This window comes from Balaenoptera borealis (assembly GCF_965194805.1).
Source record: "Balaenoptera borealis genome assembly, chromosome: 19".
Classification (NCBI taxonomy): Eukaryota; Metazoa; Chordata; class Mammalia; order Artiodactyla; family Balaenopteridae; genus Balaenoptera; species Balaenoptera borealis.
In genome coordinates, this window is record NC_138878.1 from 24,339,635 (window position 1) to 24,411,723 (window position 72,089).

Sequence of the window (72,089 nt, forward strand, 5' to 3'; positions counted from 1 at the left end):
CCATACTCCAGCTTACTAGTATTTCTTTTAACAAAGAATGTTTATTTTTAGTGTGCTTCTAGCATACAAAAAAAATGGTAAAACAAACTATGAATTTGGCACACATTTTCCTTTTGGTGTTACTATAATGTAACACTTTCCAAGTTCACATCCATACATGAGTAACAAATGACCAGAGAAAGATTGCTAAGGTTGATTAAACTGCATATGAAATGTCTCTAAAGAGTTTGTTTTTTAAAAGAACTTTTTCTCACATGTTATTTGCCTCCACTTTTTAACTGCTAACTTGGGATTTTTTTCTTTTTTTTTGAGTGACTAATGCAAACAACTATGTTCAGTCACGTATTCTTAAAAATTGTTCTGAGTCTGATTCTGACGCTTCCTCTGTCTCTTCAGACTGTTTACTCGTTGGTTTACCTTTTAATTATTTCTTGACAGCTGGACATGATTTACTGGATTAAAAGAACGGCTGTCAGTAGGACTTCAGTAACATAGTGGTAGGTTGTGGGGAAAGGGGAAGCATTCGATAGTCCTATGATGAGGTCCCAATATTTTAGTGAGCCTGTATGGGGTTTTTGGTTTGTTTTTTTTGGTTTTGTTCGTTTGTTTGTTTTCCTCCCTTAGGTGGGAAAGAATGTCTAGAGTGACTGGAGTTGGATATTTCTCTTTCCTCAGGTCATTTAGGCCCTGGTAAAACTCCAGCAAGTTAGGCTCCGGTTGAGTACTCTCTCCTGAGAACAGAACTTGTTAATAAGAACAAAATGATCTTCCCCCAGCAAGAGCATGAGGGTATTTTTTTTTTTTTTCTGATATTCACTGTGAGAACCTGATAGAGCTTTAAGAGGTAAAACTCACAAAAGGATGGGTGGGGAAGAAGCTGCAGGGTTCCCTGGAGTTTTTCTCTCTCAAATTTTCATACTGAGCCTACAGACATTTGTCAATTACAGCTCAAGTTTTCTTACTCCAGTGCTGGTTCTCAGGAACCAGTTAAGTTCTGCTCTATGAAGTTGTGATTTTCTGTATTTGTCTCTTTTCTCCAGTTTTGGGGACAGTAGTTTGCCTTGTAATCTCACTTCTCTTAAGGATATGAGTAGAGTTCCTGATATTTTCAGCTTATTCAGCTTTTTACTTGCTGTTGGGATGGAATGGTGACTTCCAAGCTCCTTACATACCAGACTGAAAACTGGAAGTCAGGTTGTGTTTTTAAAAATCCATATATATGCTGTTTTGTAAAATACATAACTAAAGCATAGGACCTCTCAAATGTTCAAAATAAATGATGGAGAAATATATATTAAACAAATAAAACCTGTGTAGCTACATTATGTAACATAAATATATTTTTTAACAAAACTTATTAGAAAACTAATCCAAAAATTTATATGGAACTGTAAAAGACCCAGAATTGCCTCCCAGACTCCAGACAATGTTAGAAAGCTACAGTAATCAAAACAGCATGGTACTGGCACAAAAACAGACATTTGGATCAATGGAACAGAATGGAGAGCCCAGAAATATATCCACACACACCTATAGTCAATTAATCAACAAAGGAGGCAAAAATATACAATGGAGAAAAGAAAATCTCTTCAGCTAGTGGTGTTGGGAAAGCTGGACAGCTGCATGTAAATCAATGAAGTCTATGGTACCCTCATACCGTAGATAAAATTAACTCAAAATGGCTTACAGACTTAAATATAAGACATGACACCATAAAACTCCTCGAAGAGAACATAGGCAGAATCGTAGCAATGTTTTCTCAGGTCAGTCTCCCAAGGCAATAGAAATCAAAGCAAAAATAAACAAATGGGACCTAATCAAACTTATAAGCTTTTGAATAGCAAAGGAAACCATAAACAAAATGAAGAGACAACCTACGGACTGGGAGAAAATATTTGCAATCAATGCAACCGACAATGTATTAATTTCCAAAACATACAAACAGCTTATACAACTCAATAATAAAAAAACAAACAACTCAATCAAAAAATGGGCAGAAGACCTAAATAGACATTTCTCCAAAGAAGACATATAGATGGCCAACAGGCACATGAAGAGATGCTCAACATTGCTAATTATTAGAGAAATGGAAATCAAAACTAAAATGAGGTACCCACTCACATGGGTCAGAATGGCCATCATTAAAATGTCTACAAATAACAAATGCTGGAGAAGATGTGGAGAAAAGGGAACCCTCCTACACTGTTGGTGGGAATGTAAATTGGTGCAACCACTATGGAAAACAGTTTGCAGGTTTTAGTTAAGAAACTAAAAATAGAGTTGCCATATGATCCAGCAACCCCACTCCTGGGCATATATCTGGAGAAAACTATAATTCAAAAAGATACATGCACCGCAATGCTCATAGCAGCACTATTTACAATAGCCAAGACATGGAAGCAACCTAAATGTCTATTGACAGGTGAATGGATAAAGAAGATGTGGTATGTGTGTGCGTGTGTGTGTGTGTGTGTGTGTGTGTGTGTATGGTTTATTACGTGTGCATGATAAAAAGGAAATGATTCCCAGATATTTAGAAATTGAAGTCAAATTACTAAATATTTTACTTAGAACCAAATGATGAATGAAATACTAAGAAAGCCTTAAAAGTAATGAGTTAGAAGTTAGAAAATGGACAACACAATAAATCCAAAGAAAGTAGAAGGAGATAAAACAATGAGATGGAAAGAGCACAATAATTGGTTCTTAAATAACAAATTAACAAAACAGACATACTTCTGGCAAAAGTGATCATGAAGAAAATGGAGAAGCCATAACAAATATTATAATAAAATCAGATTAAAAAGAAGTACACTAAAATACAGATAGAAAGACAGAGTATCAACAATTGTCAAAAATGTGAAAACTTAGATAAAATGACTATTCTTGCAGAAAAAATATGAATTACCAAGAAGAAATTAAAAGCTTCAAATAGAATTATAACTATTAAATAATTTGAAATATTGGTTTGAAATGTTTCCAGAAATAAAACATAAGGCCAAATTGTTTTTTACAAGTGAGTTTTATCCAACTTTCTAGGAAATAATCATTCCAATTTCATGTAAACTCTTCTGCAAACGAGAAAAGACAAAATACTTTCCAATTCTATACAAAACCAGCTAATCCCAAAACCAAATTAGGCAAAGCCATTACAAGAAGTGACAACCAAATGTTTGTTCTATTCATGAATATAATATAAATTATAAGTAAAAGATTATCAAAATTAATCTATACATACATTAAAAACAAAACAAAAATAATGCACTATGGGCAAGTTGAATTTATTCCAAGTATGCAAAGATGACTTAATACCATAAAATTAATAAATACAACTTACTATCTCATTAGATTAGAATAAAATAGTTATATTAATAGAGAAATAATTCCCTAATCAGCAGCTATTCATGATAATATTTTTCAGTATTGCATTTTTAAAAAGGCACAAACCTCTGTAATCCTGTGATGAATTTCTTAGAAAAAGAAAGGAAAAAAAAAAAAAGTGCAGCTAACAGCCTAAACATGGGAATATTACAAGCCTTTCTTTAAAGTCGGGAGCACAACAAGGAAGCCTACTCTCACCACTTTTCTGCATCTCTATCAGAGGCTCTCCCTGTCCAGTTCTACTTCTCTTTGCCTTCACAGGAGTCGGACCTGCATCACTGTGTGAATACTTTATATGACCAATCTGCTTCCCTGCCCCATATATCTTTTACAGGCACTACAACCCCAGTCAACCTCTTGTTCTCCACCATCATAGCAGGATATTTTAAAACATCTCCCTTGATTGCTGATCTATTCCATCTCGAGATGATGTCCCAAGAGAGGTCTGAGAAAATATGTGGTAATATAAGTCTTGACACTACCTCATCACTGCAGGCTGGTCATAAAGTCCCATTTTTGGGTGGTACATAGGTGCATAGATAGTTCCTCTTGAAGAATGGCCCAATAGATTAGAATACCCTGACCACTGCAATAAAAGCAAGTTGGGGGGAGTTGGTAGCTTAGAAAGACACCTTTATCTCTTGTTGTTGAAAACTACAAAACCTGAAAACCAAATTCTCAACATCATAGTCAAAGTCATCAAACTTAACAAGTATTTGAGGTTTAACTGATTTAGGTCTGATAGGCCAAGGCCAGGACCCTTGTTGGGAAAACCTGGGACCTGACAAGTGGGATGGAAACATACCGGTGGAAACTTCCAAAGATTTTAGTTCCCCAGAGGATTGCTCTTAACTCTCAGAACCAGCAGAATTGATCTACCCCTCACCAGAGCTAGCACTACCCCTGTATGAGAAGACACAGCAGAGGTTTTTCTCCCACAAAGCAACATGGGCCCTCAGAAGGATCCTTTCCAATTCCATTGCTGTCTGCCAAGCCGGTAATTAGGGTTGAGGCACAGCATCAACCCAGCCAGGGTCATGCTAGGCCTGATAGTGGAGGAAAGGACTGTGGCCCATAGAAACTACAAGAATAAGCTGGCATGCACCAGACTGGATTTTGAGGGTGCCTGATCAAGGGGTACAGAACATAAGACAGGACAAGGGAGAGTTCATTAACTTTGGCCCACTCTCTTGAGATGTGAGATTTAACACTCTGGCAAAATCTTAGGAAATGGTGAAGATTTCTGCTAGAGTAGTTTCTAGAAGCCAGGGAAAAGTGATGACCCATTCCGAGCAAAACTGAAATGCCTTAATTACTATGTCAGATGGTGAAGAAAGGGATTAGAAAGTTTAGATAAGTAAGTATGCTGGATCAGATCTATATTGTAAATTCAGAAGTACTACGGTCCCTGGAAAAGCCAAGACGACAAAATTCACCTAGGCCATAACGCACCCTTGCCTAGTTCCTAGACTTGGGCCAGTTTTCGCATTTGTGACATATCCAGTTCAGGGCTCTACCAATTCAATATAGTTTTTAAAGATCTCATGATCTGGGGGTATGGAAACACCCTAAGAAAAGTAAGAGAACAAACTGAAGCATCTTGTATCCACTACCGTAAATAAAGAACCACACAACACATGGTAAGCCTCTTCAGAATTTGTAACTGATATATTCCACACCTTGAATTACAGCCTCAGCCTCAACACCTCAAACTTACAGCTCTGAGTGGGGCCTACAGCAAGCAATGGTTCTCTAGAATGTAAGCAGCCCTACTGCCTGGGACGTATGACACAGCAGACCCTGTGCTGTTGGAGATATCAGTGCTGGGAAAACATGCAGTGTGGAGGTCTGGCAGGTCCCAGTGGGAAAATCCCACTTCTGGAGTGAGGCCATGTCATCTGCTTCGTAAACAGTGCACTAATGGGCCTTGGTAGAGACAGAATACTTGACCATGGGACACTAAGTGACCATTTGTCTTACGGCTGCCTATTATAAGTTGTATTTTGTTAGATTTAGCAAGCAATAAAGTTGGGGAGGCACAGCAGCAATTCATTAAAAGATGAAAATGATATATCCAGGGTCCAGCTTGAGTAGGCCCATAAAGCATGGGCAAGCTGTATAAGCCATGGCCCAAATCCCCATGTCACAAGTCACAACTGTACCACCGTCTCGCCCTCAACTCAAACCTATGACCAGTGGAAGGGATCCTATATGACCACCAAAATACGGAAAGAAAAACATGTATACCTTTTATGAATAGGTCAGTTTAGTAGCGGTATTATGTAAGTCAAAAATTGATGGAGTTATGCTCAGGCATAATTTTGGGTGAGAGGGTCAAGGGGAAATCTTTTCAATGGGCAAAGGTTCAAGAGGTTCAGTGCAACTTATGTTGTAGGAAAAGTGGCCTGAGGTGATAATATATACAGACTCATAGACAAGGGCTAATGGCCAGCTAGTCACAGGTCTAGGAAGGAAAAGATTAAAAGCTCAGAGGACTATGGTAGAGGCAGGTATATGGGAGTAGGCAAGAAGTGAGGTGATTTTTGTATCACATGTTAATGTCCACCAAAAAAAGAAATCCATCATGAAAGGGACACTGAATAACCAAGTAGATGAAATCACCTGGTTAATTGGCATTAGTCATGCTCTGTCATTGGCATGATGGCCACACAAAAAGAGTAGACACAATAGCAGAAATAGAGGCTACTGATGGGCCCAACATCATGGTTCTTATTTTCTAAGGCTTATCGAGCCACTTCTGAATGTTCATGCTGCCAGCAAGAGAGACTAATGCTGAGCATTACAACTCAAGGTGCCAACAAGCCACTGCATATCAAGTTGTGTCCCTTTCATCCTGGAAGAGCCAGTGGTTCATTCACACAGCAGTAGACCCTTATTCTGCTTATGGGTTTGCTTTTCCTGCCCATAGGAATTACTTATACAGTAATTGCACCCTTGTGTATATATCCAAGTGAAACTCTTGCACATACACATTAAAAAGCATAACTATGAGCTCAGCAGCAGTGTTCATGCAAAATATTGGAAACAACTTTAATGCCTATCATTAGAACAGATGAATGAATAAATTGTGTTATATTCAATATAACACAATTGAATGTAATACAGCAGTCAAAATGAAAGTACTGTCACAACTAACAGCAATACGGATGAATGTCAATAAAAATGTTAAGTGAAAAACCTTACATTCATGATAATACACTTTTGATGAAATTAAAAATAACTGAGAGGATACATCATAGATGTATAACTAAATAACTATAAACTATACATAGTATTATATAACTGTATAACTAAATAACAAATACATATATATGTATATACAAACAAACACATATTTTCTATAGGAATAAAACTATATAAAAAGAAAAGCAAGGAAATGACAAAAATATGAGATTGAGAATGTTCATAATTTCTGGGGAGAGTCTTGGAGCTAAGATGGTGATTCATTTGGTTAGATATAGGCTATACTCAGAGTCAGAGATTTTGTTTGGGTGGTAGGTTCATGGTGCTCATTACATGATTCCAAATAACTAATTAAGTAACTAAAACACAAATAAATAAGGGCATGCCTAAATTGATGGTGTTATCATTAGGAATTACAACGATAAGTGTGTTATCATCATAGATTATAATTAACTCAATTCCATACAGTGAAGTCCCATGTGTATGTGTGTTTGTAAGTGTGTGTATGTGTGTGTATTTATGTGTGTGTATGTTTCTGTAGGTAGAGAATTAAGGTCAACATTGAATCAGAAAAGTGTTTCTTTAAAATCTAAACATGTTTTCAGGGGGCTTCCCTGGTGGCGCAGTGGTTGAGAATCTGCCTAACAATGCAGGGGACACGGGTTCGAGCCCTGGTCTGGGAAGATCCCATATGCCACGGAGCAACTGGGCCCGTGAGCCACAACTACTGAGCCTGCGCGTCTGGAGCCTGTGCTCTGCAACAAGAGAGGCCGCGATAGTGAGAGGCCCGCGCACTGCGATGAAGAGTGGCCCCCGCTTGCCGCAACTAGAGAAAGCCCTCGCACAGAAACGAAGACCCAACACAGCCAAAAATAAATAAATAAATAAATTAAAAAAAAATAATCTGTTTAAAAAACAAAAAAAAATCTAAACATGTTTTCAGTATTTACGTATTTGCGATGGCTCTCAAATATGTACACATTATTTGACAAGCCTCTTCTCAAAAGGTGGAAATGAAGTCCCCTGCATTTGAGTATGTGCCAGACATTGTGTCTTGCTGCTGATGACTGAAATGTGGTAGCAATGATGGCATGTGACTTCCAAAAAAATGTCATTAAAGGCATAACAGCTTTCTACTTTCTCTTTTAGATCACTTGGTGTGGGAGAAGCCAGCTGCCATGGCACAAAACAGTTGCCATAATTAGCAAATAAAAATACAGGAAACAGTTAAATTTAAATTTCAGATGAGCAATGCATTTTTTAGTATAAGTATGTCCCTTGCAATATTGGGAACATACTTATACTAAAAATGCATTTGTTGTTTACCTTAAATTCAAATTTAATTAAGCACCCCAAACTTTATCTTAGGACACTCATACAATCATATGAAGAGGTCTGTATAGCAAGGAATGGGGTTCCCTGACAAAAGCCATCAGAGTCATCCATCTTGGAGGCTTATCCTCCGGCCCCAGTCAAGCCTTCAGATGACTGCAGCCCTGGCTGATGACTTCAATCTCGTAAAAGACCCTAAGCCAGAATCACTCAGCTAAGCTACTCTGAAAGTAATGAACCACAGAAACTGTAAAATAATAAATGTGTGTTGTTTTATACCACTAAGGTTTGAAGTAATTTGTTCCATAGTAATAGATAACTCATAGAGCAAATATCTCTTCAATGACGGTTTTTAAATCCAAAGAGGAAGAAATTGACATAGATCACTTGTTTCTAAGATATTTTCAATATATCATTTTTTGTTTGTTTTGTGTGTTTCACTCCAACATCACTTGGCCTTAAATGATGATAAATGCACTAAATTTGGACTTTTTTTTGACTGATCAGTTTTCACAGTTCACTAAAGCTGTTCTGTCCTGCAATAAATCAAAGTCTTTTTTCTCTTCTTGCAGCCACATTTTATTTCCCTAATTCTGATTGAGATCTCAAGAGAATAGAAAGAAAGAGTATATATTTTGATGGAAAGTAAAAGCTGTCATTTCATAAATGATAATGCTTCTGTTTCTTAAAGAAAGAAAGATATCTTCCTTTCCCTTCTCCCAATAGGAATATATGGGTCGATTAGTTTTCTCTGCTTCATCACAAGCAGGTTCTGTGACCAATTTTTCCTCTTTGTTGATTACATTTTTTTCCTACAAGAATATTCCATATTCTATCGTTTACCTTTGAATCCTACATAGGTACTTGTCTCTAGAGATTCATCTTTTTCTCATTTCCATGTTTAACATCTGTGTGAATATCTGCTTCACTGAAAATCCAATGCACTTCTTTTGCTGAGTACTGTTTATTTCTCCTCCTCCCCCCCAACCCCTGCCCAGATACTCCAAAAAGAAATGCATTATGATTGTGGCTCTAGTGGGAGTTTGGGAGCAAGATGATGTGTGTCCTAATGTCTAAGAGTCCCTGATTACAACTTGAAAACATCCCTTCCCTCCCCTTTAAGCAGTTTACCAGTTTAAACTGCCTCAAAAGATTTCTTTGCCGTAATAATTCTTCATTAATAAGATGGCAGCATAATGGAAAACTACAAACTGTAGGACTGCTTAGAGGGTACCAGAACGGCCAATGTGACTTCTCATATTCACTATGCAGAATTCAAAGTGATACACATGGGTGAAAAACGCTTGCATCAACCTTCCTCTGAAAGATTCACTTTGTTATACAGCAGCAACTAACACAACATTGTAAAGCAATTATACTCCAATAAAGATGTTAAAAAAAAAAAAGAATATATAGCTGTTAATTAACTGCAGGGCATTTCCTCCTGTAGTATTTTACTCTTTAAAATTTTTTTTTTTATTTTACTCTTAATTCATGTATTTCTTGAGGTAGTAGAAAGTGCTCTGCCCTTGCAAGCAGAAGACCTGTTATCATCCATGGTTCTGCCACATTTCACTATCTAGTTGTTGAGAATCAATTCAAATATTATCTCAACTCTAGCTACTAAGTTGACTTTGATGTGCAACTTTTACTCCCCTCTCCATGATCTATATTTTCTTTTTTTTTTCTTTGTTCTTTATGTTTAATTTCTACCTCAGCAGTCATATTATTTAATGCATGTCTTCTTATTTTAAACCAACTCAAATTCTTTATGGGTGAAATATTGGAAATATTAATAAATGGAAGTGGCTCCCGTCCTTATAATTTATTTCAGGATCTAACATGTAGCAGGAACTAGACAACCTATATACATCATAATACAAAATTTTAATTGAAGTAGACACCTTTTAGGCATTTTACGGATGACAAAACAGTGACTTCCCCAGGTTGACAGCTCTAGTGATGACGATTCATTTAAACCAGGTTTAAATAATTAGAGTTCATGTATTTTTAATTGTGCTGAAGCTAAGAAAGTACCTAAATCTCATCTAAATCCTTAACCTCTCTGATCCAAGGGAGAGCGGATTAGATACTTTCTAACTCCACTCTTTTCTAGTTCACTCATTATAAAAGCAGGTGCCCTTGGTCTAATGTTGTGTTCCACTGATTCATAAAGTTCCACTGATGAAATATTTGTGATCCATATTGTCAAAATGTAATGACTTTTCTTTTTTCTCTTTGCCACGTTGTGTGAATGGATGAACTACATCAGGAATGGGGAATGGTTAGTAAATCAGTTTCCTTGTGTTTCCTCACCCAGGGGCCCACATTTCTTTCCCATGCTGCTCGCTTCCCATCAGTCAAGTACTGTGTCTGTCTTCCCACCTTTACTCCACTGCTGTTGACTCATCAGGCCCAAGGCTATTGCCTCAGGCTCCTGGATGTTCTCCCTACCATTCATTAGTCTCTTTCCTTCTCATGCCTACTGGAATGACCCTTCTAACACAGCACGCCTGATCCCTGTAATTGCGATGACTTCTGGTCCAAGTACGTCAGTGACTCTTTGCTGCCCTCAGAGGAAGAATATAAAAAATCAACACACATGCTCTCAATCATCTGATGCCTACCTACTTCTGTAGCCTCCACATGCATGACTCACCCTCCAGAGTCTCATTGCTTGGCCACTCTGCTACATTTTGCTCAGCAAGGAACACCGGGCCTGTATTTCTCTCCTTTTCTTCATCACCTCCTACGTAGTCTTCAAAAGGTAAGTCAAGCATCATCTTTCCTTGAAGGTTTTCCTGTTCTCACACCTCCCAGTCCCACTGCATTAGGTGTATTATTAATAATTAAAATTTCATAGAAGTAACAGTGTAACACCTAATGTATAGCCATTTAGTGGTCCTTTTCCCACCTGCCCCCAAAGACTGTGAGCCACAGGAAGGTAAATGTGACCATTTTTTTAATTGCTTTTTCAACTTACCTAGAACTTCTTATGTGTCAGGCAGTGTTTTAAAGCATTTTACAAATATTAACTTGGCTACTCCTTCTTACAACCTTATGAGGTAGGTACTATTATTATCCACATTACATGGATAAACAAACTGAGACAAAAATAAATTAGGTAGGGCTTCCCTGGTGGCGCAGTGGTTGAGAGTCTACCTGCCAATGCAGGGGACACGGGTTCGAGCCCTGGTCTGGGAAGATCCCACATGCCGTGGAGCAACTGGCCCGTGAGCCACAACTACTGAGCCTGCGTGTCTGGAGCCTGTGCTCCGCAACAAGAGAGGCCACGATAGTGAGAGGCCCGTGCACCGCGATGAAGAGTGGCCCCCGCTCGCCGCAACTAGAGAAAGCCCTCGCACAGAAACGAAGACCCAGCACAGCCAAAAATAAATAAATTAATTTTAAAAAAAAATTAAAAAAAAAAAAATTAGGTAGCTTGCCCAAGGTCCTTCAGCTCGTACGTGGTAGTCAAGGACAGTCCGGCTCCAGAATCTGCTTTTCTAACACAACTCTATACCGCATACCTGCATCCTCAGTTCTTTGTACTTGGCCAAAAGTAGGTGTTCAACAAGTATTTCTTTAGTGAATAAATGACTGTTTAGCCCAAAATGAAACATTAAATACTTAAGTGTACAATCAAAATGTTAATCTCAGACAACAGAAATCACCCTTCAATTGAGCATGGCTTTTCTTGGAATGCACTTTGAATTCTGGAACATAACTCTATGTCATTCAAAAAAGGAAAGAAGAGAAAAGGAAAATGGCAATATTATCTTTAAACATAATAAAGCAGCTCAACCTTGGAGATATGTACCAATGAATGAAAAATGTTGAATGTCACCACATGCATTTCAAGCTCTTTAAGGTGTTAAGAGAGCAGATAGATTTCCCCCCACCCCCATTTTAGTCTCCAATTTATGAAAAGCATTCACTGATACTGTGGTTGCAGCTGTGTCTTTGCTTGTTCTCTGTAGGGATAACACATCTGGAGTGAAGTGACTCAGGTGGAGAAACAGTAGATGTCACAAATTGAAGTGACCACATCACCACTGTTCATGACTCAATCAGCATGAATGCACAGGGTAAGAAAAGCTAACTGGGATGCCCCCAAATGTCACATCCATTGAAACCCACCCATATACAGCATTTCTCATGTCCTACGATGAAAAGGGTTTGAGATTTCACCCAGAATAAATTAGAAAGAATACAAGCAAAAATGAAATATTACAAAGTGATATTTTTTTGTTTTTAAGCTATCATCCTTTGGACATCTGGGCAGGAAAGCTTAATTTAAGGTGGACAATTAGACATGCTTGTTTGTTGTTTCTAGTTAAAAAAAATAAAATGGAATAGCACATTTAATATATATTTAAGTATTCCAGGTTGGAAATTTTCAGCTTGAGTAGTTTTCATAAGCTGTATGATAAATTGTGGTAGATTTATATTAATCACGATAGCTATAATTTATCTGGAAGTCACTATAGAGTAATTTAATTCTAACAACCACTCTATATGGCCATCATTGTTAATGTATCTTTATTATAGGGAAGGAAGTAGAGGCTCTCTGAAGTTAAATATCCTAGTAGAGCCAGGACATAAATGCAGTTCTTTCTGATTATAACACACATGTTAAATGATCAACCTTCTCTCTTTGAAGAGTTAATTTGGGGTGCATATGTATGTGTGTGTGTTTGTGTGGGTGTGGATGTATGTTTGTTGGAGAAAAATGGGCGCTTATGGAAGCTCCATTGTATTTACTCAAGGAATCACATTCCTAAGGGAAGAATGACGAAGAAAATCTTCCAGTGATCTGTTTGGAGCCAAGAGAGTCTTTGGTTTCTTAGGCAAATAATCATCTTAGAGTGAGAAAAAGGGGAAAACATGAATACAAATGATACGCCATCTGCCACAGACCACAGACTTACATCGAACTCATCAGTGGTAGTGGAGGTGCTGGTGGTGGGGGTAGTAGTTATAATAGTGAAACAGCATTGATATTTTAAAGAGCTTTCACATGCTAGTGACCACAGCAATCACTTTACATGACTACCTCATTTATTCATCACAGAAATCCAAAGGCAAAGCACCATTATCATCCTTGATTTACAGAGAACGAATCTATGGCTTGAAGTCTTGACAAGGTGTGCCAGGTAGAATTCTAAGACAGCCCCCAAGATTTCTGCCCCTCTCTTCTACTGTGGATGTACGCTCTGAATATGATGGGATAGTCCCTCCAGGGATTAGGTTATGTTATACAGCACAGTTGAATTTTTAAAAGCGAGAAGATTGATAGGTGTGCCGTAATGATGTGAGCCCTTAACAAGAACCAGGCTCTTCCTATAGACAGCATTTGAAGAATGAGGAGTCTTCAACAGAGGGAGATTCTCTGTTCCTGACTTTGAAGATGGAGGGGGTCACATGGAAAGGAATGCAGAGAGTGTCCAGATGTTGGGAGCAGCCCCTGGCTGACAGCCAGCAAGGAAATGCAGCCTCAGTAGCACAGCAGCAAAGAACTGATTTAAGCCATAATCATGCAAACTTGGAAGACCACCTTGACTTCAAGATGAGAGCCTGGCTGAGACCTTGATTATAGCTTTGTGAAACCCTGGGCTGACAGTACAGTCATATTGTGTCCGGACTTCTAACCATCCGAAGTGTGAGTCAATAGATGGGTGTTATTTTAAGCTACTAAGTTTGTATTTAATTTTTTAATGCAACAATTTAAAAATGTAAATAAAATGTCACCTAGCAATTAAGTTGCAAAGTGGGAGTATACATCATAATATGATCTGGAGTTCAATTCTCAACCACTTGGCAACAATATGTACCTAAAGATGAGTCTAAAAGGACTGATTCAGTAAAACTTCTATAAGACATTTCAAATGTACAGAGGCACAGCTTTGGGCTGGTGGCACCATGTGAAATTTTCGGATAAAAGGAGACACAGGGTCAGAATGAAAGAGAAGCTCTAGGTGAGTAACTATCCCAGAGATCAATCTTGGCCTTGCTTGTCACAGCTTAAACAGACAACCTGATGTGCCTTCAGCAGGAACACTGACCATCACTGCAGGGGCAGGTGTCATGCCCTGGGGCGGACAATGGCTTTAGGGGATGCAGGTGCTTCAGCAGATTTTGAGCCTTGGGCAATAACCCCTTTGAAGTAGCTAATTGTTTTCTCACTGTAAGCAGCAATTGCAGTTTCTGGAGTATTCCAGATGTTTCCCTGATGCAAAACTTCAGATATGCTTTTCCCTTTGCCAAAAATGCTTTGCCCTTGGTTTTCTTGGGCCATTTCCACTTTTATCTTCCACATACCAACTTAACTATCACCTTCTCAAGAAACTTTCTTTCATTACTTTATCGAATCCTGTTTCTCTGCTATTTCTCAAGCATCCAATTGTGCCCTTCATAGAACTTATCACACCTTATAATTTTTCACTTGTTTATGTTTTATGTTGTCTCCCTGACTACTAATATCACTATTAATAAAATAATAACAGACATGTATGTGAACTTATCAGGTGACAATAGAGATCTCATATGAAGCCTCACAAAGATTTGGGAGAGTTGGGGACAATGATATCCACATGCTAGAGATGTGGAGGAAGCAAGGATGACTGAGGTTAGAGACCACGCAGTGGTACACAGCAGCTAGTATTAACTCAGCTCCGATTACAACCCAGGCAGCTTGAATTCCTGATACTTAGCAGTACTCCCTTTATACCAAATAGTAAACAATGTATACCTAGCAGGTAGCACAGTACCTGTGACACAAAAGTCTCTCAGTAAGGATTTGTGACAAGAATAAATGAATGAATGCATAGCGAGAGGCAGAATTGGGCTGCCTTCACTTAGCTTTTCAGACAGGATAGAATGCAATAATTGAATATAATAAGAGACATCAGAATGATACAGACGGAAGGAGAAGGAGGGGGAGGAGATGAGCATGGTGGGTACCCCGATCTGACTGTGAATTAGAATTACCTGATATTGCAGCTTTACTCCAGACCTTCAGAGTCAACAACTTACGGGGTTGAGGGGAGTGGGGAACATGGAAATTGTATTTTTATAAAATCACCAGGTGAATTTGATGATTTTTTACTAGTATGTGAGCATGATGAGGTATTTCTGGTGACTACTGGAAATAGAGTAAAAATCCCAGTGCATTCTCAGTTTTGGAATCTATTCTAATACACACACACACAAACTCAGTTTCTCACTAAAAGTATTGTAGTTTTCTATCCATGCAGCCTCAGGCCAGAGAAATAACTGTATAGAGAAAATTATATTATTTGAGCTTTATTAATTTCTTTTGGAAGAAGTCTACACTTAACAAACATTCCCTAAATGCCTGAAATTGTGTGAAGAGAACATATCCATACACACATACACACCCTCTAGATACTATAATAGCGCCAATTTACACATGAAGAAACTGAGCTACAGAGATAGATTATGCAACTACCTTCCAACTAGAGAGTTAGTCAGTGACAAAGCTGAGATTAAATTTAGGGTGCTTTATGCTTAAGTCAAGCACCTAATGAAAACCTACTCATCTTCAAAAAATAATCTGTCACAGTTACTGAGGGGTGAGAAAAATGTGCTTGGCAGATGAAGCAAATACACACACAAACACACAAAAGATTATGAAGGCATATTTGGATAACTGTAATGAGTTCCATATGTTTGGGCTATATAGTGTGAAGTTGTAAATGAATGGTGAGAAATGAGAAATGACAATAGAGAATCAGAAAATAGAGAGCTTTGGAATGCTAGGTTACAGACCCTGAAACTTGTCTTTATGATAGAGAGTTAACCAAGTATCCTTAGCATCCAGTTCAGGGTCAACATTGTAGCACTTATGCCAGCTCTCTAACTGTATACTCAACGCTCATGATAGCCTAGAATAAGTCATGGGGAAATTTAAGATGCGGAAACAATTTTGAGTTCTCGCGTATCAATAAGTTTTCTCTAGTGTGGAGATTAAATATTTGGTCTTTTTATTATATTTTCCTGAATGGTTAAAATAGCTGCAAGGTTGAACTTTTGACACAGAAAAAAATATATAAATTTAAACAAATGTCACTCTATTGGTGAAGAAGATATGTGACTCTAGAGATAATTATGCTTAAAATTTAGCTTGGATTTACCAAAGGTGATTCTTTTCTAATAAACTTTAGGTAAAACTATCTCCACTCCTGCCAGTGCCAAGATAAACACCTTGTACTAAGCCTGTTCTCTGTGCGTACTCTATTGGAATCTTCTCCTAATTGCATAATTATAATAACAAAAGTATTACTCTATATCTTCCCTTGGATACTTTTCAACTTAAATCTAATTTTCACACAAATATATTTTAAATGTCCCTCCCTGAAATCCATCTGGATGATGAAATTATAGAAGGTTATATGAATGTATGGTACATGTATAATTTTATATGAGCATGCATGTTGTGAAATCAAATGATCCAGTAGAATGACCACTGCCAATCTATGTAACACTTTCTTGCTGTTCTTATACTTCGTGTTTAATAAAGAGCAAAATGCAAAATACACTAGAAGTAAACACATTACAAATGTTAAAAGTTATATTATGTAGCATGAAGCAAAGTGAATTAAGTAGAACAATATTTAGATGTGGAAACTTTTAATATCTCATATAATACAATTACATACTTTTTCAAATGCAAATAATTTTGAGTGTCATTTAATTAAGAGGTTATAATAAAATACTCAAAAGAAGAGCAGAGCAAGATGAAAGTATTTTTGATGAGGCATTTCTACAGAAAGAGAGTATAACTGAGATTTCAAGAGGAAAAGATTAGAATTGACCAAAAGGTTGTATATAACATAGCAAGAAAGCCTTTGCCTCCAATGTCAGTTTCATTATTTTGTTGCTGTATATTTACTTACTTTTTAATTATTATTTCTGTCAAATATTTTAGGAGTGACCTCTGGTGGAGTACCCTTACTTTCTTAGCAAGACAAAAAGAGCCCCCTTCCAAGGTTGTTTATTACTTCACTTACTGAGAACCTAATCTTTGACATTAAAGCACTGAGTTCTAGTAATGGAAATTAAATACAGAACCTCGCTCTTCATAGGGCATGTAAGACAGCAGTAGAAACTCACATGCAAAAATGCACTGCAGTAAGACATGCAATTATAGAAGGACAAACACAAAATAGAATTCGGTAGTGAGGAAGTGAGATTTCAGGAGAGGCATCACAGGAAAAGAGCCCTCAAAAAGGTTTGCAACATAAATTAGAGTTTGCTTAGGAGGCCAAAAAATGAGCAGCAGAAAATCAAATGTGCACAATGTTCTGGAGAAGAATTTCTTGATTCACTTAATTAAGGCAAAGGAAAGAGTGGTTTTAGAGTTTTTCCTGGGCAACTGGAACCAGGAACTCAGATGTAGTCAAACTCTATTTTACACTTTTGTTTTGGGGGGTGTGTGTTTTATTTTGCTTTATGTTTTAGTTTTATTGACTGCCTTTGATTTTTAGTAGAGAACACTGCCTTTCTACACATAAAGGGTGATACAGGAAATATAGCCATTTCCAGGCTTCTGTGGCCAAGGATGAAAGGGCTTTCCTTCTGGCTCAAATTGGACAAATCCCTGGGGAGGATGCCCATTGGTCTGGGTTTGATCAGGTGTACACCTTAAGCTCTGATGATGGTCTAACCTTGGGCCGTGACTTCACTGCCTGAATTATATTGAAAGGCAGCAGCTTCTATTCCAACCATATAACCATAGATGGGAAAGAGCAGCTCTCAAAATGCAAAGGGTGCTGTTTCCAGGAAAAATAGAGTGGGTTGATGGCCTAACAAATTTTACATGTACTGCCACATTTCTAGAAAAGGATCTTACAGGAAGCAGTTAAGTTTTATCTACACTGACAGCACAAAAGAGAAAATCCATTAAAATACTGTGTTTATAGCCTATATATGGTTATTTTAAAGCAACAGAGGTTATATTTTTCTTGTAAGGAGCGGTGATATGCTATATATCTAAGACTGCTATAATATGTTTTTCAATCCTCTTTCCTTCTCAGATGCAATTATCTAACGAGGAAAAAATGATCTCTGCATGATGGCCATACTTGCTCATTTTTGGTTCTTCAACTAAGAAAGAATTTCAGAACAGATCTTAGTTTCTATTCAACTCCTCATGGGGGAAATATGTGAAGGATTTCTAGAAATGGAAAATTTCTTAGAATTTATGTTAGCCTTGGTGATCATTCAGCATGGTGTAGCTGGTAGAAACTTCACAGGGAATGAGGTCGAAGGACAGATCTGAGTTCAAGCACAGAAATATAGGTTCTATACTCTAAAAACATGATTCACATTCTCTTTCAAATAAACTGCTCCATACTTTCCTTCATCACCACTACCAGTGTTTATTTGGGCATATTTTTCTTCCCCTGCCATGTTCTTTTAATAGATACATGAATTTCTTGAGCACCTTCTATGTTCCTAGCACACTTCTAGGTGTTGGTAATAGATGAACGAGATATGAAACTTAGTTATTATTGGGGGGAGGGGTGGTATCTTTGTGTGTATTTGACATTAGGAAGGAAAAAAGAACTATAAAGACTAGCAATAAAGCAAGGAGAGAAGCTAAGGGAGTAAGGCTAATGGGGTGAAAGTGGACATAATACAGATAGTTCCAAGGAACTCTTTTCTAAAGAAGTAACTTTGGAACAGGAGCCTGAAGTAAAGTAGAGAAATCAACCTGCAAATAAGGGGAAGAAAATACATGATAGGCTAACAATGAGTACTGCAGAGTCACTGTGATTGGCATCTTGAAGAAATGGGAAGTAGGCCAGTATGGCTGGAGCACAGTGAGAAGGGTAGAGATAAGTGTGAGAGGGAAAAAAAAATACCATGTCCAGTTTAATCATTCAATATATTATCGCAGTGTTAGCTGGTTATTCCTATGTCAAGTCTGCTGGAGAGGAAAAAGTACAACGCATCCCTCCCTGCTTTTGGGAAACCCATGGTACATTTTGGAAGATAAAACTTACACATATATGAAACAAAAGCAAACAATTTCAGAGCCAATGATGATGTGCAGTGCAAACTCTAAGTACTGCTCAGAAAGATCAATCAATGAGAGCTAGGGGACCAGGGAACTTCACTGCAAAAGTGAAACCTGAGATGCATAGAATTAGAAAATCTGGAGGGAAAGAGTTTGTACTGAAAGACATTCTGGAATAATAACGTGCAAAATATTCTTTAGTGAGAAATCAGACTCATGTCAAGGAGAGAGCAGTTATGGTAAGACCTGTCATTTAGTCAACTAAATGCAGGGTGATCACAAGTCCCTGTGGGATAGAACTTGTTTGTTCTAGCATAATTATTAATAGTACTATCGTTCACTCTCAAAACTTGATAAGTTATAAAGTCACCCTAGCAAAAGATGACATCTTAGAAATATAGATTGGAATTCATGCCTGAAAATATGGGACAACTTACCCAAGTGGAGCTGAAGTCCTGTACATAGGAGCTGTGAATAAATATGAGATTAGTTTCATCACCAATCGATTCAAATTTTAGTGATAAAACATGAAAGCATCTGCCAATGAGTCCCCCTCACCATAAGAAAAATCCAAAGAACATTTTCCAAAGATCCTTCACTTACTAAGTTGGTATTTTGTGTTATGGTTGGATTGTGCAAGTAATTAATGATATAAAAATAGGAATATTTAGTGGCTACATTTCCCCTTGTTTAAAGCTACAATAATCCACTAAATAGTTTGATGTTTGGAGATTTCATCCTCCAAATAAAATATTTTGGAATGTACATTTTCTCTAAAATTTCCTTTGGAAAAGAGCATAATGGTAGCTGATATATGCTTGGTGAAACATAAAAGTAGACAAGCTCTTTTGCTTTTACTATTGTGAAAGGTTAGTAGGAAAAAAGGAGCTTATGAAGAAATAAATGTATCTGACAACTCAGTTAATGAGCTCTTGAATCTTATTTTGATCAATGGGTGATGTAGGAAGCTTTGTTTAGACCTTGGCTAATCAATAAACTATTTTGTAAAACAGGAAACATAGATCTGAGGGCATTGTATTAATTTTTAAATTTAACACATCAGGTAAAGAAAAATCTGCAAAGATTTTAGGATTTTTAGTTGAAGCTCTTTAGAAGAGTGTCTCATGATTACAAAGGGGATACAGCTATAGGAAACTTCAACATGTTATGTTTTCATTCATCCAAATTTAATATTTGACTTCTGTCCCATTGACTTTAAAACACTCTTCTGATTTTGCCTGTCAAAAATCTGTAAGCCTAAAAGAATCTTGGGTAATGATGAACAAGATCAGACCAATATTGTTTTGATTATTCCATGTCTCAGTCCCCTCAGTTATAAAATGAGGGAATCTTATTATTGTTCTCAACATTCCTATGAGTACCTAAGATTTTTTTGATGAAGACATAATACTCTAGTAAAAATATAGCAACACATATCACTGTATCCCTAAGAGGAATTTAACTCAATTCAACTTTTTGTGACTCAAAAGAGTCCCATATCCATACAATCTCATGTATGTAACTGCTAATATATCTAACTTTAAATATAAAGAAGAAATATTTTTCAACATATGATATGGGTCTGATAATGTGTGAGATATAAATAAATACTATTATAGAATCATACATTTTCAGAGTTGAATGTGATTTTAGAGACTGTCAATGACCAGATGAAATATTAGATGCCAATCAAGATTAACTAAATTGCTCAATTCTGGAAAGCTATTCAATGTATTGATTCATTAATTTATTCACATGTCTGTCTACCCATCTATCCGTTCACCCATTCATCCATCCAACTATCCATCCATCCATCCATCCATCTATCCATCCATCCATCCAATTAGCCATGCCTTAACTATTATGTGTTAGACACTATTCTGCATATATTCTGTGGCTTATAGAAACACATAAGGGAAACAGATTTAGCAACACCTACAAATGCACTAGAATCTTTACCATAACTGTTAAATTAGATATGGGAATAATTAGGAGGTTATTAAAAATGAGTTACTGTATGTCAGGAGCTTTCATATAGCATATATTATTTTATCTTATTCTTTGGGACTGAAAGGAAAAAAAGACAAACACACTAGGCTCTAGAACATGGGACATTCAACTATATGGTATGTCTTTCCATTTCATCATGTTTCACAGAGTAAATACCACATGATGCAGGCACTGACAGACTCTGGCTGCATTCTTAAGGCTTAACATTCTAAAAGATAAGATAGATTAAAGTGTACTAGGGGAGAAGAAGAGTCCTTATCATCTAAAATGATGGCTCCTGTAGAGCTAGATAGAAAAAGAAAAGGATTAACTTGATTCAAAAGTCATTTCACCAAGTTACATCAATGGAAGTACAACTGGTGGTGCAATCTCACCTCTATCAAGGGGATTTAGGGATTTAACAAACCAGTTTTAAAAGTAAACTAGTTCTTTTAGATTATGCAATGATATCTCACAGTTTCTAAGGCACTCCAAGCTTTCCTTGGAAATTGAGTTTCTCCTAGCTTGTGTTCAAACCCCTTTTCTAAAATGTTGTCAAGTCACAACATATTTTGTAGAGGAAGGGGAACATAAATAGGCATTTTAAAAACAACGTTTTGACATCTGCTAGTTGTGACGCTAAACTTCTATGGGCCCAGAATATTTTTTCTATAAAAGGAAGGTGCTGAATTAAATTAGGAATTCCAAACTAGTGGTCTACTGGTTGAATACCATCTTTTTAATGTGTTTTATCAGTTAGAACTGTGTTTTATTATTATAAAATTTAAGCCAAAGGTCCTTAGTTTGGGTCTACACTCTAGTTTAGCACTGCTCCATCACTACTTAATGCCTAACATCCATTCTGTCTTACAGTTTATGATATGCCATCTGACCTCCATTACCTAACTTCATCTTTGAGCAAACGCCCTCCCCGTCTCCAGCTATTTGGCTCTAGTTCCACTTGGCTCTTTACTGTTTCATGAATTCACCAAGCCTGCTCCTGCCTTGGAGTTGTCGTGGAGGAAAAAATTTTCCTCTACCCTTCGAGGTTCTCTGGCTGGTCTAAGAATTAAACTGACATGAGGCAGATTAACAGAAGAACGTCAATCAAAAGTTTAATACCGTGTACACATGGGAGAGACCCAGGAAAACTGAATAACTCACCAAAATGGCTGAAATCTTCACCTTAAATATTGGTTTGGCCAAAAAGTTCATTCGGATTTTCCCTGTTATGGAAAAACCTGAATGAACTTTTTGGCCAACCCAACACCATCTTCAGCTAAAGACAAAAGAGCGTGTTGGGGGTCGTTGTTTGGGAATTCAAAGGCAGGAAGGCAATTCACATGGAGATGGAAAAGCAAACATTTGGTAAACAAATGTTTGCTGGGCCATACAGAGACAGTGGGACTCAGAGAGGAATTTTAACAGACTTTGCTGGGTTCCTCCCTGTCTGAACACTTATTTCATACTATGGTTATCCATGGTGATCATTCCCTTCCTGGAACAAGTCATCTATCTAATGTGTCCTTTTAGGCTGTTAGGGGAAAGGGCAAATGTTCTTCCTGAGTCTTCTGGGCCTTAAAAATAATCAGCCTAAATTAATTCTCATGTCAAAGAAAGAGACATATTTCAGGGTGGCAAATTTTGCTCCAAACACTAATTTGTCTTGGAACCAAACACTAATTCTGTCTCTAATTCTCCTTCTCTATATACCTGGACTAACTGACTCACACCCATCAATTTTCTGCTATAAGGGGCCATCAGATCATAAACCAAACTGATACAATCAGAGAGTAGGATGTGGGTTGCCAGGGGCTGGGAGGTGAGGGAAATAAGGAGATTTGATCAAAGGGTATAAACTACCAGTTATAAGATGGATAAGTTTGGAGGATCTAATATACAGATAATAGTTAATGATACTGTATTATATACTTAACAGTTGCTAAGAGAATAGATTTTAAATGTTATCACCACACCAAAAAAAAAAAAAAATTAATAATTATGTGAGGTGATGGAGGTGTTAACTAACCTTTGTAGGGGAGGAAAAATAATTTTGCCTCTACCCTTCTAGCTTCTTGGCTGAGACACAATATATATATGTATCAAGAAAGATTAACAAGAGAAAAACACACATAAGTTTAAAAATATGTATATCTCCTGTATACATGGGAGATTCTCAAGAAAATTGAGTGAAGCCCCCAAATGGCCCAAACCACCACCTTAAATACTATCCCCAGCTAAACACAAAAGAAAGATGTTAGGGGTTGGGGGAAGGCCAGTTATGGGAGGTTACTAGGAAAAGCAGAGTAAACAAAGGTATGGTTGTTATGTAGACTTAACTCCTTGCTTTCTCCACTAGTACAAGTTTATAGATTTAGAGTTCATCCTCCTCTTCCTGGTACAGAAAGAGAGAGACAACCTTAAAAATGGAGATTTCCTGACAAGGCTCTTAGATAGCCTCATCCACCTGAGGGCAGACAGCAGAAGCAAGAACTACAATTCTGCAGCCTGTGGAAGGAAAACCACATTCAGAGAAAGATAGACAAAATGAAAAGGCAGAGGACTTCGTACCAGATGAAGGAACAAGATAAAACCCCAGAAAAACAACTAAATGAAGTGGAGATAGGCAACCTCCCAGAAAAAGAATTCAGAATAATGATAGTGAAGATGACCCAGAACCTCAGAAAAAGAATGGAGGCAAAGATCAAGAAGATGCAAGAAATGTTTAACAAAGACCTAGAAGAATTAAAGAATAAGCACCCAGAAGAATTAAAGAACAAACAAACAGAGATGAACAATACAATAACTGAAATAAAAAATACACTAGAAGGAATCAATAGCAGAATAACTGAGGTAGAAGAACGGATAAGTGACCTGGAAGACAGAATGGTGGAACTCATTGCCGTGGAACAGAATAAAGAAAAAAGAATGAAAAGAAATGAAGACAGCCTAAGAGACCTCTGAGACAACATTAAATACAAAAACAGTCACATTATAGGGGTTCCAGAAGGAGAAGAGAGAGAGAAACGACCCGAGAAAATACTTGAAGAGATTCTAGTCGAAAACTTCCCTAACATGGGAAAGGAAATAGGCACCCAAGTCCCGGAAGAGCAGAGAGCCCCAGGCAGGATAAGCCCGAGGAGAAACACGCTGAGACACATAGTAATCAAATTGACAAAAATTAAAGACAAAGAAAAATTATTGAAAGCAACAAGGGAAAAACAACAAATAACATAGAAGGGAACTCCCATAGGCTAACAGCTGCTTTCTCAGCAGAAACTCTACAAGCCAGAAGGGAGTGGCATGACATATTTAAAGTGATGAAAGGGAAGAACCTACAACCAAAATTACTCTACCCAGCAAGGATCTCATTCAGATTCAATGGAGAAATCAAAAGCTTTACAGACAAGCAAAAGCTAAGAGAATTCAGCACCACCAAACCAGCTCTACAACAAATGCTAAAGAAACTTCTCTAATTAGGAAACACAAGAGAAGAAAAGGACCTACAAAAACAAACCCATAACAATTAAGAATACGGTAATACAAAAATACATATCAATAATTACCTTAAACATGAATGGATTACATGCTCCAACCAAAAGACACAGGCTCACTGAATGGATACAAAAACAAGACCCATATATATGCTGTCTAAAAAAGATCCACTTCAGACCTAGGGACACATACAGACTGAAAGTGAGGGGATGGAAAAAGATATTCCATGCAAATGGAAATCAAAAGAAAGCTGGGGTAACAATACCTCATATCAGATAAAAGAGACTTTAAAATAAAGAATGTTAAAAGAGACAAGGAAGGACACTACATAATGATCAGTGGAGCAATCCAAGAAGAAGACATAACAATTATATATATATATATATATGCACCCAACATAGGAGCACCTCAATACATAAGGCAACTGCTAACAGCTATAAAAGAGGAAATCAACAGTAACACAATAATAGTGGGGGACTTTAACACCTCACTTACACCAATGGACAGATCATCCACAGGAAATTAATAAGGAAACACAAGCTTTAAATGACAAAATAGATGAGATAGATTTAATTGACATTCATAGGATATTCCATCCAAAAACAGCAGATTACACTTTCTTCTCAAATGCACATGGAATATTCTCCAGGACAGACCACATCTTGGGTCACAAATCAAGCCTCAGTAAATTTAAGAAAATTGAAATCATATCAAGCATCTTTTCTGACCACAACGCTATGAGATTGGAAAGCAATTACAGGGAAAAAACGTAAAAAACACAAACACATGGAGGCTAAACAATACGTTACTAAATAACCAAGAGATCACTGAAGAAATCAAAGAGGAAATAAAAAAAGACCTAGAGACAAATGACAAAAAAAACGTGATGATCCAAAACCTATGGGACACAGCACAAGCAGTTCTAAGAGGGAAGTTTATAGCAATACAAGCCTACCTTAAGAAACAAGAAAAATCTCAAATAAACAATCTAACCTTACACCTAAAGAACAAACAAACAAAACCCAAAGTTAGTAGAAGGAAAGAAATCATGAAGATCAGAGCAGAAATAAATGAAATAAAAGCAAAGAAAACAATAGCAAAGATCAATAAAACTAAAACCTGGTTCTTTGAGAAGATAAACAAAATTGATAAACCATTAGCCAGACTCATCAAGAAAAGAAGGAGAGGACTCAAACCAATAAAATTAGAAATGAAAAAGGAGAAGTTACAACAGACACCGCAGAAATACAAAGCATCCTAAGAGACTACTACAAGCAACTCTATGCCAATAAAATGCACAACCTGGAAGAAATGGACAAATTCTTAGAAAGGTATAACCATCCAAGACTGAACCAGGAAGAAATAGAAAATATGAACAGACCACTCACAAGTAATGAAATTGAAACTGTGATTAAAAATCTTCCAACGAAGTCCAGGACCAGATGGCTTCACAGGTGAATTCTATGAAACATTTAGAGAAGAACTAACACCCATCCTTCTCAAACTCTTCCAAAAAATTGCAGAGGAAGGAACACTCCCAAACTCATTCTGTGAGGTTACCATCACCCTGATACCAAAACCAGACAAAGATACTACAAAAAAAGAAAATTACAGACCAATATCACTGAAGAATATAGATGCAAAAATCCTCAACAAAATACTAGCAAACAGAATCCAACAGCACATTAAAAGGATCTTATACCATGATCAAGTGATTTATCCCAGGGATGCAAGGATTCTTCAATATATGCAAATCAATCAATGTGATACACCATATTGACAAACTGAAGAATAAAAACCATATGATCATCTCAATAGATACAGAAAAAGCTTTTGACAAAATTCAACACCCATTTATGATAAAAACTCTCTAGAAAGTGGGCATAGAGAGAACCTACCTCAACATAATAAAGGCCATATATGACAAACCCACAGCAAACATCATTCTCCATGGTGAAAAACTGAAAGCATTTCCTCTAAGATCAGGAACAAGACAAAGATGTCCACTCTCGCCACTATTATTCAACATAGTTTTGGAAGTCCTAGCCGCGGCAATCGGAGACAAACAAGAAATAAAAGGAATCCAAATTGGAAAAGAAGAAGTAAAACTGTCACTGTTTGCAAATGACATGATACCCTACGTAGAGAATCCTAAAGATGCTACCAGAAAACTACTAGAGCTAATCAATGAATTTGATAAAGTTGCAGGATACAAAATTAATGCACAGAAATCTCTTGCATTCCTATACACTAATGATGAAAATTCTGAAAGAGAAATTAAGGAAACACTCTCATTTACCATTGCAACAAAAAGAATAAAATACTTAGGAATAAACCTACCTAGGGAGACAAAAGACCTGTATGCAGAAAACTATAAGACACTGATGAAAGAAATTAAAGATGATACAAACATATGGAGAGATATACCATGTTCTTGGATTGGAAGAATCAATAATGTGAAAATGACTCTACTACCCAAAGCAATCTACAGATTCAATGCAATCCCTATCAAATTACCAATGGCATTTTTTACGGAGCTAGAACAAATCATCTTAAAATTTGTATGGAGACACAAAAGACCCCGAATAGCCAAAGCAGTCTTGAGGCAAAAAAATGGAGCTGGAGGAATCAGACTCCCTGACTTCAGACTATACTACAAAGCTACAGTAATCAAGACAATATGGTACTGGCACAAAAACAGAAATATAGGTCAATGGAACAGGACAGAAAGCCCAGAGACAAACCCACACACCTATGGTCAACTAATCTATGATAAAGGAGGCAAGGATATACAATGGAGAAAAGACAGTCTCTTCAGTAAGTGGTGCTGGGAAAACTGGACAGCTACATGTAAAAGAATGAAATTAGAACACTCCTTAACAGCATACACAAAAATAAACTCAAAATGGATTAGAGACCTAAATGTAAGACCGGACACTATAAAACTCTCAGAGGAAAACATAGGAACAACACTCTTTGACATAAATCACAGCAAGATCTTTTTTAATCCATCTCCTAGAGTAATGGAAATAAAAACAAAAATAAACAAATGGGACCTAATGAAACTTAAACGCTTTCATAAGGCAAAGGAAACTACAAACAAGACAAAAAGACAACCCTCCCAATGGGAGAAAATATTTGCAAATGAATCAATGGACAAAGGATTAATCTCCAAAATATATAAACAGCTCATGCAGCTCAAGATTAAAAACACAAACAATCCAATCAAAAAATGGGCAGAAGAACTAAATAGACATTTCTCCAAAGAAGACATACAGATGGCCAAGAAGCACATGAAAAGCTACTCAACATCACTAATTATTAGAGAAATGCAAATCAAAACTACAGTGAGGTATCACCTCACACCAGTTAGAATGGGCATCATCAGAAAATCTACAAACAACAAATGCTGGAGAGGGTGTGGAGAAAAGGGAACCCTCTTGCACTGTTGGTGGGAATGTAAATTGATACAGCCACTATGGAGAACAGTATGGAGGTTCCTTAAAAAACTAAAAATAGAATTATCATATGACCCAGCAATCCCACTACTGGGCATATACCCAGAGAAAACCATAATTCAAAAAGACACATGCACCCCAATGTTCATTGCAGCACTATTTACAATAGCCAGGTCATGGAAGCAACCTAAATGCCCATCGACAGGCGAATGGATAAAGAAGTTGTGGTACATATATATAATGGAATATTACTCAGCCATAAAAAGGAATGGAATTGGGTCATTTGTAGAGACATGGCTGGACCTAGAGACTGTCATACAGAGTGAAGTAAGTCAGAAGGAGAAAAACAAATATCGTATATTAAGACATATATGTGGAACCTAGAAAAATGGTACAGATGAACCGGTTTGCAGGACAGAAATAGAGATACAGATGTAGAGAACAAACGTATGGACACCAAGGGGGGAAAGTGGCAGGGGGGTGGTGGTGGTGGCATGAATTGGGAGATTGGGATTGACATATATATACTAATATGTATAAAATGGATAACTAATTAGAACCTGCTGTATAAAAAAATAAATAAAATATTTTTTTAAAAAATAATGGAGATTTCCATTATAAAAGTAAATGTCTCTTATAAGGGGTAACTTCTACAGGGTTTTCAGAGCTTCTCTTGTGTTTGCTGTTTCTTAAAAATAATCCGCTCAAGATAAACCTTATGCCAAAGAAGCATATTTGAAAGTGGTATATTTTGCCCTTTTCACCTTACTGTGGTAATCATTTCACAATACATACATGTATCAGAACATCACACTGTACACCTTTAATAAGTTTATATGTCAAATATATCTCAATAAAGCTTGAAACATTTTTTGAAACTTCCCATTCCAGGTCTCTTTTACTCTCCTCTCTATTTCTTTTCTATAAACTGCTTTATCAAAACATTCCACTGCTGACACGAAATTCTTCCCAAACTTTTAACTTATTCTTGCCTTTACTTAAATGATAGACATTTTCTGCTTATATTCTAAATTTTGCTCAGCCTAATCACAGGGATAGTGTTTCATAACAGTGTTAGGATCAGAAATAACTCAATTCAAATTCTAACTTTACGTTTTACAAATCTTGTTAAGTGCCAGCTCTGAGCTTCAATTTTCCATCTCAGAAAAATAGAAAACAATAATCACATGGTATCATATGGTATCAACCATACTCAGACACAGTACATTCAAAAGAACAACTGTTATTTTTTAAATGTTTAGTTCTTCACCAGATATAAAGGCAAGAGAAGTTTATTCATGTGGTCAGTATTTTCAGAAATTTTTTAAAGCTCTGGATATAGTTTAAGTTTATCCAACTAACTTACTCACTGTTCTTATAAACCTATGAATAGATTATTACCTCAAGACCTGGTACACTATTGGATCTTTAGAAATGTAAAGCAAGGACATCAGGAATTTTCTTTCAAGTTTAAATTAGGCATTTGAAACTAGTAGTATATCAAGGTAGCACAAGAAGGGGAAACAAACCTTTCTGCAAAAGTGATTTTACTTTAAAATGGTCTGCACTCTCATGATTGTTTGCAGGCAAAGACTGAAAGTCATGCAGAGGACACAGCTATAGAAGAGACCACCAGGGAGGCTTCCAAGTTTGGAAAGCTAATAATCAGATGTTTAATAATGCATCTGAATGAACTCTCCCATTGCCTTCAAAACAGTCACAGACAGTGCCAGAGTTTCAGATTCCAAAGAGGAATGGCATAAAGTTTTGTTTTGTTTTGTTTATTTTAGGCTGGCACATTTATTTTCTTAATGCTATTGCTATGTTAGGAGTATTATTTTTGCTTTGTTCTTATTATTATATTAAAAATCACTAGGAAAAACAGATGAGAAAGAAAAAGATTGTGTGGGAGAAATTTAACAGTGAACAATTCTTACAAATGGATCCCCCACCTTGAGCCTGAAGTTTCTAGAATATTTTTTAAAATTCTTTATTCAAGGACATCTAGTTGAAAATTCTCTGGAAAACCTTTTGGAAAAATGTTTAAGTAAGTGCTTCTTATTAAAATCCTAACTGGAGAACATATGTCCAATTTCGACTATGTAGAAAATCTCCTCACACAGTCCTTCCAGATAATCATTCAGTCCTTGACTTGAGTATTTTCAACCAGTGGGTAATTCCTTGAAAGACCTCTATATTATTTTTAGAGAGCCCCATGCATTAGAAAATAAGTCCTTATGTTGAACATAGATAAGTTACCATGAAAATTCACTCATCTATTCATTTATTTTACACACATTGAACAAGGGGGTTAGATGCTAGGAGTGTAAAAATAAAAGAAGGAAGAAAAAGTGCATACTCTATCTTCAAAGAGCTCACTATTTACCAGGGACAACAGATGAACAAAGATGTACCAATAACAGAATGTGATTAAGATGCTAAAGAAATATGTTTTTTAGCTGAATTAGGGGTGAAAAGGTAGGACACATGAATTGTCACCTAGAGTACAGACATATAATAACATGTTTTAAAATTCAGATTTAAATAAACATTAAAACTCAAAGAATTTTACCCCCTAAAATTACCTTATATCATCGCTATCATCATCATCACCACTTGGGGAAAATTTACCACCAACAACAAAAAAAGAGACAGAGAAAGACAGAGACAGAGACAGAGAGAGAATGAGAGAGAGAACCTCAAGATAACCTCATACAATAACCTTCAACACCTGGTGCCTGGGGAAAGAAAGAAAAAAAACTGGATTAAAGTGGAGAGTTTAGCTATTACCAAAAAAGCAAAGTGGTGAGTAATTCTCACTAATTAGTAGATAATCTTATCTTCTTGTTTCTCTTAACCTAGAAGTCATAGAAACCACCACTAGGAAAAAAGAGTAAAATGAGGAAAGTGAACACATTGAAGAGGGAAATGACCAAAATGGATGAGAATTGTAAATCCTTAACCTCATATATTAAAGTTGATTTAGGGTATAGTAAATACTCTTGCATCACAAACATGCTCACAAACGAACAGAACTCATGCATTTTAACAAAGTCTAGGACTTTTCTGGTTGTGCAGTGGATAAGAATCCCTCTGCCAATGCAGGGGACACAGGTTTGATCCCTGGTCTGGGAAGATCCCACATGCCGCGAAGCAATTAAGCCCATGCGCCACAACTACTGAGTCTGTGCTCTAGAGCCTGCGAGCCACAACTACGGAAGCCCACGCACCTAGAGCCCGTGCTCTGCAACGAGAGAAGCCACTGCAATGAGAAGCCTGCGCACCGCAACAAAGAGTAGCCCCCACTCGCCGCAACTAGAGAAAGCCTGCGGGCAGCAATGAAGACCCAACACAGCCAAAAATTTAACAAAACTATAAAAAAAAAACCACCAAAAAACGAAGTCTGTACTTTGCCCTTGTCAATGCTCTCCCAACACCACCTGCCCACTGTCACCCCATCTATTTGGCTAAGATATAGAAGAGTTGATAGAACAAACACAGAAAAGCCCTCATGAGCTGCTCATAACAAAAAAACTGTTCTCAGATCTACTGTGGGTTACTTGACTCTCTTTCTGTTATATCGAAACAGATGGAACGTCTACAGAGTCGCTCTAGAGCAATTCAGGTGAAAATAAACTATAAGGCAAATCTATAACCAAAATTTAAAATATGCCGGGGATGGGGTGGAATATGTGTCATGCAAATAAGAGTGAAAGAGCACAATCTAGAACAAAACCTTACTTGAATTCAATAAAATGTTACAATAATCAAATAAAACAAAAAAAGAAAGTTGCAAGTTCAAGAAAACTCACTAGAGACCAAATGTTTTCATTATGCAACTAATAAGTTGTAAAACAGGCAAAGAACAGAATATAGATTCTAATCCTAAATTACTGACATTGGGATAATTATAGTGAATACAGACGAAAACAACAGAGTAAAACAGTTAGATATGTATTAATGAATTTGGAAGACATCGTGATTCCACGCAAGGTAACTGGTATCCCTGAAGTAAAATACCTATAGCCAGAACAGAGAATTTATCTAATCATATAATGCAAGATACATGGCTGGAAAAAAAAAAGATAAATACACAGAGTAAAAGAACACATGTTGTTTTAGGGTACCAAAGTTTTAGGACCAATATATATTCTACATAAAATGTCTAACTTGAGAATAAAGAATTCCTCAAGAATCTAGGCACACAAAACACATCACATACATGGAAGAAAAATTATGCTGATCCTCGCCTCGTCCACAGCTATACTCGCTTCTAGAAAGATAATGAGTGGCATATCAACAGAACATACCTAGATTTTTGAGGGAAAAAGAGTGACATTGGAGAATATTAAACTTAGCCAGAATGCCTTTTAACTATAGTCTTCCTGTGGTATCCTTGGGGAATGGGTTCCAAGACCCCTGATGATACCAAAAATCAGAGGATACTCAAGTTTCTTACAGACTTGTTTTATTGCACTTCACTTTATTGTGCTTTGCAAATACTGTGTTTTTGGTTTTGTTTTTACAAATGGAAGGTTTGTGGCAACCCTGCCTCAAGCAAGACTATAAGCACTATTTTTCCAACAGCATTTGCTCACTTGATGTCTCTGTGTCACATTTTGGTAATTCTCACAGTATTTCAAGTTTTTTCATTACTATTATATTTGTTACAGTGATCTGAGATCAGTGATTTTTGATGTTACTGTTGTAATTGTTTTGGCGCTTTTTAGCAATAAAGTATTTTTTAATTAAAATATGTACTTTTTTTTAGACATAATGCTATCACACACTTAATAGACTATAGTATAGTGTAAACATAACTTTTATAAGCACCGGGAAACCAAAAAAAAAAATCATGTGGCTCACTTTATCATGATATTTACTTTATTGTGGTGGTCTGGAACAAATTCTGCAATATCTTTGATGTATGCCCATATAATAAAATGGCATAATATTTGCATATAACCTACACACATTTATTTTCCCATACACTTTAAATCATCTCTAGATTACTTATAATACCTAATACAAAGTAAATGCTATGTAAATAGTTGCTGGTGCACAGCAAAAACAAGTTTTGCTTTTTGGAACTTTCCGGAATTTTTTTTTTTTTTTTTAATATTTTCAATCCATGGTTGGTCAAATCTGAGCATGTGGAACCTGTGGATACAAACAGCCAACTGTTTGAAAGCGATTAGCAGACACCTTGATCATTAAAGAGCAGAATCAGCACAGAACCTGTGATATCTTTGAAAAATTACTTGATAAATTCCCACCTGTTAAAAGGATAATCAAAATCAACAATCCAAGAATGAACCATCCATGATAAGAAGACCAGTGGTGAACACAAAGTCCATTTAAGTATAATGATAATACTAAAACAAATAAAAACTACTGAATCATGGATATATAAATTACAAATATATAAAAATTTAAAAGGCATACTATTATTTTTATATTTTCCAGGTTTATAAACATGCACAGACACACACACACACAAAGATACACGCAAATTGGAGAGCAGGTAGAGGAAAAAGCTCTTATATCTTCGTTTTTCAAAATAGTTACAGTTCTGGCTAAAATTAAAATATATCATTAAAAATAAGTACCATCTTTCTTCCCTCCCTTTTCTTTCCCTCTTTCTTCCACTCTTATATATGCAAGAAAGATATTTGAAATCATGGGCACCTAATGGTAGGGGGCAGTTTGGGGGGCAGTTTTCTGTATTGCTTGAGTTTTTCCTAACATCCATTTTTTATTTTATAAAAATAAGTAGAAATATTTTCCCTTAAAAGCAACATCTGCAACAGCAAAAACAAAGAAAGCATATATTCGAATATATTAATGGTTGTTAATTCTGGGTAGTAGAAATATAGCTGCTGATATTTTTTTTTTCTGAAATGTTTTTCAGTTAAATATAGATTTGGTATAAAGCAGTTTAAGCATTTTAAGTTTATAACGAGTTCTTTATCCAAATAAATTAGTAAGTGGCTTTAGATTCAGGTAGAGGTAGAATTAGATTTAAACTCTCCTTTAGTGCTTACTGCATGTAGAACCTTGGGCAAACTGCTTTAAGCTCTCACAAGTTCATTTTTTTCATTGACAACACAGAGGTTACGATATGGCCCTGATGGCTTTGATCAGAGGACAAATAACATTTAAAAATGATTAATCCAGGGCCTGACACATTGTAAGCCTACCATAAGTGATGTCCTTTCTCTTATGTTCCATTTTCCTTTTATAGTAAATTTATGTTGCCCAAATTGCATATTTATGCACATATAAATATTGCACGTAAATAATCACTGTGCAGCAACTATACAAAAACTTACATGATATAGTTAAAATGACTCTTATCAAACTCAAGGCCTAAAAATAAAACTAATTTCATTTTATCCCCAAAGTCACACCATGTAGCAGGAAGAGCTACATAATTTGTTTAAGAATATGGAGCATAAAAGTGAGCATTAAACAAGAGGAATTCTATGGTATTTTTAGAAACAAGAATTAATGTCTCCTTACAAATGAACTTACTTACAAAACAGAAACAGACTCACAGACTTAGAGAATCAACTGCTGGTTACCGGGGCGGGGGGGGGGGGGGGGAGCAGCATGGCGGGAAGGGATAGCTAGGAAGTTTGGGATCAGCATGTAGACACTGCTATATCTAAAATGGATAACCAATAAGGACCTACTGTATAGCACAGGGAACTCTGCTCAATGTTATGTGACAGCCTGGATGGGAGGGGAGTTTGGGGGAGAATGCATACATGTGTATGTATGGCTGAGTCCCTTTGCTGTGCACCTAAAACTGTCACAACATTGCTAATTGGCTGTACCCCAAAATAAAATAAAAAGTTTAAAAAAAAAAGAAAAGTAAATAGAAGCAAGGAAAAGCCACATACGTCTCATCTATATCAACTTAGCTTGATTGTTCAGGGAGTGATTTTCTTCAAACACTTAGCTGACTTCACATATAATATTCATCCAAGTGGCTCACTGCATCTGCAGAAAAAGCCTCATTCTGGGCTTGCAAACATTCTTCTTTTACATTGATAAACTTAAACATTACTTTTGAAAGCACCAGTATAGAAAATGAACCTTCAAAATATTCATTCAGGGCAATCATCAGTAAGATGGCAATCCTCCCTGGGCTAAGAATGATGGGTGGCCAGTGCACAGAGGCTACTTCTGCACACTCTGACGGAGACTGGAATAGCAGGAAAAGATCCAGCTTATAGGAAAATTAGCCTCGTCAACCAAGTGCACTTGGTAAGATTCTCCTACTTCCTACCATTTTGAGTACAAAGATGGGCTGTGTAGTTCATATAATTCTAGGAGTGTGGTCTGCCTTTATTACACACCTCCTTCTTTTCAAAAAATATATAAAGCACTGTGTTAGGTCCTGGGGATATAAGGTATAGGTTCTGGTTTCAAGAAGCTTATAGTCTGGCAGTGGGGACATTCTCTTCATCCCATTCCTAGTAATTAAGCAACTAGCATGTTGATCTCCTTACGTAGGTATTCAATAAATGAATAAATGAAATAATAACTAATTCATAATTTATAATAACAAAAGAATTAATATCTCCTATCGCATCTTCTCCCTCTCTCTGTCCCTACTACAAAATCCATCCATATGTGTCACTAGTAAATAGTTGAAAGGGAAATGAAGAAACACTAACCTATAAATTAAAATTATAAAATGAAAACTTGCTTTGGCAAGTTGGATCTTTAATCTATCAGGATTTACGGAACCCTGGTTGGGAGTGTAGAACCTTACCACACAGATCTGGATTCAACTCCTTACCCACTTACTAGTTGTTTGACCTTGACAAATAAACTTAGAAATCTCAAGTTTTGGTTTCTTGATGGGATTAAACTGCACTTCACTTAGAGGGTCATTTTGAAAAATGTATGCCATAAAACAGTGGTTGGTACATAGCAAAGAATATTAACTATTGCTTTGAGCTTGTGGAAAAACTTGAATTTTGAAATCAGATGACTTACATTCATGTTATAGTTCTGCAAGTTGGCTGGTTGTTGCCAATTTATTTATACTTCCTTAGCATCAGTTTCTTATTCCTCAAAGGCATTATTATTTCCAAATATTACTGACTCCTTGTGAAGGTTAAGCTAATTTACATAGACAAAATGCTTGGTATCCTGCTGTACACCTAATAGGTACTTCAGAATATTATATAATTGATTTCTTTCACTCATTCAACAAATATGTATTTAGTACCTACTATCTATAAGGTAAGGTAAACAAAAACACACACTGTTTGATATGGCAAAAGGAATTCAAACATTCATTAGTGTAATCACTTAATTTATATGATTTACAAACAGAGGTAATTACTTTGAAAGAAAGAGGCCTGACTTAGAATGGGAGGACCAGGCAACAAGACTCCCCTTAGGAATGTACATTGCCCTTCTCCCTTTGAACCAGTCTTCTCATCTGGAAATCAAGTGACTGTAATATAAGAAGGCATTTTAAAATGTCAGTGGCTGCGCTGGGAATAGAGCTTAAGTTTCTTGATTCGCAGCCTTCAGCTCTTTCATAATCCAGCTAAGTATTTCCTAGGCTTCTGTTCCTTTTTGCAAAATGAGGAAGACGCGGGGGAAGAGAGGTGGGGGGCAGGCAATGATCTCTATAGCAACCTAGAGTCTATGAATCTTTGAACTTATCACTGTTACAAAGCGAAGTTTGTAAGGAAACCACGCAAGAGGAATTTACTTATTTTATACCAAAGCATCTTTGGTCTGAACACACATATGCCACCATATGGGATACATTTAGAACATTCATTAGGAGAAGAATAATTAGTCTCCCAACGTACAGGAAAGAGAATAGACCCAGAGGATAAATATTTTAGAAACTGAAATAAAAGACTTTTATAATAAATCTGCCAAAGACAAATTGAGGAGAAATAAACTGGAGCTCATCTTAAGAAAATCAAATGAAACAAACAATTAATTCACCTGTAAAGCTGCATAGGCACTTGTGTATTAAGGGAAGAGATTGCATTTAATCTCATGTGGGTGGGAAGGAAGAATACAATCATACATATTAACAGAAGTCCCCACGGAGGATTTCTTCTTTACTACAACAAGGAAAAGAACTGCAGATTTAAAGAACTTAGACCTCTGCAAATGGTGCTTCATTCTTAACTCCAACGAGTTTAATTTTGTCATTAAGCACCAGATGCATATAAAAAGCTACAGGGGACTTGCATATTTGGCTAGAGTTGTAGGGGACTGCAGAATAATGAGAGAAAAGTGAGAATGAATAGCAACACAGAAGAAAAGGTATTGGAAGAGGAAAAGAGAGGTGTTGAGATGCTGAAACACGAGAGGATAGATTACTCCTTCATTAATGCAGCAAGTTCCATTCATTCTAACTTTTAAAGAGATCCAGCCTCTGCACACTGTTGAACACTCCAATACAAGCCACCATTGTGTCTGGTCTACACCACAGTCACAACTTCTAGTTTCTTTTCTTTCACTCCTCCCACCAATGAAAGTATACTTTCCAAACAGAAATCTTTTAAAACATAAACAAATGATATCAAGTCCATTATTCAAAACTCATCAGTATCCTATCACACTTAGGGAAAAAAAAATCCAAAGTCTTTTCTATAAAGCTGTCAATTATCTGGAGCTCATCACCTATCTGACTTCATCTTCCCCCCTCATCTTCACTCACTGGTTACTCTGGTCCACATATACTTTGTTTTTAAATGTTACATCTGCTCCTACTTTAGGGGTTTGCCACTAGCTTTTCCCTTTTCCTGAAACATATCTTTCCGCAGATCCCTAGTTAAACATCTTCTTTTAAGTCACTTGTAGAAAAACACTCACCCCATCCTCCTTCGCTTTCTCTTACATTACTCTGATTTTTCATTTATAGCATGTATCACTACTTAAAATTATTTCTATATATGTTTTCTCTCTGCCCCACTACAATGTAATCCCCATAAGGCCAGGACCTGGCTTTCCTACTACCTGGAACATTCCATGAGACAGCTTAGGAACCAGATAAAATATTTTTGAATTATTACTAGATTATTTCCATCATCAATCTGATGAATACTTACAAAGAATTTAGTATGTGCCATACCCTATAGCAGGTTCTGGGATGCAATGATATAGGCAAAGATATTTTCCCTCATGGGGATTTTAGTCTAGTTTGTAAGACAGACCATAATCTAATTATTATATCAATTTTAAAAATTATAACTGTGGTGAGGACAGGGAATGAAAGGGCTAAGAGCAAGGCTAGAAGTCCAAGAAGTCTTTCTTGAGGAAAGAATGTTTGAGTGGAGACCTACAGGATAAAGGAGAATTAAATGATAAAGTTAATTAGAAGTGAGACAGAGCAACCCAGGCAGAGAAAACAGTTATGTGAAAAAAGAACAGGGAAAGCGTGAAGATCTGGCTGGCCAGTGTGGACAGAACACAGAGAGCAGGGGGAAAAATATGGTACCTGGTGAGTATTCTGGTTATCTACGGCAGTGTAACAAATCACCACGAAGCTTAGTGGCTTAGAACAACAATAACATTAATTTTTATGATGAATCTACAATTTGGGCAGCGTTCAGTAAGGACAGCTTCTCTGCTCCCTTTGTGTGGCTGGAGCAGGGGCGGCTTAGAGATGTGAATGAACAGCTGGAGGCTGGAAGCATCACATGCATATCCAACCAGCATCACTGGCTGTCAGCTAAGAGGGGAGCTGGGGCTATCGGCTGGAACACATTCCTGTGGCTTCTCCACATGGCTACTTAGCTTCCCCCTAGCGTGATGACTGGGGTTTGGGAGTGAGCACTCAAGAGGACAAAGTGAAAGTGCTTGGCAATTTTTATGACCCAGTATTGCCGTGACATTGCTCTATAGATCGGTCTGGTCACAAAGGTGGCTCAGTTTCAAGGAAAGGATGCACGTGTCCCATGACTCAATGAGAGTGTAAATATCATACTACAAGAACGTCTTGTGGGGTGGGGCATGTTGTGGCAGTCATGTTTGAAAAAATATCATCTGTCAAAATAAGATTGTGTACAGAGGCAAAGCTGGACTAGACAGAGCCTGGAAGTCAATGTTAAGTTTTGTCTTTATCCATAAAGGAGTGAGGCATCAGATTTGTGCTTTGAAGTGACTACTTTGGGTGCTGGGTGAAAATGGAAAGAAGTAGACAATTTCAGGAGATACTTATTTAGAAGATAAAATCATCCAGGCTCCATGACGGAATATGAAGATGGAAGAGTGAAAGGAATGAAAATAAATTACCTGTCTATCTCCTAGTCATGATATCTAGATATGATTAGCTTATATGAGACACCTTGGGTTTCTCAATCATTTTAGTCTAAAAGACATCATTCTCTCCATTCACTCATTTGTCTGCTCAATTATTCAAAAATTTTTAAGAGTGCCAAGCATGAGCAAGGTATGTACCAGGAACTAGAGATAATTTCAGGGCAGGTGACCTTGAAAAATTCAAAGTCAGATGGTTGGGGCATATTCTTCTGTGTTCTTTAGGATATCTAGTGCAGATTCTAAAGTGTGTCCATAAACCACAATCGCCATGGAGGAGAAGCACATTTTCAGAGGCTGTGGCAATCACTGATTACACTGGAGCTAAGTTTTGAAGGATGAGAACATATTAGATGGAGTAGTAACAGAGACAGGTAAGGGTGAGGGGCTAAGCAGAGAGAACAATGCTTACAAATGCACAGAAACATTAACACCACATTGGGAAATGATGTTCCAAATCTTTATCTACAACAGGGTGTGTAGACAAACCTGGAGATTTTGACATGGTCCACATCAATATGGATAACTTGAACTCACTAAAGTGTTCAAAGTTTCTAGCTCACTCCAGTTTTGACTCTCAAGGTTGTCAAGAAACACGATGAAATTATCAGATGTGTTTTCAAATAATTACTTTGTTCTCCTATTTTCTACAATGCTATAATTTTAGAGGCAGTGAAACCATATAGAATATTCTTGAACTAGTCTAGGCATGAAGCAATTAAGATCTGAATCTCAGCTAGAACACTGAGGTGAGTGAAAAGTGGGTAAAAACAAGAGGAATTGAGGAAACTTATCTTCCACAGGACTTCCCAAGCAAAGCTGATCATTAAAATGAAAAGAGGAGATATTTTCACCTTGTTTTACTTCTTTAAATACTGATGTTTGGTCTTGTCCTGAGAGATACTGAGTCAGTAAATGAATTACATATGTGGGTAGATTTCTATTTTTAAACTTCTTTTTATCAGAAAGATTTAAAATCTTTTAACAGCGAATACCTTAATAGCACTTACAATTGGCTAGGAATTATTCTAAAAATTTTCCATATATTATTTCTTTAAAACTCACAACATTCATATTGGCTAGGTTATTATTATCTTCAATTTATCAGTGAGAAAACTGATGCTAAGAGGTTAAATAACCAGTTCAAGGAAACATGGCCAGAAAGTGCTAGACCAAGGATTTAAGCCCAGTCAGACTGGCTTTAGAATTTGTTAAATATTTGACCCCAACAGGGAAGGTACTAGGGTAAAGCATTCACCATAGGTACAAAACTTAAAGGGATGTCAAAAATTTTAGTAATCAAGAGAAATAATGTTTAATGTAATATTTAAAAATTCAAAACTAATGCAAAAAAACCCATGATGCATAGACTATCAAAATTTTAAATGAAGACAGGATCAGTATGTTATCCTATTCTTTCTTCCCCACTATAGGAACCAGTGAGATGGTACCTCTGGATAGAAAGCATGTTTGGGAGCAGAATTCAGATGTTTCATTTTGGGAGCTCTCTGTATTTGTCTGGCAATACTTAGCATATCTAGTTGAGGCAATGGACCCAGAAGGAGCCAGAAGGGGAGAGCACGTTGAGCGAAAAACAGAGTCCAGGGTAAAGCCAAGAAGAAAACTTAGGGATCGAGCTAGTATCCCAGACAGATTGATCCATGATATCAGAAATACTGCCAGTATGTACTAAGTTTAACTTTAAAGAAAGGGGACAACAGAAAAAGCTGTGAAAGAGCATATCTACTTTCACAAAATAGAAGTTTCTCTCCGCTGATTGTATTACTAACATTTTACAAGCTACCAGACCTCAGGTAATCTCAGAAACTCAAGTACCTATTTAGTGGAATCAACAATGATAATACTATAAGTCATTATTAATTTAAAATAATAACATGTATCATTGCATTATGCTTAAAGAATATAGTTGGATTGCTGATTTTAGAATCACTTTGCTAATAAAAAATATATTTGGATATTTATATGGCTATTGGAATCAAACAAATGTGGGTTAGAATTCACAGATTTGTTATGTAATAGCTGTGCCAGTTTCAGGAAGTAATTTAACCACTCTCAGACACTGTTTCTCCATCCATTACTGAGAAATTTAATTGGGATGATTATAGAGTAATGTTTTAGAAGTATCCACTCTGTGTTGTATGGTCTTTCTAATTCCCCATCAATGAAAAAGAGAACAAAAGCCAGAAAAATATCTGCAGTGCTTTACTTTCTTCCAGGAAGAAATGTAGTTGATTTACCAACCTTTGTTTCAGCACCATCATTTAAGACCTGGGCCACCTTCGTACTGATATTTACTTTAAAGTATTCCTCATCTGGTTTGGAGAACTGCTGCTGTCCTGTCACCTGTACCAGCACACAGATGCCTTCCAATAGAATGTCCCTCAAAGGGCATTTACATTTAAATATGAATCGTCATAGAACCTTTTCCAAAAAATAGGTGACTATGGACATTGCACTCATGTGTAAGTATAATTAAGTTTATTTACTGCTCTATATTGGAGACTATTGATTCACTAATGAGAAATACTAAATACCAAAAAGGCAGGAAAAAAGAATCCCTTCATACCTAAATGAAGGACAGTCAAATGTCCCTTAAAATGAGCCTCTGATTTTACATCACAAGCTTACAAAATTGCTCAAAGCATGACACAAAAGAGATTTCTGGCTTCTGCAAGGAATCTAAAAGAGTAAACGGAATTATCAGAATTTTGTTCACTGTGTTTTTATCGACCTTTTTCCCCTCTAGGTAACTGCGATTTAATTTTTAAAATAATCAAATCCAAATCCTATGAACAATAGTGCTTGCAAATTCAGGTTTGAGCTCTGATTACAGCAAATCACATTAAAAAAAAAAATAATAATGTGGGCCTCCAGTAATATAAACACAAATAGGAGAATGTAAGCAACAGAACTAAGGAATGGATCTGGTAATTTGAGGAATCGCTATTTATTATAACAAAACTTTTTTTGGTGCCTAGATATACAAAATGTTCTCTCTTTCTCTCTCAATACTTACATATGTATATATACATAAACATATACAGTGCTATTATATAATATTATAATGGCACTATATATTTAATAGTACTATATATATATAAAATCACTCTATACTGCAGTATAATTTTAGATAAAGAACAATGAAAACAACAGAAAAACAATTTTGGCAAAACAATTAGGAAATAAAAAATATAACAATTCAAATTAAGAATATAATAATTGTTAGCTATATTTACTATTTATCTCCTTGAGCAGAGGTTGGCAAATTACAGCCTGTAGGCCAAATCTAGCCCACAATTTATTTTTGCATGGCCCATGAGATAAGAATGATTTAAAATTTTAAATATTATATAAATGTTTACATAATATACTCCATTTTGCCTCTCGGCCTAAAAAACCTGATATATTTACTATCGGGCTCCTTACAGAAAAAGTTTGCCGGCCTTTATCCTAGAAGGGTATTTTTCTTTTCATCAGATTGTGTGTATTCATACAAAAATTGAGTGCTTACTATGTACCAGGCCATATGCTAAGTATTTTCCATGGATTATCCCGTTATGTGTCCACAATAGCATTTTATGGTAGGCAGCTACTGTTACGATTTCTGTTTTCTGGGTAAAGAAACTGAGGCTCTAAGATGATAAGTTTCTTCCCTCAGGCTATCAGGTCACCCAGCGCTGTGAGTGGGAGGGAAGCCTTGACCCTATGACTGCTGAGCACATAAGTTCAACCTTCCTACTTCCTTCCGCTCCACTGAATTGTAAAGTCAGTTCTTATATAGAAAGGGTAAGCAGGGCTTCTCTGGTGGTCCAGTGGTTAAGAGTCCGCCTGCCAATGCAGGGGACACGGGTTCGAGCCCTGCTCCAGGAAGATCTCACATGCCGCGGTGCAACTAAGCCCCTGCGCCACAACTACTGAGCCCGCGCTGTAGAGCCCTGGGGCCACAACTACTGAAGCCCGCGCGCCTAGAGCCTGTGCTCCACAACCAGAGAAGCCACCGCAATGAGAAGCCCGCGCACCGCAACGAAGAGTAGCCCCCGCTCGCCGCAACTAGAGAAAACCCACGCGCAGCAACAAAGACCCAACGCAGCCAAAAATAAAAATAAATAACTTAAAATAATAATAATAATAAATAAAAAAATTAAAAAGGTGAGCAACAAAAACAAAGTAGCCCAGACAGGGGAAATCAAATGAGCAAAGTTACAAAATCAGTATTTAGAAAACCATAATTGAATAAGCACACTGAGCACTGATACGATCAAGGCTTGGTTGAGAAGAAATGAAGGATAAGGTTAGAACTGCAGATAGGATTCAATTGGCAAAAAGTGTTAGAAGACCAGATATATTTCCTGTTTAGGATGAGATAAGCACTAACAACCAACACTTAGCCCAGAGCCCACAATGTAGGAAGGATGCCCTCTGAGCACGTGGGCTCCTAGAGGCTCTATGAAGCTTTCCCATCAGGCACTTTCACTGCCACCACGGACAACAAATGGATGAAAGTACTGAGACTGGACATCATGCCTTGGAGGATGGGTTGGAGGATGGGGGACACTCCTAAAACCTAAATCAGAATAGCCATTCTAAGATCAGGCAATCAATTCAAGAGGTCTCAGTAAACAGATGACATGTTTTAAAGCAGACAAAGGACATGAGGATTATTGTTGAGAAAGATATAGATTCTAATGTTAGCTCAGGCAGTGTTTCTGGTGCAAGTTATTTTATCCCTCTTTGCCTCCATTTTCTCATCTGCATTATGATAATAAAAACTCATGGCGTTGCTGTGAATATCAAATAAGTTGATACACTTAAACAGTGACTGGCAGACAGTAAGTGCTACGTAAGTATATTTATTGATGTTGCCATTATGTTATATTATTATTATTTTCATGACCGATGGAATGGAGACATAAAAAGAACTACATATTTTGAAGAAGGGGAAGAATACGGGCTAGTAGGAGACTACCAGAATATTTAAGGTATACAATTATATAAGGATGAAAATGTGAAAAGGAAAGAAATCTTGAATTAAAAACCATTTCAGAGGCAGAATTGACAAGATTTTGTAATACAATAAGTGCCATTATTATTATTATTATTTTCATGACCAATAGAATGGAGGCAAAGTGCATACAAATGAGGCACTATTCAAAGACGGTTTCTGATAAGACAAAGATAGCCACACAGTGTTACTATCAGATTTGGGTTCAACTTAAGGAATATATTGCAAAAGGGGAAACACTAAGAAAATACAACTGTTGTCACGTTTTAAGAGTAAAGTTGAATAATTTAGGTATCATGAAAGAATTTCACAGAATGGAAAAAAAAGTAACTTTATGCTCTTTTTGGGTGTCTGGGACTCAATGTTAATGAAATGTAAATACACTGCTTTGAAAAAACCTTACATCAATAATGTTTCTTACAGTAATGGTCTAGTCCAAAGGTTGGCAAACTTTTTCTGTAAAGCAACAGAGAGTAAATTTTTTTAGGCTTATGGTCCTTATGGTCTTCTGTCACAACTACTCAACTCTGTCATTGTAATGTGGAAGCAGCCACAGATAATATATAGACAACTGGGCATGATTGTGTTCTGATAAAATTGTATTTACAAAAACAGGTGGCTGGCCGAATTCGGCGCAGGGGCCATAGTTTTCCCACTCCTAGTGTAGTCAAAAACCAAATTTGACTACCTGCACTGTTTGCCTTTTTTCACAACAGTGCCGTGCTATTTCATTCATGTTTGTCTCTAAGGCAAAATGCTCATCATATTACTGGCTAAAACACACCAATAATATATAGGGTAATGCAAGTAGTGGTATTTTGAAGTTTATCAAAATGGGTCATAATTTTGACTACTTTGAATATATGAATATTTCTGGCCTCAAACTACTAACATATAAAAATTAGGAATTATGACAAACATTTTGTAAGGATTAGAATTAACATAGGTAATAAAATACTTAACCCAGTGCCATCCTAGGTTAAGATTTCTTTAATTGATAGCTAATATTTTTGTTCATAGAACAGTAACAGGAAATTCAATTACCTTGAACAGGTAAGGTCATGAATGTGTACATGTATGTATTTTTCCCTCTCCAGATAGACAGACTGATAGATAGACATGCAGAATACAGTTCAAGAAGTTAGATTAAGAAAAAGGACATTGTGTCCATTGACAGAGGAATGGATAAAGAAGATGTGGTACATATATACAATGGAATATTACTCAGCCATAAAAAAGAACAAAATAATGTCATTTGCAGCAACATGGATGGAGCAAGAGATTATCATACTGAATGAAGTTAAGTCAGACACAGAAAGACAAATATCATATCGCTTATATGTGGAATCTAAAAAAAATGGTACAAATGAACTTATTTACAAAACAGAAATAGAGTCACAGTTGTAGAAAACAAACTTATGGTTACAAGGGGGGGAAGGGCAGGTGATAAACTGGGAGATTGGGATTGACATATGCACACTACTATATATAAAATAGATGACTAATAAGACCCTACTGTGTAGCACAGGGAACTCTACTCAGTACTCTGTAATGACCTATATGGGAGAAGAATCTAAAAAAGAATGGATATATGTATAGCTGATTCACTTGCTGTACAGCAGAAACTAACACATTTTAAATCAACTATACTCCAATAAATTTTTTTTTTAAATAGAATAAGGACATTGTATCTTAATAGGAGGCAACATATAAAAAAAAAATCATGTCTTTTAGTGAATCTATATATTGCAGGACCTGAACTCTGATCATTTTCCTTATAATTTCTCTTTCATCACTCTCTTCAGCCCACATGTCCTCTTAAGTACGAAGCAGGCAGTTAGAGGGATAAAAACTATGCTGGTTGAGTAGGTTAGGATGTAGAAATATATTAAAGGCAATTTTAAAAATCAAAGGGCTAAATTCTCATTGCACAAGAAACATTCAAACAGTTTCAATCTCTTGCATCAAGAAATATGTGTCTTTTAAAAAAATAAAAGAAGCTGTTCATTGACACCATAGTCAAAATGGTAAAATTTTTATGCCAGAATCTCTTTGCTGACACAGACAGGAAAAGGTATTTCATACAGCTGTAGTTAGAATTGCTGGAGAGGTTTATGACTCCTTGAAATATGCAAAAGTTGTTAATCTGCAATTGTATTTCTAGGATGATGGCTACTTATAATGAGGTGACTCACCTTCAGAATATATCAGATAATTACCTGGTTCCCCCTACTGTAGTAAGGTGTTAATTATAGAAGCTAATTAGTGACCTGTTTGAAGGATATCTGATCATATGGATTTTCATTTATGGGTGCTTCTATTCTCTATATGCACTGTGGAGAAAACCTTCCAGCAACTGTGATTATTACCATTATTTCATTTTTATTGCTTTTCCCATTCAAAGGGAGACCACAGAAAGTCAACAACGTAGTTAATTTGCTTTAGCAAACGGGAAAATGCAAGATAATACTATTTCCTTATGAGTTAGAAACTACTGAAGAATATAACTACAGGTTCTAAAAGTTTAGTGTGGCATCTAAATAGCAATCCCTGCTTTGCATATCTCAACTTTCCTATTTCCTGTGAAAGCACGTAACATATTAAACTGATAACACAATCAAAAGCTAAGGCAGACACTGTAAAATTCCTTCAACCCAGATCCTTGTAAACTTTGTCTAACATCTCTGTGGCTACTTGGGAACTTGAGTTTATGGCCCATACTTTTTTCCTGGTTTGTCACCATAGGCAAACCCTTGAGTTGAAAAGAAAACAGATACATTAGTCTTCTCCCACTCAGTTTTTCCCCTGAGTCAGAGATCCCAGGTTTGTACCAATGAGAATTTTTTCTATTTGTGTCTTTTTGACATAGTTGCTAGTTTTGATATGACTGTAGTATATTATTCTTCCTGGACGGATTCTATCACAACCTCTTTTTTCCACATAAAAATATGAACTGGTAATTACCAAAAATAATAGGGCATGATAAAGGGGGGAGATGGATAATAGCTCATCATATTAGGAAACAGAAAAGCAGCAAATAAATTGTAGACAAGGATAGCTCTGGTAAAAATTAAGACTGGGGATTTTACTTTTGATATATCCTTAGCTGAACATTTTAGAGAACCAGGAGACAAGTTCAGGATAATATTATACTTCAATGTGTAAAACTACCCTAATTGGTTAATTGATAAAGTGATAAATGATAAAGGCAAAAAGCTTTGTTTATAATCCAGTGACCCTTACTATAGATCTGAAAAGGGAGAGGAGAGTATAGAAATAATCAAGTTGACAATAACCAGTGTTGTAACATGGTTCGTTCCAAAAGCAGAGCTTGAAAGTGGGGGGAATTGTGTATATGAATTTTATCTGGGAGAAAACATCAAGGGGCTGTGAAAAGAGAAACAGAAAAGAAAAAGGGCAATGCAAGTGTTTAAACCATTAAGTCGGTTAGCATGAGGGCAGCTTGAGCCAGATTAACTCTAGGGCGTTTTATTTATTTTTAATTTTTTTAACATCTTTATTGGAGTATAATTGCTTTACAGTGTTGTGTTAGTTTCTGCTGTATAACAAAGTGAATCAGCTATACACATACATATATCCCCATATCCCCTCCTCTTGCGTCTCCCTCCCTCCCTCCTTATCCCATCCCTCTAGGTGGTCACAAAGCACGGAGCTGATCTCCCTGTGCTATGCAGCTGCTTCCCACTAGCTATCTATTTTACATTTGGTAGTGTATATATGTCAATGGTACTCTCACTTCGCCCCAGCTTCCCCTTCCCCTTCCCCGTGTCCTCAAGTCCATTCTCTATGTCTGCGTCTTTATTCCTGTCCTGCCCCTAGGTTCATTAGAACCTTTTTTTTTTTTTTTTTTTAGATTCCATATATATGTGTTAGCATAAGGTATTTGTTTTTCTCTTTCTGACTTACTTCACTCTGTATGACAGGCTCTAGGTCCATCCATCTAGGGCCTTTTAAAGAACTCAAAGAAGTCCTCTCAGAATTGACAATTGGAGGGTGAAGCATTAGTCTTTTGCCTCTTTATTTCCCATTTTTTGGAAAGTTATCTTAGAGGGTGTTAGTGGCCTAACAATTCTGAGTTGTGACATGTATTGTCATCAAAGAAGCCCAAAGAAAGACAGCAAGACTCATGAGTGAGGCTAGAAGCCAACAGAGTGAAGTGAGCCAGGGCCACATAGAGCTGGAATCAGAGGCGAGGGAATGAGACAGGGCAAGAGAGGCGTCGGATGGAATCGGGATCAAGGTTGATCCACGCACCTGTAGACACAATTGAGTCAGTTCAGATCACTCCTCAATCCCTGCAGAGCAAGTTCATGGGAAAAAATGAGCGCTCTGAGCTTGAGAAAATGAATAGCACGTCATCAGGATGACTCAGATGATCCTTTCATACAACCAAACTACAGTTAAAACTAGAAGAAAATTTAGGGAAATGTTTGCCATTTTCTAAACAATCTAAAATGCCTCGGTCTCTATGAAACAGTTTTTCTTTCTTCAGCACTTTGTCTATGGATAACAATGTGCCATTATGAGGGAAAAGAGCTCTGTGATGGTGGGGGAAAAAAAAATACAAAACTGGAAGGGAGCTGAAAATGTAGCAGAAGAATTTACATGCAAACAGACAGTAAAAGGATCTGACACGGCATCAAACTGGATTAATAGCATAGAAGGCAAACTAAGAAGCCCTCCCAAGAAGTAAACAAAAATGTGAAAGGAATGTAAAAGGAGGAAGGTGGGTGGAAGTGCTGTGTCCTATTCAGTCCTCACAGCTCTATAGCAACCTGGAAGTCACATAGCCCAGGTGCTAGGATAGTCATAGGAGGAAAACAGCCTGGGTCTCTGAGTCACTATCTGGAAGAGGAAACACTCAGAATTGTCTGAGTCACACTGCACCATGACAACAACAACAAAAGTCCTTTATTGTGTTAAACCACTGAGTTTCCTTCTGTCTTTCCTTCCCTCCCCTCTTTCCTTCTTTGTTTTCCTCTCACCCTCCCTCTCTCTCTTTCTTTCCCTTCCTTTCTCCCTCCCTCATTTCCCTTTCTTTCCTATCTATTTATCACTAAAGAATAACCTACCCTATTCTGACTAATACAGAAGTAGAAAACTAAAAGTTGTTCTAAACCAGTCCACAGATATCTTGGTTAGCTCAATTTTTGCTAAGATTACATTTATTACAGAAGAACACTTACTGAAAATGAAGCAAAATGTGATTACATATGTATATATCAGAACTTTTCACCTAATTTCTGGAGATCTATATTAATTATGACAATTGATGGAAACAGTTTCTGAACATCCCAATTGCAATAAGCATTTTCAGACTACATACTTTCCTAATCCAGATACATGCTATTTAAATTCGTGTAGTTACAAAAATGTTCAAATGATTAGCAAATAATTCTGAGATATTATTTATTTCAGACTAAATGAAAATCAAAGCTAAACAGCAGTAGATAGGAGAGAAAACATCATTTCATATTGATAAAAGACACAGTTCATAATGGAGTTAAGAATCATAAATCATTACGTAACAGAATATTGAATCAAAATAAGTTAAGTAAATGCTCTTTGAAAATGGAATGTGACTTCAATATAACTTTCTCGGCTTTGAGGAAATCAAAATGAAGCTATAGAGGTCTTGAGTAGTTTAAAGGGCTGAAATACATAAATAAAACATACAAAGAAACAGCCAAACATTAATGAACATTAAGGCACATAATTAATACCACGAGCTGTTCCCTTAAAATATAAAACTGCTGTCTGCTGCATTCTTAGATGCTTCATCACATGCAGTTAAGCAGTCTTTAAACATGGGAGTGAACAGGGACAGAGAAAGAAGGACACATTTGAGGAACTTAAACTCATTTTTGTTTTAGCCTTTTAAAGGTTCTCTGTTGTCATGGATAAATTCCAAATCTTTAATATGATTTTAAAGTCTCTGAAGATGGCTTGGTATGATGAGTACTTTTTCAAGTACTCATCTGGCTGGCCAAGGCATAAAGCATTCCATCAGTAAGAAGGGCATACGTTAGGCTAGGCTAGAAGAGATCTGAAAAACAAGGTATGGTTGTACACCATTCAGAAAAAGTAAAAGAATATTTCATCCTAAAACAATAGAAGGAAATGTGAACATCAGAGGTCATATAAACAGTTTTGTGCCTGTTGTTATAACTGTGCCATAGCAACAACTGTACATTTTATATTATTTTCTCATTGAATAACCTCTCCTTAGAAAGGTTAGTCTATCACCATCTGGATCTGAACAGGAAACTAACTTCAGGAAGTGTTCTCAGACGTAACAACAGAGCAAAGTGAAGCAGGATCTGGCCAGCTATTTTCAGGAGACTTGAGACTTAAAGGTGACATCAGAAGAAATACAAACAAGTAGGCCAGAACTGTCATCAGTGTTCAGGTGAAGGAATCTAAGTGCTAAGATCTCATGTATCTCAGCTTGGGTGGTGCTGGAGGACTCTGAGCTACAGAAAACAAATGGAGAAAATGGATTGGGGCCAGAGCCCTTGAAGGGATGGGGTAAGTAGCACAGAGCGGAGTCAGGGTCACTGTATGTTGGGATATAACTCGCAAAAACAGCAGTTATTAATTATAAGCAAGGTCATTAGAAGTCAGTATCCATCAGTCCCTGTATAATCTCAGATCAGAAATGAAAGGCCTGGATTCTGAGGGTAGGAGGTTGGCATAGATGATCCCATGTGGATAGCAGCTTGTGGAAGCAGGACTTAGTCTGAGGACTAAACTCTGTCAACAGATTCATACTTCTACCGCCTTGCAAGATAGGAATTATAAGCCTAGCATCTGATATCATAGGGGCAATTCTTATTTCTCTCAAAAAATTAGCAAATATTATCAACATTGATGGAAGAGCAATCATTTAGATAATTGTGTATTAGCCTCTGCAAAAGCTGCTAAGACATTGTCCAAATAAATAGGAATGTACATTGTTAGTTGTATAGTTGTATCATTTATTCTTGTATAGTTACACTTGGACATTAAGAAACTTTCAATGGTTCTAGAGTAGATTTAAAAGGGACCATAGAGATTACTGAACTGAACTCATAATGTCTGACTCTCCCTCAAAAACATGTAATCACTATGGTCTATTTCCACTCTCATCCAGGAAACTCACATCTTCCTTCTTCCACTTCTCCTACCATGAACTATCCTCCACAGAGTAACCATGGTAACATTTTAAAGATACAGCTTATGCCACTGCCCCTTTAAAAACCTTTCATGTTTCCTGTTAACATTTGCTTGGAATCAAATTCTGCTTATGGTCTTCAAAGCCATGAAAGGTTTGCTTCTTATGGATGACGTCTCCAAATCTAGCTCTGCCAACCCCCCTTCCTTGCTGACACACTGTAGGCACCTTGGCTTCCTATTGGTTTCTTGAGCTTCAAGTCCCCTTGCCATGTTGGTGCACTTGCCCTTGCTGAGACCTCTTCTTGGAAAACTCTGTTGCTGGCTGGTGAAATTACTGGCATCTCCTCACCCTTTGTATGTCAGTTTAAATATCACATCCTAAGGGGTCATCTTCCATTTTGTATGTAGTCTTTATTACATTATCTGTTTATAGAATGCAATAAATATTTTTATATGCAAAGGAAAGACTACTTTCCTTATTTATGTGTTTACTTATTTATAAACCCTCTCCCCTCTTAGAATTTAAGCTCCAAAAGGTAAGCATCCATGTCTAACCTGTTAACCACTCTGTCTCAATGCTTATACCAGTAACTGGCATTAAGGCAGCACTCGATGTCTATTGAATGGGTGAATGGATGCATAAATTAATCAGGAATGAAAGGCTGTTGATCCTTGCCTATGGAACTAATATTTTCAGGCATATGGCATCTCTTGATAACATAAAACTTAAAACTTTCAAGGGTTAGTAGCTGGGGGCACTATCTGTGGGGAAGAGCAGCTTGAGCAGAAGTTTCAAATTCCCTGGCTCTTAATATCCCCTTCTTTTCGAATAGGTTCTCATCTTATTTTCTACTTCTAATACCACCACTGTCTTCTTTTGTATTCTGTGCACTTTTTAAAGATCTGCTTTAAGAGTATGCAAAATCCCCACTAATTATCTACTCTTTAATGGCTTTGATAGCTCTGCTGAGATAAATTGGAACTTTCAAAAGTCTATGAATAAGTTTAATGAAAGAAATAGGTATAGAGTGAACATGAAATAAAGTTGTGTCTAACTTAGATATGACTTTACCATGAACACTAACTTTTGTAATTCATTGATCTTATTCTTCATTAGGTCTCCAAAGTGGAGGAGAGAGAGAGAGAAAGAGAGAGAGAGAGAAAAAGAGAGAGAGAGAGAGAGAGAGAATGAAGGTATGGCACCACCAAGAAGTATTCCCCTCCTTTAATGGTTAGGTTTTCCCTTTCACTTAAGGCCTAAGAGATACATCTCTTAGATGAAAACCCAACAAAAAGACAAATATACTGGTTTGTCTACCATATATGAAAATAATCATAACCTACTGGCACTTTTTTAAAGCAATGTCTGCACATAGTAATTGGTATGGGCATAGAACAGTCCCAAATACTCTGAGACAAGAAGGAAGGGGGCAGGGCACAACCATTAAAAGAATGACACAACCATTAAGAACAGGATACCACAAAAACCAGTTAGAACCAACTAGGCCCAAGATGGTGGAAGATTTGACTTCCAGTAGACCTTGGGCCTCATTATGCACCCATTGTAATGTATTAGCACATGCTAAATGACACACCCACAGGCGCCATGACAGTTCTGAGGCCAACAATAAAAGGTCAAAATGTGGGTGGTGCCCCAATTCATGGAAATCCCCACCCCTTCTCCAAGATAGTTAGAATATTCCTCCCACTTGTTAGGCTGTGAAATTACCCAGTCCATAAAAACTAACCACCCCCGCACCTCGGGACACTCTTGCCTTTTGAGACGGACTGCATTCTGCCTATGGAGTGTGTATTTCCCTAAATAAACCTGCTTTCACTTTACTATGGCTTGCTCTTGAATTCTTTCCTCCACAAAGCCAAGGACCCTCACTTGTCAGCCCGTCCCAGGGACTCACCCGAGACTTGGGACATGACCATCCTCTTGTGCCCCATTTTTTCCTATACCACTTCTGCCTCTCTACTTGTTAGTAAATGATCAAAGCTTATTGCTGAGTGACTAGAGAAATTCCCACATGCCAAGCCCATGGAAAGGTGGATGAATGAAACAAACAAGACCTTCATGGGATTTCAAGTCTGAGAGAAAGGCAGACATTTAACAAATCATTATCACATTTTAACAGTGAGTTTGGTTCAGTTCAAACCATATTAGCTGGGTAAAATGTTTTGCTCCTGGTGTTTGGTGCTGGGCCTGCAGAAACAGAAATGAGCATGGGATAGATCAGGAGGAGACTCCAGGGAAATCAGAAAACTGCACACACAGTATAAACTCCTTAAAGGTTGGATCTCATATTTCCATCTCGCTTAACCCAACGTACTTCCTGATAAATGAATACCTGGTAATCAATGATCAAGTATCTGCTTAAAACATTCGAGGTCCAAGAAGATACTATATCTAGAATTTGCCCATTTATTATTTTGTTGTTGTTGTTATTACTTGACTAATTCTTCTCTGTGGGACATCTTCCAGGGGTATTTGTTAACAGACTAAGACACTTAAGGTTTTGAGACTAGTTCATTTTATCTCCTTTAGTTTTAAGATGTAATGGAGCCCCGGCTTTCGTCAGCCAGCAATTTTCCCACCTTAAGCCCTTAACCCTACTAGCTGATAAGTAATTTCACAGTTCCAGCATAGCTATATCAGCTTGCAATGCAAGAATTTGGATAAATCTGAGACAAAGTGGGCATGAGGTAAGGCAAGAGTAATCATTATTTCACAGGTGTTTGTATTTGTCCTATTTTCTTGAGACTTGTGAATATATTTACATGACAATTTGAAAATGATGTTTGGGCCATAATTGTTCCTAGACTGCTAAATACAGGAGGGGCCAGGGGACTTGCAGAGCTGGTAATGGGAAGCCCGACTGAGCTAACATTTTGACACTGGCTCCTTCTCAGGAGAGGCAAACAGAGGAGAAGAATGGAAAGGAAGCTGTCACTAGGAAACCAAAAAAAAAAAGGAAACCTGCAGAGTACACAACAAGGAGACCGGAAAAAGAAAGGAGTTAATTAACAAAAAGGTGACATCCCAACACTTGCAAACACAAGTGGGAAGAGCTGTCTCAAGGAATAGGAAAGATTAAATACACAGGCAAACTTGGAAATCACATTCTCATATTGCCAAAAATAAGACAAACTCATAAATAGCAATGAAAGCTGTCAAGGAAAGAATTGGCAGCAAACGCTAGGCTCCAACGCCATTGTAGCTTTAACATATGCATTGGTCCTACAGACTTTTTCTGTAAGGACCAAGTTGGGTAAGACCCAATTCCTTTTCCATGTCTTGTCTCTTATATTAAAATTATGTCTAAGACAATGATCTGCCTTAAAGAAATAGTGATATTAGAGACGTTTAGCCCCATTTGTCTTAGCCTATTCTTATTTTGCAGAAGTTGTTTCTCTTCAGGGAGACATTTTTTTTTTTTTAACATCTTTATTGGAGTATAATTGCTTTACATTGTTGTGTTAGTTTCTGCTATATAACAAAGTGAATCAGCTATACATATACATATATCCCCAAGGAAGACATCTTTAGTTGAACATCTCAGTGCTTGGTGCTGTACAGGTGTCTTCTCACTGAATCCTGAGGATACACTTCTGAGGTTGACATGCTTATCTCCCTTCTGGAGAGACTCAGAGGCTCTTGCAGGTTAATTAGCTTGTACTTTGTGCTACAGCTTGTGCACCACGATACAACAGAGACTAAAGAAAAGGAAAGTTTCCTTTCATTCTGACAATTGAAAAGGTCCAATGAAGTGACATCTTGCTTTGTGAGGTAGTGAAACTCCCCTCACGTAGGATGTATTGCTGACAAAACCTTGTCAGGGAAACTTTTGAGGAAATTTAAACCTTTGTCAGGTTATTGCAATAGCTGATCTCTGAGGTTCTTCCAAAGGGAAGAGTTTTTTGATTCCATGATACCCAGCACTTAATAACTGCACTTTTACGTTCCATGTCTAACACTGACTAATATTTATTTCATAAGGAAAAAACACACACACACTTGTTTCTCCTTCTACTTCCCCTTGAAATCAAGAAGCAGTTTGACCTGACAACTAAAAAGCTAATCATGTATCTCATTCTAGGCAGAAGGTACAATAGAGCGGAACTGCTGAAAATAATGATAATAACATGAAAATGTGAACATACTTCAGGAATGTTAGTATTTTATTCACCACCTCAATATCTGGAATCTGTTGTTAATGCCTTCTTTTGATCTTTGCTATAATTATCATTATTAAACACTCTACAATGTGGCAGGCACCTTTTTGAGTACATTACCTGTATTAATTATTTATACTTCACAGCCCTATAGTGTCAATTCCATTATTATCTGCATTTTACATGAGAAAGTAGAAGTAGAGAGCTGTTTAATATCTTTTCACAGCCACATAGCTAGTAATCAGTGGGACCAGTTTATATGAATGAAGAATCTATATTCATAATCACTTCTGAGTGTTTCTAAAACTTCAGCAGGAATCAGACTCTCCTAGTGAGCTTTTAAAAATACAGAGTGCTAGACCCCAACCCCAGAATTTCTGATTCAATAGGTCTGGGGTGGAAGTCAATAATTTGCATTTCATACAAGTTCTCAGGTGGTATTGCTGCTACTGGCCCAGGACCACACTTAGAAATCTGCTGCCCTATAGGCTACTGTCTCTTTTACTTAATTTCTCCCATATTCACTTGAAGGGTGACAGACAGCCACTAGTTAGAGAAAAGACTGAAACTAGAGATAAGGAGATGTGTGATAGCAGGGAAGACAGATAAATACTGAACTGTGCTCCCAGAGGAAGTTGTTAAATTGTTTTTTTTCTTTTTTTTAAAGAGTTGAGAGGGGTCATTAAAAATATAATTGCTTTTCACCTGTGTATTGTTGTCCTCGAGCGTTGTACCCAGAGAAATGTGATGGATTGTCCGGGTGATCCTTCGGAATTTCCTACAATAGTAGGGACTGAAGTGAGACCATAACCCAGGGCTGGGTATAATGAGTATTTTACACAAAAGCATTCTGATTGAGAGAACAAGCTGAGTCCTTAGACAGGGTCAAGGGTCAAAGGAGGAATCCAGGTGCAAAGGCAAGAGTCATAGTTTAAAATGTGTGATAAATGCACATGTTCACAAACACGTCTGCTCAAACCACAGCAGGAACAGTGGAACTGAAGCAAAGGGGAGAGATAATTGACCACCTGCATGATGGTGTATGGGGGGGTGGGGCTGCTGGTCTAGTGGGACAGATCCAGGGTCTGGGTTCATATTTCATGTCACAGTCTTTCACACAGTGTCACGGTATGAGTCAGCCTGTTGGTGTTGTGTGTATTGGAGAAGAAAACACCTCTCAGAGAGAAAGTTAACTTGACTCAACCTGGAAATAATTAAAAATAAGGAATCTGAAACTGAGCTACTGAAATTTATCGTTTTAAGGCACAGCCACATTGCTTTTCCTTATCCCTATGTTTACAGAACTGAGCGTATCCATCTTATCTCTCCTGGATCATTTCATTCCTAGATTGCAAGCCTATCAAAGCACTGCAGGATTAGAGTGATAGGTGCTATAGACTCATGTACAGAGGCAGATGGATTAGGAACACGTATCTTTGCAAAGAACCATAAATTTGACAAAATTCGAACAGATCACTGTTTCATGAAAACAACTGGAAATAGGTTAGTAAAATTAAAGTGAACCAAACTACTCCTCTAATTCCTATTATATTTGGCAATTAAGTAGAATATTCTTAAAATACATAATTAACTGAAAATTGATTTGTTTGACCCAGATGTAAAATATTTGAGGAAGAACTCTGGTTTTAAATTCTCTAGATAACAATAGTAATGAAAAAGAAACAAAATGAATATCAAATAAATGGTGATACCTTTCCATGGGCTAGGATTTTTAAAGTACTACTTTGTTTAATTTTTATGACAGCCTTTTGACATTGCTATTGTTACTGTTATTGTTATTATTAGTATTATTCATGAGTACACTGATGTTTAAGAACATCAATGGCAGAATCCAAATTCAAAGGTCAAAAATTCAAAGCCAAGATCCAAATTCAAAGAAGTGTTCTTTACTATTTCTGTAGCTAACTTTTAAGGTGGTTGCAAGATTTGGGGGTAAAAATCTGTAAATGCCTAGACAATTCTGGGCACATAGTATTCATTCTGTCAACAATATCAATTATTATCATCGATTTTCAGTGCTTCACATATTTAATTAATGATACATTGAACCTGACCAAATGTAATAATACACAAATGGCATATCCTCTTCTTTTCCATCCACTGTGTGCATGAGTAGACATGGATACATATCTATAAATGTATATATGAAAGATATCAGAGAACAACTCTATGGTACAATTAAATGAGCATATATTTTGTTGACAGAATAATAGAAAGCTCTGAGTAAGATAAAATAGAATATTTTCTAAGAGGAAAGATTATATTTGCAATGAAGCTTTGAGATTTTCTTCTTTAAAGATATTTGAAGAAAAATGATAAAATTTATTTAATGAGATTTCATTTATTAAGCAGTTACTATATTCCTAACAATGATATAAACTGAGAGCAAAGGCAATTCAAGGATGATATTCTTTAGTGGGAGAGAGAGAAAACACAATCACAAATTATAGTGTGAAATGCTGTGTAATAGAAATCTTCAGAGGACGCTTAACAGAAAAGAAGTGTCACCTAAAGCAGAGGATGATCAGGGAAGCTTCTCAGAGGAGATGACCCTCAATATGAGACTTCGCAGGGAAAGGGGGAGTTGGTCCAAGAAGGAAAGGACAAAAGGGTCACTTCAGACAGAAGGGCCAGGTTTAAAACATTGAGCATGATAGAGTTTGGCTGATTTTTATTGTTTTGCAAGAAGCTGTGGACCAACGGAACATTTAGTTGGTGCTCCATGAATTTATAACTTCATCATCAAGTTATTGTAGACAAAGGTGAGTGTCTCCTAAGTTAACTAAGCTTTTAAGTGAAATGAGTTTAGATACTCTTCATGTGCAAATGTGAAGCAGATATATTCTTGAGGTGCAGCATGAAATATTTCCAAGTTTTACTTGGCCATGGAATTGTGTTTTGTTTTTTTTTTTTTTCTTTTTGGGCCTCTCTTAGTTCCAGTGACTACAATTGCCTCCCTGGGGAGAATCTGCATTAGATAATCCCTTGAAACATGGCTCTATTCTCAAAAACTAAGATATCCTGAGGCCCTGGAAGGAGCACAGGGCTGGGAGTCAGAATGTCTGGATTCTAGTCTGCAAAGAAAAAACTAATGTCAAATGTGAGTCTTTAGACTTCCCTTCTCTGAGCTCGGTTTCATCATTACAAATCAGGTAATTTCTAAGGTCCTTTCTAATGAATGTACCATAAGGAAAGCCTCGATTTTGCTACAGTCTTTTCTAGGCATTTGGCAATCTTCCTTGTCAGAAAGTCCTTTTTACTGAATAATTGACAAGGTTTCTATTAATAACAAATTTGCTGTTGAATTTAAGGCACACTTTTATTGTGCTGTGATTTAAATAGGCCTTTTTGAAAGGTCTCACTCTAATTTATGACTTTTTCACACATTAACCAATTTTAAATAAAATGCTGGACAAATCTGGTCAGTTTTTAGCTTTTGAGTCAAATTATGAAGCCAGGTACAATATTATTATCTGCTGTTCTTAAGGACAATTTTAAATGAGATGTCACACTGGAGTAATGTTATGCCTCTCAGAAGAAGAACCTATTTTAATAATGAAATGGAATAAGAAGTCATTCACAGAGAGGAGAATGCAGTTTTATTCTAATATCTCAGACACTTTTTATTTATGATGCTTTACTTATATCATGCACTGGGGAAATAAGCCAGCTCCTGCATCTCTTACACATGTATCTGTAGATCAACACAATATATGACCAACAGCACACGCAATTTCAAACTGAACAAGAATGTGGATTGAGTGGCCAGGGTACCTCTTCATTTAAAACAGCGTTTCTCACCTCAACAGTACTGACATCTTGAGCCAGATGATGCTTTTTTTTTTTTTTTTTTTTGGATGGGAGATTGGGGGACACCACTGCTTCTCCCTCTTAGATGCCTCCCCAGATGTGAAAAACAAAAATGTCTCCAGACATTAATCAATGACCTGATCTGTAGGGAACAGCATTGCCCCCAGTTGAGAACTACTGATTTTAAAAAAATATACACATTACATCTAGCTTATATAAGGTCTCTCCCTTTCTTAGTCTCTCTCTCTCTCCCTCCCTCCCTCCCTCTCTTTCTCGCTCAAGTTTTGTAAACCTGCATGGTGTTTTCTTATAGATTCTTTTATATATAAAAGAATTTTAAAAAGTGTAAATACTTTTTTCTGAGTTTTATTAGTTAAGTCTTCCATCTGAAGGTTCATTTGCAGAATACAATCATGAAATGTTTGCATGATTGAGATGAAAACAAGATTTTATCGATTACCTCCTTTTAGCCAGCCACACTGAATACAGAAGTTAATGTTTCCTTTCAGGTATCCTTTCAGGTGTCCTTTCTGTGGTGGGGCAGTTGCTACCTGCTGAGGCGGCTCACTACAGATTTTGAAAGCTCTCGTTATCAAAGAGCTCCGCCTTAGACTGTGATGAAGTATGTCCATCATCACTTCAAATGATATGCTGTGACCTGCTACTTCCACCTTTTAACCTGCTTGCCTTTGTGTTGTTTCCCACTATTCCTGTCAAGGTAGTCTAAACCTTTACCAAAAAGCAAACAAAAAAGCACAAAAACTTGCCCCTTGATTATTGCAGTCGTTTCTTAACTGGTTTCACTGACTTCTTTTTTGCCACCTCTCAATTTATCAAGCACGCACATGTCCAATTCATCTTTTCTAACGGTCTAATTTTCATTCCCTGCTAAAGTTATAAAGGTCTCCCTCACTCTCCAGAATGAAGCTCAAACTCTAAATCAGAGAGGAACCTGAGACAGGCTTTAATGAGTCCAGTGGGCACCCCATGTGCCCTTTTTCAACTCTCTGGTCCACCTCATAAGGCCAGTTTCCCATCCTCTTATTGCTCTCTTGTCTTAATGCTTGCTCCCCTCTCTTTGTCTTTGTCATTCTGAGCACTACACAGTGACACCTCTATTCTGATGCTTAGTCTGTTCTTATAAAACTGTGCTAACTGGAAATCAAAATCCATCTACTTCATAAATATTTTCTATACTACAGCCCACAGGTTCTATTCTGATTTCTCATTTTTCTCCAGCATACATATTAACTTTATGCCTTCACTTTCCTCATGTAGAATTCCTGTCTCTCACATTTTCTTTTCTCTCTCCCACTTTCATTTCCCTCCACAAAACTAGTTGCATAATAATTGCAGAATCAACACCACTTGATTTAAATCACCATACCGTTCCAATGTCTGGACCTGATGGAAGTCACAGAGAGGAAGAGCCCTTGCTTTTCTTGAAGACCAGAAGTGGAAAATTGCAAATTGAAGACAGTGGTTATTTTTAAGGCCCCATGGAGAAAATGTTGCAATGAATTCTAGCTGTTCATTCATGTGTACAAATTTATATAGCGGTTGCTTTATCAACATAAACATATGTTAAAAAATGGGTTGCTTTGTTTATTTACATGCACATTTGTTTGTTCTGGAGCTTTTGGAAGAATGACGTTATACAGTTCAACCATTAGCTTGCCATATGACCTTGTGCAAGTCCTCTAAACTATCTGAACTTCACTTGTTTGGGGAGGAAAAAGGTGATCATAAGATTCCTGAAACCACGTTAAACTGAGCAGTTGTACCTTTTATTGGTCTCAAAATAGAACTGTTCAGTAAGCAGTGGTTACCTTCTATCCATCTTCCTTCTTCCTCCTTGAAAACAGTACTTCAGGCTTGTTCAAGCATCTATCCCTTACCTCTGTGACTTAGGGGTCAAGACCCAGTCCCAGCTCAGCAGTAAATACTGACTGTGCTAAGTAATGGTAGTGCTCTGATTCTCTTTACGGATCCATTAAATGGGCATGTAACCCTGTGAGAGTCGGCTGAAGGATTTCTGGGTAAGGTTAAATCACTCCTGATATAAAATCCTACAAAAAGAATGGTCCTTTTTGCCCCTCATTATCTCATGTCTAGACTGGGGACTTGGATCATCTGTGGCTTCCTTGGGACAGTGAGGGGAACTGACACAAGGGAAAATTCACACATTGTTGATGGTCAAAAAGAGGAAAAGAGAAAAGTTGACATAATTGAGCTGCTGAATCAATACACTACGAAACTTGCCTGCGGCTGGTACTGCTACTTCTCCCTAGCCTCCCCCTGCAAACACCCCTACTACCTACTCTCCATTCTTTCTTTTAGTAATACAATTCACTTCAACTTTATTAGGCCAACCATTTTCACAGCTAGCTATGACCTTGAGAATGAGTCCTTGGAAACAGAGTGTGAACAGAACTGACCTGTTTTCAACTTGCATGTTACCTCTTTGAAAGGAACTTGCTTGTTCTGTACTTTTTTTGTTCCCCTCTTAGATGGGCTAGAACATATATATGGGTCCAAAGAGCCATAAATGAACAGAAGAATGCTGATAATATCATATGGGATGCTGGAGTTAAAAGAGAGAAACAACTTTTGGGGGGCAACTCCAAGAGCAGAGCCACACATCTGCTATGAACAGTCGACCTACATATGGCCCACTTACAAATGTATGGCAGACATATGGTCCACCTACATCTTGAGAAATAGATCTCCTACCCAGTTTAACCACTGCATTTTCGGGTCTCATGTTTTTCAACAGCTTAACCTATACCCACCTAACACACCACACTTCAACAAGACACCTTGCTGTGTGAGGTAATATATTCCCTTTATTCTCTTTTCATTTAAGCCAATTTAAATAGCAAACTTCTCCTTCCAGCTGCCAAAGTCTTTCTAGTTGGTGCAGTCAAATTTCACATCTCTGGCCTGTGAACAAAAGCAAAATAAAGCCTTTACAAGACAACTACTGGAAAATTAATGTCTAGAGGGCAATTCAAGGTGGGTTTAATCCAAATAGTCTTTGGAAGTGAAAATTAAAAAAAAAAACCTATGGGCTCACATTTTGAGGTTTTACAACTGTTTTCATGCCTTCATGAATAATGGAAATAAGAGTGAGTGCAACTGTGGTAGAAAATATAAGAAGAGTTTAGAAAAACTTGAAGAGCTCTTCAAAGGGATAAGTACTGTGGGAAAGTTATTATGATTCAGAATTCAAGATCCAGGGAGATTATAAGAGTCCATTGAATCACTGATGAGACAGCCCAATGAGACACATAAAACAACCAAACTAAAGTTGTCACGATAAGGGCCAATTGGTTCTTCCAAGTGATGCAGGTGACTAGCTATGTGCTGTCACTTGGCCTGACGGGGAAACAATCTTGGAGACCCCATTTCATCACTTGAAAAAACGACGGCCTGTAAGATGCTTTCCAGCTGTGATCATCCAGTGCTCTATAAATGTGGGAGAGGCCCCCTTCCCCACCTTGTGCTGCTCCTTCAGGAAACTTAAAAACCTCAGGATGGATTGTTCTATAGAGCTGGTCCTGCTCGTGAGAGAAGAGTCTCTAGAAGTGCTCAATCTGTCCAAGTGGCATGGACTGAGATAGTTACAGCCCTACCACAGCTACAAATGGAGAAAAATAATTTAATTTAGAATAGAAATATAAATGTGTGATGATGCTGTTAATTCATTATCACTACAGATTTTACGTACAACATTTAAAAAACTTCCTGATTATTAGCTGAACCAATGTTGCGAAGCTGTGGGAAATAGACAAAATCATACTGTAGTAAGATAACACTCCCCTCCCAAACACATACAACTTCATTCTGCTCTAATGTATGGAGTCTAACTTTCTTAATTTGATGAGTCCTAAAATTCCAGAATAAAGAAGACCTTCAACTGGTTTGTGTTGTTAGTTTTCTACACGGTTTACCTAAAACATTTTGGAAATAATAATGCATATAATGTTCCAAATCCAAAATATGAACAGAAGTCTGTCCATAGTATATCCCGACTTCTTCAAACGTTTGAATATTAAAAGTGGCAATCATCAGAGTGTTGAATATATTCCAGAAATATGTCTATGTGTTTTATATGTATTATCTTATGTAATAAGCCCTACTGTTATTATCCGCGTTTAATACATGAATTCTAAACAGTTTGAGAAAACTGGTATAAACAGTGATCTAGATATATAAACAGTGATCTAGAAGTCAAACCCAGATGAACTATCTTCAAAGCATTAGCTTTTAACTTGAGCCTACCAGTTAATGCAATATTATACATTAATAAGTGTCAGCAATAAGCCAGTTGAGATAACATTACTAAATGAACATTAACCCATGTTAAATAAAGAGAGAAAAAGATATCACTTTGTGCTTAACAGCTTTGTAATGAAAAGTCTACTAAAAAAGTGAAAAGAAATACTCCAAAATGATAACAGTTGTGTTTCAATATCATGTTATTTTCCGTCTATTGCTCTGATTTCCTGCAATGTACATATATCAATTTTGGTATTCCAAAACAAATATAAAGATCAAAAATTATGGGAGAGGAGCTTCAAGATGGAGGAAGAGTAAGACGTGGACATCACCTTCCTCCCCACAAATACATCAGAAATACATCTACATGTGGAACAACTCCTACAGAACACCTACTGAACGCTGGCAGAAGACCTCAGACCTCCCAAAAGGCAAGAAAGTCCCCACGTACCTGGGTAGGGCAAAAGAAAAAGAAAAAACAGAGACAAAAGAATAGGGACGGGACCTGCACCAGTGGGAGGGAGCTGTGAAGGAGGAAAGGTTTCCACACACTAGAAAGGCACTTCGCGGGCGGAGACTGCGGGTGGCGGAGGGGGGAAGGTTCGGAGCCACGGAGGAGAGCGCAGCAACGGGGTGCGGAGGACAAAGTGGAGAGACTCCCGCACAGAGGATCGGTGCCGAGCAGCACTCACCAGCCCGAGAGGCTTGTCTGCTCACCCGCCGGGGCGGGCGGGGCTGGGAGCTGAGGCTCGGGCTTCGGTCGGATCGCAGGGAGAGGACTGGGGTTGGCGGCGTGAACACAGCCTGAAGGGGCTAGTGCACCACAGCTAGCGGGGAGGGAGTCCGGGAAAAAGTCTGCAGCTGCCGAAGAGGCAAGAGACTTTTTCTTCCCTGTTTCCTGGTGCGCGAGGAGAGGGGATTCAGAGCACCACCTAAACAAGCTCCAGAGATGGGCGCGAGCCATGGCTATCAGTGCGGACCCCAGAGACCGGCATGAGACGCTAAGGCTGTTGCTGCCGCCACCAAGAAGCCTGTGTGCAAGCACAGGTCACTCTCCACACTGCCCCTCCCGGGAGCTGGTGCAGCCCGCCACGGCCAGGCTCCCGTGATCCAGGGACAACTTCCCCGTGAGAACGCACGGCGCGCCTCAGGCTGCTGCAACGTCACGCGGGCCTCTGCCGCCGCAGGCTCGCCCCGCATCCGTACCCCTCCCTCCCCCCGGCCTGAGTGAGCCAGAGCCCCCGAAGCAGCTGCTCCTTTGACCCCGTCCTGTCTGAGCGAAGAACAGACACCCTCAGGCGACCTACACGCGGAGGCGGGTCCAAATCCAAAGCTGAACCCCGGGAGCTGTGCAAACAAAGAAGAGAAAGGGAATTTCTCCCAGCAGCCTCAGGAGCAGCGGATTAAAGCTCCACAAACAACTTGATGTACCTGCATCTGTGGAATACCTGAACAGACAACAGATCATCCCAAATTCAGGAGGTGGACTTTGGGAGCAATGATATATATATATATTTTTCCTTTTTCTCTTTATGTGAGTGTGCATGTGTATGATTCTGTTTGTGATTTTGTCTGTATAGCTTTGCTTTTACCATCTGTCCTAGGGTTCTGTCTGTCTGTTTTTGTTTTGTTTTGTTTTGTTTTTAGTATAGTTTTTAGTGCCTGTTATCATTTGTGGACTTGTTTTGTGGTTTGGTTGCTCTCTTCTTTCTCTCTTTCTTTCTTTTTTAATTACTTTTTAATTTTTAAAAATTATGTATTACTTTAATAACTTTATTTTATTTTATTTTTTCTTTCTTTCTTTCTTTTTTTCTCCCTTTTATTCTGAGCCGTGTGGACGACAGGGTCTTGGTGCTCCAGCTGGGCATCAGGCCGGTGCCTCTGAGGTGGGAGAGCTGAGTTCAGGACATTGATCCACCAGAGACCTCCAAGCACCACGTAATATCAAAAAAAAATCTCCCAGAGATCTCCATCTCAATGCCAAGACCCAGCTCCACTCAACGACCAGCAAGCTACAGTGCTGGACACCCTATGCCAAACAACTAGCAAGACAGGAACACAACCCCAGCCATTAGCAGAGAGGCTGACTAAAATCATAATAAGGTCACAGACACCCCAAAACACACCACCGGAACCAGACCTGCCCACCAGAAAGACAAGATCCAGCCTCATCCAGCAGAACACAGGCACTAGTCCCCTCCAGCTGGAAGCCTAAACAACCCACTGAACCAACCTTAGCCACTGGGGACAGACACCAAAAACAACGGGAACTACGAACCTGCAGCCTGCGAAAAGGAGACACCAAACACAGTAAGTTAAGCAAAATGAGAAGACAGACAAACACACAGATGAAGGAGCAAGGTAAAAACCCACCAGACCTAACAAATGAAGAGATAACAGGCAGTCTACCTGAAAAAGAATTCAGAATAATGATAGTAAAGATGATCCAAAATCTTGGGGAAAAAATGGAGAAAATACAAGAAACGTTTAACAAGGACCTAGAAAAACTAAAGAGCAAACAATGATGAACAACACAATAAATGAAATTAAAAATTCTGTAGAAGGAATCAATAGCGGAAAAACCGAGGAAGAAGAACGGATAAGTGACCTGGAAGATAAAATAGTGGAAATAACTACTGCAGAGCAGAATAAAGAAAAAGGAATGAAAATAATTGAGGACAGTATCAGAGACTTCTGGGACAACATTAAACGCACCAACATTCGAATTATAGGGGTCCCAGAAGACGAAGAGAAAAAGAAAGGGACTGAGAAAATATTTGAAGAGATTATAGTTGAAAACTTCCCTAATATGGTAAAGGAAATAGTTGATCAAGTCATCTGTGGTTTTTATTCTGATATCTTCAATGTAAAAAAACACAGAAAGAGACTTCCCTGGTGGTCCAGTGGTAAAGAATCCACCTTCTAATGCAGGGGGATGTGGATTTGATCCCTGGTCAGGGAACTAAGATCCCACATGCTGTGGGGCAACTAAGCCCACTCACCACAGCTACTGAGCTTGCGCACCTCAACTAGAGAGCCTGCGTGCTGCAAACTACAGAGCCCAGGCGCTCTGGACCCTACGTGCCACAACTGGAGAGAGAAAACCTGCATGCCACAACTAGAGAGAAGCCTGTGTGCCACAACGAAGAGCCAGCGCCACAACGAAAGATCCTGCACGCCTCAATGAAGACCCTGCATGCCACAACTAAGACCCAATGCAACCAAAATAAATAAATAAATAAATAAATAAATATTTTAAAAAATTAAAAAAACACAGAAAGCAAAATAGCAAGCACCCACTTAGAACTTGAGTCTCAGTAAAATTATTCTTCAGAAGTAAAGACATTTAAGACACACACACACAAAAAGAGTATTCACCATCCTCAGACCTACGCTAAAGGTAATTCTAAAAAATGTGCTTTAGTCAGGCAGAAAATGATCCCAGATGAAAGAGTATCCGAATGGAACAAAGATTAGATAATTAATGTGTGTATAAATATCAACTATTACAGCAAAATAATAATATTTTGTGGGATATAAATTAATTATAATTAAATACACAAAAGCAATGCCACATAATTTAGGAGAAAAACAAAAGATTTAAATTATACAAAATTTCCATGTTATTCAGGAGGGAAATAATGGCCTTAATTGACTTTAGAATTTAATAAATTAAGGATGCATATTTAATTTGCGGATTAGTCACTGAAAGTTCAGAATTAGAGGGCATTAATACCACACTAGTAAAGGGAAAACCAAATGAAATCCTTTTCAATCAATCAAAATCAAATGAGAGGGCAAGAGAGGGGAGAGAAAGAAAGTGAAAGCCTAGAATAGGTCGAATAAATAGCACACAGTATCCAAACAGATCAATGATTCTATTAATTATAAATATACAAGCTCTTCCAATTAAGGAATAAAGAGTGATAATAGAAGAAAAGGCATACCAGGCACACAAACATAGATAATGCTTCACCAGCAGAACTTCTTCAAAGGAAATTCTAAAGCAAGTTTTTCAAGCAGAAGAAAAGATATTTCAGATAAGAGGTCTGAGACACAAGAAGAAATAAAGAAGAAAGCAAGTTACACATATGTTAGTAAATTTAAGTAAACATTAAATACATAAAATAATAGCAATATGGAAACAATTTAACTAAGCAAAGAACAAGAATAATAAATTAAAATAATGGACTGTAGAAATGATGTTAAAGTGTTCCAACCTCATGATATTAGCTGGGAGAAGTTCCTGGTATGTTCAGGTAAGGGCTTGTTTCATATCCTGTGCCTTTGTTGATGCTAAGCCCTCAGCCTGCTTGTCTCTTTCCTTCTTATCTCCAGTTATTAAAGTACTAACTCAAGCCTTTGCTCAGATGACATATCATTCCAAATTGCGCAAAATGCCTTCCTGCCCACTCCCATAATCCCATGCGTTGAACTCTTTTTTCACACAGATTGTTCCTGACTTATATTGTTTGCAGGGACTATTGGGATTCATGCAACTATTTCTCAAAATGCTTAGTATTTCTCATAGGAGTGAATGCATCCATGTACAAATGGAGGGATGCACATTTAGAAATAAATCCTTGGTCCAAATGGACTTCAGTAGCATAAACATATGTCATCAATGCCTGCTAGAGGCTTTATTGTTATCTCATCAGGTAAATTCACACACCTAAAGAATCCACACTTAAATACATGTGCTGAAGTCTTTAATAAACTTATTTACTGCAAAAATATGTAGCAGGCAATAGCACAGCATTGATACTGTTTTTATACAGAGGTTCCAAGAACAAAGAGGTTTTATGGCTTCAAAAAATGCAAATTAAGAAATACAGAAACGCTCAAACCTACCATCCTCTCACTAAACTTTTTGGAACTCAAAACAATAGGTTTTATCTTGGATTTGGTTTCAAAGGAGTGCTTAGGCTAGCTTTTGTGTAATTCAGTGTCCTTGTTTATTCCTAATGGAAATTTAGAAAATGCCCATTTTGTCTGTGTAGTGTCTTAGTCTTTTTAACTCTCGAATAGATGCTAAAGAGAATAAAAGAACACTAAATTTTCAAAACCATAAACAAAATTTCTAACTGTAAGTCAAATGTAATTAGTATTCAAACACTGAATCCCAACTAATGAGGTCATATGGAATAATACTCCTGGTTCTTTCAATCTAATCCTTAAAGAAGACTGTTAATGAGAAAAATATAATAAAAATTAACCAAAGTGAAGGATGAATTTAGGACCTCCTTCAGGTTTTATTCAAGAATGATTTTCTGAAAAGTTCTGAAACCTTTGGAATAGAGAAGCTGACAAAAGAAGGAGGCCTATGAAAGGTAAAAGTAATTACGGAGGTAACTGGCAAAAGAGAAGATGAATGATGACTAGCAAATCAGTAGAATATAAAGCACCTTAGCTTAAAAAGGACAAGTCATGAAGGAATATTTTCTTTTGACTTCATTGGAAGCACTTCCTGCACAGACCTTATTTTGAGTACAGTCACCAGAACTGAGTTTTCAGGAATTTCAATATTAATTGGGCTACTGCTTAGTTTGAAAATATGTATAACACACTACACTTAGCACTACAAGATAATGATTCAAGATGGTTCTCTTAAGAATAGTTTCCTTTAAAATTAAACCTAAACTAACGGTAAGTATTTCATTTGCAAATTGCTACTTCTTAGACATGCCCTATTAAAATACATCTTGAACCTCTTTCAAACTGTTCAGCTTATACTGAGTCATCAGGACAACCTGAACTGTTGAGACATAGAGGGGTTTTTGAATAAATCAACGCTGAAAAAGAAGTATTTATTTTATTCCTAATTTTTAATCTATTTTCTGCCTGTCATGCATGCCTATAATAGAGAGAATTGCATGAGAAGCAGCAAAATGATTGTTATCAAATAACTCCCTGATCAACACTTTCAATTTTCTAAAACAACATGCATCATCAAAATAACAACAATAATAAAATAACACGGATGGTAATTATTAATAATAATTATTAGCATTATTATATTAAAATCAGACTTATTTACTAGATTCTAATGACTTCTTCTATTACCTTATTACACGTTACTTCATAAAAATTTTTGCCATAAATCTTGTGATGCCTTATTCATGGGTAAAGCATGAGAAATTGTTGCCTGGTACACGATTTTTGAAATATCTTCTTTCAACACATATAGAGACAACTAGGGGATTACTGGTCAATATGCAGGCTCAAAAGACAAATGAATTTGAAATTTCTCCAGGGATGGAAACACTAAAACAATCTCAATGATAATTGAATATTAATAGATCTTTCACTAAACCGAAACACCACAATAATCTCAATATATATTTGTAATACATAAACCATGAAATGTTTAAAGGAAACAGATATATTTTGCAATTTTGAAAGTGAAAGGGTTAGACCTTGACTTAATGGTTCAGAAATCTTGGGTTTTACAAATTAATTTCCTTCCTCAAATTTCAGGTATGAGTTCCCCCAACTGCTTCTCATGGTGTTGTTCACGACACTGCTGATTATTCCACTGGTAATTGGGTAAGAGCTAAGTGCTAAGTATGGCACTAACTCTTCCTAGGAATTTCCTAGGAACAATCTCGCCCAAACCAAATCTTAAGATTTATTTTCCCATCCCCTGAGGAATGAATCTACATGATGCTAACAATAAGAGCAAAAATAATCATAACCATTCCAACTATTATTTATTAGGCATTAACTATATGCCGAATAACGTCATAAATTTTTCACAACAATTTTCCAATTAAATTTTAGGTTTTTTTTTTTTCCTTCCTTCCTTCCTTCCTTCCTTCCTTCTTTCCTTCCTTCTATAGCCATGAAGACTAAGACTAAGGCTATATTAATGAACAAGAGTTCCTGTTCTCATGAAACTTACATTCCTTTGCAAAGAGTGAGGCATGACAGAAGACAAAATATAAATCAATGAATACATAAATAAAAAATGCATAAATACCTAAATCCAGTTAGTGTATAAAGACTGGTAAGTCAACACTCTTTAGAAATGTGCCAGTAACCACCTATCTGTGAAGGTATGTGTGAAGGGGGTCATTCTTTATATAGAGTTGCCAAGTAATGTCTTTCGGAGGATGTGTTATTTGAGGTGCATCCTATATGTGGCAAAGGACCAAGCCATCTGGAAAAAGAAACTTCCAGGAAGAAGGAATAGCAAATGAGAACCTTCAAGGTGAGATTGAGCCTTTCATGTTAGGGGGAATGCAGGACCAGTGTGACAAGTTCAGTGTGTTAAGAGCAATAGTCAGGAGCCTTATTGTATAGGATTTTGAAGACCACAGGAAAAAGTTTATATTTTACTGCCAAACTGATGCATAAATCAACAATAAATCAACATAAATCAACAGGCAGAAATGTTTTATCATTTGGTCTTCCAAACAGAGCTGGGAACAATCTCTAATCTGTATTTCTGGAAACCTAATTTGAAGGACCAGTTGAGGGTTAGGGAGTTACTGAAGTTTAAATCGAGGACAAAAACCCAGAGTTTTGGACTGCTTATATTCTTTCCACAACACAAAGCTGATCTTTTACTTTGAGTTCCAAATCAAAATTAAAAGGATATGAAAATATGTGTTTGGAATTGATTTAAGCTCACAGGACTAGAAAATAACATTCTCTCAGTTTTACAAATATGAATATGTTTATAACATTGATTCAAAAGCAGATGATCTATGTCTAGAAAATTTTTATCTCCACAGATTGCAAACCCAATATAAATTTATGGATAAAAGCTATCATTGGGATAAAATATTGTACAAGTCTTTTTTTGCACATATTGTAATTCAAAAAAGATGCCAGATTGCTTGGAACTTTAAGTATTGATGTTTTAATGAGCAGACTATTTTCTCTAGTGGAGCACATCCAATTAAATTTAGTATTCAGTCATTTGCTAAAGGGACAGTCTGCAGCTTCTAAATGATTCTACTTCTCCTTTGCTTTTCCCTCCATTCCCGGATGCCAGTTTGATGACTTGTTTGTTTTCTAAGCACTGAATATCTCACTGGAATACATATTCATGGAAGAAAATTCCAGGGTAGACCATATTTAGTAGCACTCCTAGTTTTTCTCAGATCTTCCTAGCCCTTCCTTTTTATTTACCTTTCCTCAGGTTTTAAACATTCAAATTCCTCAGGACTCAATCTTACCCTCTCTTTGTTTCATTCTCTGATTTGGTTATTCATACATCGAGTACTTATTCAGCACCTATTATGTGCCAGGCACTCTGCTAGGGACTAGTGAACACCAGCAAAGGAGGCAAAGATCTCCATCTTCCTGGCATTTTACAATTTATTGTGGGGAATAAGAGTTAAAAAGTAAATGACTAAATATAAAATGAACTATACATATA

The 72,089-nt window shown here is 37.1% G+C and overlaps 1 long non-coding RNA gene across 1 annotated transcript; it reads left to right on the forward strand.

Moving 5' to 3' along the window:
* Positions 1-6,474: 6,474 nt before the first annotated feature.
* On the forward strand, positions 6,475-33,597 carry LOC309617224. The gene is made up of 3 exons (XR_014237812.1): positions 6,475-11,041; positions 11,355-29,750; positions 30,048-33,597. It is a non-coding gene; the product is annotated as an uncharacterized lncRNA (long non-coding RNA).
* The last annotated feature ends 38,492 nt before the right edge of the window (positions 33,598-72,089 follow it).